The sequence below is a fragment of the Erpetoichthys calabaricus genome, chromosome 1 (genome assembly GCF_900747795.2).
Source record: "Erpetoichthys calabaricus chromosome 1, fErpCal1.3, whole genome shotgun sequence".
Taxonomy (NCBI): Eukaryota; Metazoa; Chordata; class Cladistia; order Polypteriformes; family Polypteridae; genus Erpetoichthys; species Erpetoichthys calabaricus.
In genome coordinates this window covers 338644290-338705237 of record NC_041394.2, presented here as the reverse complement: position 1 = coordinate 338705237, position 60948 = coordinate 338644290, and the positions used below count along the sequence as shown (strand labels likewise).

Here is a 60948-nt window from a genome sequence, read left to right as displayed (position 1 = left end):
CTTTCACAATATATATTTTTATATATATATATATATATATATATATATATATATATATATATATATATATACAGTGGTGTGAAAAACTATTTGCCCCCTTCCTGATTTCTTCTTCTTTTGCATGTTTGTCACACAAAATGTTTTCTGATCATCAAACACATTTAACCATTAGTCAAATATAACACAAGTAAACACAAAATGCAGTTTTTAAATGATGGTGTTTATTATTTAGGGAGAAAAAAAATCCAAACCTACATGGCCCTGTGTGAAAAAGTAATTGCCCCTTGTTAAAAAATAACCTAACTGTGGTGTATCACACCTGAGTTCAATTTCTGTAGCCACCCCCAGGCCTGATTACTGCCACACCTGTTTCAATCAAGAAATCACTTAAATAGGAGCTGCCTGACACAGAGAAGTAGACCAAAAGCACCTCAAAAGCTAGACATCATGCCAAGATCCAAAGAAATTCAGGAACAAATGAGAACAGAAGTAATTGAGATCTATCAGTCTGGTAAAGGTTATAAAGCCATTTCTAAAGCTTTGGGACTCCAGCGAACCACAGTGAGAGCCATTATCCACAAATGGCAAAAACATGGAACAGTGGTGAACCTTCCCAGGAGTGGCCGGCCGACCAAAATTACCCCAAGAGCGCAGAGACGACTCATCCGAGAGGTCACAAAAGACCCCAGGACAACGTCTAAAGAACTGCAGGCCTCACTTGCCTCAATTAAGGTCAGTGTTCACGACTCCACCATAAGAAAGAGACTGGGCAAAAACGGCCTGCATGGCAGATGTCCAAGACGCAAACCACTGTTAAGCAAAAAGAACATTAGGGGCTCGTCTCAATTTTGCTAAGAAACATCTCAATGATTGCCAATACTTTTGGGAAAATACTTGTGGAGCTGATGAGTCAAAAGTTGAACTTTTTGGAAGGCAAATGTCCCGTTACATCTGGCGTAAAAGGAACACAGCATTTCAGAAAAAGAACATCATACCAACAGTAAAATATGGTGGTGGTAGTGTGATGGTCTGGGGTTGTTTTTGCTGCTTCAGGACCTGGAAGGCTTGCTGTGATAGATGGAACCATGAATTCTACTGTCTACCAAAAAATCCTGAAGGAGAATGTCCGGCCATCTGTTCATCAACTCAAGCTGAAGCGATCTTGGGTGCTGCAACAGGACAATGACCCAAAACACACCAGCAAATCCACCTCTGAATGGCTGAAGAAAAACAAAATGAAGACTTTGGAGTGGCCTAGTCAAAGTCCTGACCTGAATCCAATTGAGATGCTATGGCATGACCTTAAAAAGGCAGTTCATGCTAGAAAACCCTCAAATAAAGCTGAATTACAACAATTTTGCAAAGATGAGTGGGCCAAAATTCCTCCAGAGTGCTGTAAAAGACTCATTGCAAGTTATCGCAAACGCTTGATTGCAGTTATTGCTGCTAAGGGTGGCCCAACCAGTTATTAGGTTCAGGGGGCAATTACTTTTCACACAGGGCCATGTAGGTTTGGATTTTTTTTTTCTCCCTAAATAAAAAAACCACCATTTACAAACTGCATTTTGTGTTTACTTGTGTTATATTTGACTAATGGTTAAATGTGTTTGATGATCAGAAACATTTTGTGTGACAAACATGTAAAAGAATAAGAAATCAGGAAGGGGGGCAAATAGTTTTTCACACCACTGTGTATATATATATATATATATATATATATATATATATATATATATATATATATATATATATATATATATATATATATTGTGCAATACAGCCTGGACACAGACAGGCGGACAGCGATGGTTCAACCCATATAATATTTACAATAAAGTGCACACAAACCCCAAAGTCCCCAAAAGTCCAGGCCAAATGCCTCTGTCTCTTCAGGCCAACTCCTTGCCTCCTCCAAGACCTCGTCTCTTGACCTCCTGACTCCAGCCCTTGAATGGAGGGAGGCGGCCCCTTTTATAACCACCCGGCAGGTGCCTTCCGACAATCTTCCACCGGCACTCCCCAGTGTGGTGGAAGTGCAGGCTGCGTACCTTGACGCACTACGGATGTTCCTGGCCTTCTTTCTCCCATCACGTCCAGGTGTGGTGGAAGTACTGAGGGCCAGTGCGCTAAAGGCATCGGGGTGCCCCCTGGCGGAGTCCACAGACCCCTACAGGGATGAGCTTCAAAGCTCTGTACCCATGGTCCCCAAAGCCACCAGGGCGGTCGCCGCCTCATGGTCTGGAGGAGGAGGTGTAAGCCCTCCTTCCGGTCCTCTTGGGCATCCCGGCTGGGTACCACCACCAGCTGCGTGCCACTATATATATATATATATATATATATAAATATATATATATATATATATATATATATATATTGTGAAGGACAGCCGGGTCCCATGCCCGGCAGGGATGCCCCTGCTGCATCTATTCCGGGAGATCCACCATGGGCAGCTCAGTACCTCCCCCGGGACGCTTGGTGGCAGCCTCCCTGGTGGACGATGATTCCCCAACCTGGCGCAAGGCTCCATGGGAGATGGAGTCCTCCACAGCCTGGTTGGGGGCTTGGATGGCCACCAGGGGGAGCTGCATGGACTTTCCAGCCCAGCTGGTTGACTCGTCAGCCCCACCCGGAAGGTCAATTAGGACCAAGTAATCAAGCACCTGGAACGCTTCCGGGTGGGGTATAAAAAAGGCCAACCACCACCACTCGAGAGAGCCAGAGTTGGGAGGAAGGAGGAAGCTTGTGGTGGAGTGGTGGGAGAGAAGAAGTGTGGTTTGTTGTGATATATATTGAAGTGCTTTTGGGACTGTGTTGGGCCTGTGGGACACGGGGGAGGCGTGCCCCACGGCTGAAAAAATAATAAAGAGCGTTTTATTTAAGTACGTGCCTCTGCCTGAGTCTGTGCCGGGTCGGGCGCTATATAGCACCTTTTACAATATATATAAATAATATAATATATATATAGTGAAGCCCAGGGTCTGTACAGCCGCCTTAACCCAAATACAAACAGGCAGGACACCAATTGCCACACAGCACACAGTTTATTTACAAAGTGTCGCCTTCCACAGCACAAAAGACACTGAACACAACACAGTCTCTTTTCCGCCAGTCCTTCCACCTCCACACCTCCTGAGTCTTTGTCCTCTTCCTCCCAACTCTGGTCATTGAGTGGTGATGAGTGGCTCCTTTTATTGTGCACCTGGAAGGAGTCCAGGTGCCAAACAAGTTTTTTCCAACCTCACTTCTGGGTTTGACTGAAGCGCTGCAAATAAGGCCCTGTAAAAATCCATGTGCCCCCTGGCAGTGGCCTTGAGCCCAAGCAGGGTTGAACTTCCACGCTCACAACCCAAGGCCGCAAGCCAAGGGGGCTGCACTATTTCGGCAAGGGGGAGAAATGATCTTGCAAATACGCTCTCCCCTGGTCCTTCCATACTCAGAGCGTCCCAGATGGGTAAAGGCTCCAGCTGTCCACCACATGATATATATATATATATATATATATATATATATATATATATATATATATATATATATATATATATATATATATATAAACTGCTCAAAAAAATTAAAGGAAGACTTTGAAAACACATCAGATCTCAATGGGGAAAAAATCATGCTGGATATCTATACTAATCTGGACTGGGTAATCATTTGATAGAAATGAAAATTATCAACATACAGAGGACTGAATTTTAATTCAAAATAAATAAATGATGCAGCAGGCTGGTCCATTTTGACGATATTTAATTGCAGCAACTCACAATCATACTCAGTAGTTTGTATGGCCCTCACTTTCTTGTATGCATGCCTGACAATGTCTGGATATGCTCCTAATGAGACGACTGATGGTGTCCTGGGGTATGTCCTCCAAGATCTGGACCAGGGCATAACTGAGCTCCTGGACAGTGTGAGGTGCGACCTGGCGGCGCCGGATGGACTGAAACATAACGTCACACTTGGAGGTGTTCTATTGGATTGAAGTCAGGTCAGTGAGCATGGACGCCAGTGAATGGTATCAATTCCTTTATTCTCCAGGAGCTGCCTTCATACTCTTGCCACATGAGGCCGGGCATTGTTGTGCACCAGGAGGAACCCAGGACCCACTGCACCAGTATAGGGACTGACAGTGGGTCCAATGATTTTATCCCGATACCTAATGGCAGTAAAGGTGCCGTTGTCTAGCCTGTAGAGGTCTGTACGTCTCTCCATGGATATGCCTCTCACACCATCACACTGACCCACCATCCAACCAGTCATGCTGAATGATGTTACAGGCAGCATAACATTCTCCACGGCTTTTCCAGACCATTTCATGTCTGTCACATGTGCTCAGAGTGAACCTGCGCTCATCTGTGAAAAGCACAGGGCACCAGTGGTGTTCCTGCCAATTCTGGCATTCTATGGCAAATGGCAATCGAGCTCCATGGTGCCAGGCAGTGAGCATAGAGCCCACTAGAGGACGTCGTGGCCCTCAGGCCACCATCATGAAATCCATTTCTGATTGTTTGGTCAGAGACATTCACACCAGTGGTCAGCTGGAGGTCATTTTGTAGGGCTTTGGCAGTGCTCATTCTGTTCCTCCCTAACCAAAGGAGCACATACCAGTCAGTCCTGCTGATGGGTTAAGGACCTTCTACGAGGGGCCCTGTCCATAGAGCAACTGCCTGTCTCCTGGAATCTCCTCCATGCCCATGAGACGGTGCTGTGAGACACAGCAAACCTTCTGGCAATGGCACGTATTGATGTGACTGCCATCCTGGAAAAGTTGGACTACCTGTGCCAGCTCTTTAGGGTCCAGGTATCCCCCGCCTCATGCTACCAATAGTGACACTGACCGTAGTCAAATGCAAAACGAGTGAAAAAACAGATGATAGGGGAAAAATGTCAGTGGCCTCCACCTTTCAAACCATTCCTGTTTTGGGGGTCATCTTCTTGTTGCCCCTCTAGTGCACCTGTTGTTAATTTCATTAACGCCAAAGCAGCTGAAACTGATGAACAAGCCCCTCTGCTACTTAACTGACCGGATCAATATCAATTGACTTGATGCTATACTCTGATTAAAAACTGTTTTTTTAATATTTTATATATATATATATATATATATATATATATATATATATATATATATATATATATATATATATATATATATATACATACAGTAATCCCTCCTCCATCACGGGGGTTGCGTTCCAGAGCCACCCGCGAAATAAGAAAATCCGCGAAGTAGAAACCACATGTTTATATGGTTATTTTTATATTGTCATGCTTGGGTCACAGATTTGCGCAGAAACACAGGAGGTTGTAGAGAGACAGGAACGTTATTCAAACACTGCAAACAAACATTTGTCTCTTTTTCAAAAGTTTAAACTCTGCTCCATGACAAGACAGAGATGACAGTTCAGTCTCACAATTAAAAGAATGCAAACATATCTTCCTCTTCAAAGGAGCAAACAACTTAATAGGGCTGTTTGGCTTTTAAGTATGCGAAGCACCGCGGCACAAAGCTGTTGAAGGCGGCAGCTCACACCCCCTCCGTCAGGAGCAGAGAGAGAGAGAGAGATAAAAAAATCAATACGTGCCCTTCCTGCTTTTAAGTATGCGAAGCACCATTCAGCATGTTGTTTCAGGAAGCAGCTGCACAAAAGATAGCAACGTGAAGATAATCTTTCAGCATTTTTAGACGAGCGTCCGTATCGTCTAGGTGTGCGAACAGCCCCCCTGCTCACACCCCGCTACGTCAGCGCAAGAGAGAGAGAGAGAAAGTAAGCTGGGTAGCTTCTCAGCCATCTGCCAATAGCGTCCGTCCCTTGTATGAAATCAACTGGGCAAACCAACTGAGGAAGCATGTACCAGAAATTAAAAGACCCATTGTCCGCAGAAACCCGCGAAGCACCGAAAAATCCGCGATATATATTTAAATATGCTTACATATAAAATCCGCGATGGAGTGAAGCCGCAAAAGGCGAAGCGCGATATAGCGAGGGATTACTGTATATATATATATATATATATGTATACTGTATATATATATATATATATATATATATATATATATATATATATATATATATATATATATATAATGAAATGCTCCAATTGCAGCATCATCAACAAGACTTAATTGTATTGTGAATGAAAATGAACACAGAAGTATTTCTGTATAAGCAGGTTAGTAAAATGGGTGGATGAATAACTGCAGTTTATTTTTGTATGATAAAATTTGAGTGAAATTGCCACTATTGTTACTAAAGACGTTTATTATTTGTTCATTTTATGCGCTGAAGTCTAAGGCCAAACGATTGCACGGTTTGTCCAAACTACTGCAAGGTTCGAGTTACCATTCATTAAGGCAATGAAGAATAAACAAAGGGATAAAAGGATAAGATTCGAAAAACAATCCGTGTGAAATGTATGTGGCGCCTTCCAGGATTTTCCGTTGATTTTAGATTCCACGTGATACATTCATTTTTCATGGTGCTCGGAAACTGAAGACGCGATTTCCTAAAACCCCGCGCAGAAATTTCCTGTACTGAGCTCTAACAGGTCGTCTTTCTCTTTGTATTAAGCCACCAAGCTGTCGCTTTTCGTTAGATCACTTTTTAAAAACGAAAAGAAGCAATCATGTCTGGACGTGGCAAAGGAGGCAAGGGGCTCGGTAAAGGAGGTGCAAAACGTCACCGTAAGGTGTTGAGAGATAACATCCAAGGTATTACTAAGCCTGCTATCCGACGTCTGGCTCGTCGAGGTGGTGTAAAGCGTATATCTGGTTTGATATATGAAGAGACTCGGGGTGTGCTCAAGGTTTTCCTAGAGAATGTTATCCGGGACGCCGTCACATACACGGAGCACGCTAAGAGGAAAACCGTGACTGCCATGGACGTGGTGTATGCCTTGAAAAGACAAGGCCGTACACTATATGGCTTCGGTGGTTAAGCTGTCAATGAGATTGTTCATCTAAAAAGGCTCTTTTCAGAGCCATCCACAATTTCTTTTTGGAGAGCTTTCATTTTGTCCATGTATTAGTTCTGGCTTTGTTTTTGCCTTGATTATACAATCGCTAAACAGAGCTGTTTGTTCTTGCACTACGCTTTTCATTAATTTTGTATTTCTGAGGTTGCTATGTTAGACTAGCCAGCTCTCCAAGGTTTACTTTTGCTTCCTGCAATCGACTCATTTATACAAGTTATTTTCCTTTCCAAAATCCGGGCGTCACAAACGGCTTCTCCCCCGATTAAAACTTTGTAATCAATAACCAGGGAGAGCTGAAAACCCCCACCCACCGTGCTTTCTGGTTGTATAGGTTGCTGTATACCGATTGTGAAGTAACGTCCTACTATTTACAAGAATTTTGGGGAAGTTCATAATTAAAGCAAAATTACCAGGTTACATTTACTTTCTGGTTGGCGCAAGTTCCCCATCTCTTCGTGGGAAGTCTAGGCTGCGTTGCGGTCGCAAACTGGGCCTGTTAAAGCCTATTGAGATTACGTACCATATCTCAAAGTCGCACAAAGTCGAAAGATTCTTGCATATGAGCACCTTTCTAGCAGCAGTTAATCAGGGGAGCTTGAAGTTGCCGCGTCGTGCATTCACTGCATGGAGCACGGAGACCCGGTTAGTGGGAATGACATTGGACATCAAAACCCGATACGGTGCTACTAATAAACAAGTCACCTGTAACTCCGCTTTGGAAACCAGAAGAAATGTAACCAATGTAATCTTGTTTCACAAGTCTTGGAGAAAGGTCGGCCAAAAAAAAAGTTTATCGCACCCAGCAACTTGAACAGCCGCAGGCAGATATACATACAATAAAATGACTACAATATCAGGAGTGGAGCGCTTTCATCGATAAAATGAGTGGCTCTGAAAAGAGCCGTTGGTTTCATGCAGGACTTCTGCAGTTTATTTGGAACTGGTGTACTTGGTGACTGCCTTGGTGCCCTCGGACACGGCATGCTTAGCAAGCTCACCTGGCAGCAGCAATCTCACAGCAGTCTGGATCTCTCTTGATGAAATTGTCGAGCGCTTGTTGTAGTGTGCTAAACGAGAAGCCTCACCGGCGATGCGCTCAAAGATGTCATTCACAAATGAGTTCATGATACCCATCGCCTTAGAAGAAATACCAGTATCGGGGTGTACTTGCTTCATCACTTTGTACACGTAGATGGAGTAACTCTCCTTCCTGGACTTTCTGCGTTTCTTCCCACCCTTAGCCTGACTCTTAGAGACAGCCTTTTTCGAGCCCTTTTTGGGCGCAGGGGCAGCTTTCGGCTCAGGCATCGTTGCAGATTTCACAGAGGGAAATCAGAATATCGCAACTGTCTCGGCTTCTCCTTTTTAATAGCCAGTCATGCAAATTAGAAACGCTGCTCGTCGCCACCAACCATAAGCGAGCAGTCGTTTCCCCCCTTTTACACTCGACCGTTGCATTTGAATGGGACAAAACTCGCGCGCACAATTTTGCTTTAGGGTTCTGTTTTCAAAAGGATATTTTAAGTTATTTGTTTCTCTCCTAATAGCTTCCAGTATTGTTATCTGTTTAAATAACAGTGTCCACGCGTGTCAGATACGTGTTATCAATTCCTCAAAGGCAAGGATGGAGGAAAAAGTGGGCAATATTTTAGTAATCCGTATGAGGAAGGGATTGCAGTGATTTATTTTTGTTTAAGAATTTACCCATTCGTGTTCTTTGTAAATGAGACGATAGCTTTCTATGTATTGCTAATTCTACAATGAGTGAGAGATCATGAACATCGTTCTCAGGGGGTTACAAGATAGTATGAAGAATAAAGCCTGTGGTATATATGCCCTTCGTGCTGAAAGAATCGGTCTTTTTGCCCTGTGCAATGCTTTCAACAATATATAATAAATAAAGAGCCAAGACAGCGCAATGCAATCCAAGAAAGAGGCGTGATATTTAAAATATAAATAATATTTGGATGTATATTTCCAGTGTACAGGATAAAAGAAAAACACGTTGTACATTTGTTCGGAGCTTTATTTTTCAATTTGAAGTGTTGCGGAGGCCGAGCCTTGGATTTGCCACCACTTAGTGACGTAATGAAAACATGCAAATCAAGCAGTCGAGTTGATTCCGCACGTCGCGCCCCATGAACGCCTTTATAAAAGCGCAACAGACGCCTCTTACAGCATTCTACAGTACGTAGTTGTAGTGTTATATTGCGATGTCTGGAAGAGGGAAGACCGGTGGTAAGGCTCGTGCTAAAGCTAAAACCCGCTCTTCACGGGCCGGTTTGCAGTTCCCCGTCGGTCGTGTTCACAGGCTTCTGAGGAAAGGCAACTATGCCGAACGTGTGGGCGCTGGTGCACCCGTCTATCTGGCTGCTGTGCTCGAATATCTGACTGCTGAAATTCTTGAGTTGGCAGGTAATGCAGCCCGTGATAACAAGAAAACCAGAATTATTCCTCGTCATCTTCAGTTGGCCGTGCGTAATGACGAGGAGCTCAATAAGTTGTTGGGTGGTGTGACTATCGCTCAGGGTGGCGTGTTGCCCAACATTCAGGCTGTGCTTTTACCCAAGAAGACTGAGAAACCCGTTAAGAGCAAGTAAGCCGCTCGGGCGATTCTCTTCTACGTTCCAACGGCTCTTTTCAGAGCCATCCATCCATTCGTACAAGAGCACTTTTCTATTGAGACGTTTTCTCCTAAACGAGAGCTGCACCTTTACATGGGCTTAATATTCTAATCGTTAGTATGAAGCGTGACTGTTTCAGTTTCCAGCATGCTATTTGGTAACCAGCCTTTTTCTGGGGAAAAAAAATCCGTATGATTTCTTGACTTTTAATTTCGCTTTAGATACACCAGGAGTATGGCAGTAGCCTGGGCTGAAGTAATGCTTGTCAATATGGTGGTTTACTGCGGTCACAATAATTCGTGACTATCTTGATCTTCTCACTTGGATGTAATAAAGATGGGTTCTGCTCATGGGTTGGGGTATAGAAATAAGAGAACAAACTGAAAATTTCTCTGTAATGCTTCACATGTACAGCTTGCTTTATGTGTGGTGCTGTACAAAAGACTGGCGAATTGGCACTCTTCAATGCTTTTTTGGTATTGTGCTTTTAGTGATTTTAAAGGGTTTGTGACATTTTCTTCATTTGTACTGGTTCTGTATGTCCATTAAAGGTTATCATTTTCCATTTTTTTGGGGGTTGCCGGAGTTTTTTTTTTTTTTTTTTATTACCTACGTTTACTTTTTTTCTTTGTACATGACAGTCAAAAAGCAAACAGCACCGCAAAGGCAGAAGAAAATTAATCTGTTGCATACATGTTCACGCTCTGATATTTCATATAAACAGACTGAAAGAATTAAGGACAGGCCAAGAATAATATGTCATTTGGTAATGTTTAATTCATCTTATTTAGTAAGAGTTTTTTTTACTATTGCACGTATTTTTAACTTATCAATGCACAGAAATTACATGGTACAAACACAAAATAACACTAATTGGAAATGTATCTAATCAGGTAAAAAAAACTATGGAATACACTTGAAATTTGATTGGGACTTGTGTTTCACAAATTGACATATTCATATCGTTATATAATCTATACATTTACGAGAAAGTTGAGTGCTAGAGAACACTCCAGATTTTTTTCATAAATACTTCATATGGATGAAACTTAATCATTCGAAGAGGTCTAATACATGTGAAGATAGAGCCGCCTCAGTGGTTGGTAAATGATGATAATCGAATGTACAGTGTGACCACAGAACATTGTGCTGGTCAGGTTGGTTGGACAACTGCTATTAAATGTAGGTTTGGTCAAATAGGAGGTTTTTTCTCCACTTTGAAAAGATGTACAAAAGAAAACTCTCTCTTTTGTGTCTCCTGCAGTGAAGACAGCCACTGGGGGCGAACGGCTGCCTAAAAGTTCAGACAAGCAGTAATGGACACCTTTTGTTGTTTTGCTGAGGCAATGATTTTTCGATCATTTTTCTTCTGTTTAAAAGTTGAAGGGCTAAGTAAAAAGTCCTCTGCTCCCTTCTATCGTGGATTGCAGTCACCCTGGTCATAATCTTTGTTTCTTCAGGCTGCTCTTTGGCAAGCAGATCAGGAGAATGCAAACTGGGCCTTTCCAAGCCTAAATTTCTTGATTGTCTACAAAAACTCCGCCAATGTGATATAGAGGAGTCATATTTCAAGCAATGCAGGTGGACAGCTAATAGATAAATAGACAACAGGTCATTCCACCACCCCATTACACATGAGAATAACAAAAAAGATGGGAAGTCGTGACTTGGCTAAAGAATAAAGAGCAGTCAAAGTGAGGCATCGTAAAAGACTAAAGCTGTAAGTCTGAAGGTCTCCAGTAGCTTTTCTTCACAAAATTCTGCTGAATGAATTGTTGGCTGGAAGTATTACGATTATGTGTAATAGCAAGGATGGGCAGTATTGATCTAAATGGCCATCAGTTTTGCCTTCATTCTCACTTCTTCTACTGCCCCCAAGGCTTAATAGTATGTCCCATAATTGAGCTTTCCTTAAGAATCAGCTCATTGATTCGGTGGGCTTCTCTTGAAGTGATATTACACGGCACAGTGTAGAAAAGTGCAGTAGCGATCACAGAGTTACCTTTTCATCCATCTATCCATTTTTCTATTCCACTTATTCAGAGCAGGATCGCAGGGTAGCTGGAGCTTATTCCAGCTGTCTTCGAGCGCAAGACAAGAACAACACCTGGAAATGGGTGCCAGTCCATTGCAGGACAAAAACATATACTGTATATACACCTGCGACCTAGAGCAAATTAAGGCACGCTACTTCGCCAGACTAAATTCAGGTGTTATTGTGTAATTTAGGAATAGTTATCTGAATAACGGGATGCTAAATTTCATGCAGGGCGTGAACCTCGATCTTTTCATTGTGAGGTAGAAGTGATATCATTGTGCCACCACGCTGCCCATCGCAGAGTTTTATAATATGTACTGTACATGGTGTCACTGCTCACCCGAAAGGTACACAGTCTCCTTGGTTATAGTTCTTCTGTGTAATGAGACCAATCCAGCCTCTCACTAATGTGGAGCCCCAAGTACTCGTAGCAGTGCCCTCTTCTACGCTGTGGTGTGCTGGGGAGGCAGCATTAAGAAGAAGGATGCCTCACGCCTGGAAAAACTGGTGAGGAAGGCAGGCTCTATTGTTGGCATAGAGCTGGACGGTCTGACATCCGTAGCAGAGCAACGGGCACTCAGCAGGCTCCTATCAATTATGGAGAATCCACTACATCCATTAAACAGTGTCATCTCCAGACAGAGGAGCAGTTTCAGCGACAGACTGCTGTCACTGTCCTGCTCCACTGACAGACTGAGAAGATCATTCCTCCCCCAAACTATGCGACTCTTCAATTCCACCAGAGGGGGTAAACGTTGAACATTATTCAAGTTATTGTCTGTTTTTTACCTACATTTTTTATTACTCTTTAATTTAATATTTTTTGCTGCTGGAGTATGTGAATTTCCCCCTGGGATTAATAAAGTATCTATCTATCTATCTATCTATCAGTGCACCCTGAAAAGTGACTGGGGTCGTAGAGGCTCTTTTGTGTCTTGAAAGTCAAAAACAGTTCCTTGGTTTTGCTGATGTTAAGCTCCAAACGGTTTCCCTTACATCAGGACCGATGACACAGCATTATATTTATAATATGAGGTGCATTGGGAGAAGGGAAAAGGACACGTGGCCATTCTTTCTGGTTCTCCAGTGCTGCTTACATCCACGTTAGAGACACAATCCTTGTGTCTCACAAACTCCTGCCTGCCAGACAGAGTGAAAGAATATCTAGGACCAGGAATGCAGATTTAGAGGCAAACATCAAAGTCATACTGTACAAAGACACAGGCAAGATTCCCCACGTGTTCAAATGAAACAAATGTTATTTTCATACGGCTTTCTTTTTCACCCTTTTACTGTACTTCAGAAGAGCAATACAATGCATAGTATCATACGTTATTCAAATGACTATTCCTAAATTACACATAAACACCTGAAACTTTAGTGCACTCCACTGCTACACTGTGTTACTGAGGAGTGGTATACTTCTACACTTCTAGGAGATTAGGTCCAAATTTGGCTCTGAGCATTGACCCCAAATGGGAATGGGATCATTTGCACGATGGAATGCCACTCGACATGTCTCGAGTTCGCAGTACTGATTCCTCCACTTGTATTATTAAAGCAGAATATTTTGTGAAGGCAGTAAGCACACTTGTCAGGTCTCTTAAGACCGAGCAGAGGGCTGGTTGAGTCTACACGGTTCGCACTACTGTAATATGAGCGCGCGAGGGAGCCGCAGCTCCTCATTCAAACCTGCAGAGTTATCGGTTTGAAGTGTGTCTTGTTTGAAATGGCAGAAACCGCTCCAGCTGCTCCGGCTAAGGCGCCGAAGAAGAAGGCGACGAGTTCGAAGCCAAAGAAGGCTGGCCCTAGCGTGTCTGATTTGATCGTGAAGGCTGTATCGGCTTCAAAGGAGCGCCACGGATTGTCTTTAGCCGGCCTCAAGAAGGCTCTTGCTGCTGGTGGCTACGATGTGGAGAAGAACAACGCCCGCGTGAAACTGGCCGTAAAAAGCCTTGTTAGCAAAGGAGCTCTAGTGCAGACCAGAGGTACCGGCGCCTCCGGTTCCTTTAAGATCAATAAGAAGCAGGCAGAGGGAAAGGAGAAAGCAAGTAAGAAAAAGGCGGCCCCGAAGAAGAAGCCAGCTGCCAAGAAGCCTACCGCAGCCGCCAAGAAAGTAAAGAAGCCTGCAGCGAAGAAACCCGCAGCAGCCAAAAAGACGGCAAAGAAGCCCGCTGCAGCCAAGAAAGCCACCAAGAGTCCCAAGAAAGTGAAGCCGGCTGCAAAGCCCAAAAAGGCGACTAAGAGTCCAAAGAAAGCCAAAGCTTCCAAGCCTAAGGTGGCCAAACCCAAGTCTGTAAAGAAGGCGGCGCCGAAAAAGAAGTGAATCGTGTACGTGTCGACATTTGTTCAGAAAAACGGCTCTTTTCAGAGCCCCCATATTTTCGAGAAGGGCAAATCTCTTTTGTGGACGGTAATAAAGGCGCGTGGCCCAGGGCACACGGGCTGCATTCCATGACCTTTCCTAACCCATTTTTTGGGGTAGGGTGTTCGTGGTGCTGTCCCTCACCTTTCTAGTAGGGACTAGGGATGGGCGACACCACTGTTTTTGAAAAAGCATAGGAATGTTTTCAAATGAGTGTTTAAAATGGCTAATATTGATGCTCCAGTCTGTTTAAATTAACTTGATATCACAACATGGTATAAAGAGATCACCATAAAATTACAAAATATTAAAATTACCAGGGCTATGGGAGGGTGCCGGAGCCTATCCCAGCTGTCATATGGTACAAGGCAGGAGCGAGCAAACACACACTATGGCTAAGTTAGCTTTGCCAGTTCATCTAGCCTACGTATATTTGGACTGTGGGAGGAAACTTACACAGCCACAGGGACAACGTGCAAACTCCATGCAGGGAGGATCTGGGTAGCAAAGCACGAACATCCAAATGTAATAAAGATTATTTGTTTGCCTGTTTTACATGTACTAATCTTCACGGATGTACTTAAACTGATCCCCATAGAACACTAACATTTACAAAAAATATTCCCTATTATATTCTGCTCTGTTTTATCAAGGAAGACCCTTGTCAAATTTGTATTTAGAAAAAATAATGCTGACATTTTTACACTTTATCTTGCCTCCGCAGGTGCCAGGCAGGAAAAATCCCTGGACAGGGTGCACGCACGCACCAGGGGCCAATTTAACATCAATGCACGTCTTTGAACCGTGGAAGGAATCAGGAGCACAATACAAAATTAAGCAAAGATTATATTTTATTACTCTACATGCTGTTACTGATGCAATTAAAGTAGTTTTTCTTTCCGAAAAAATATGTGCCTGAGTAAATGTTAATACAAATATTTTGCAAGTTTAGTAGATTTTAAAGTACTTTAAGTGAAAGTTATCATCTTCAAATTAGGCATAGTGTTAAGACTACTTATTATTTATGTTTATTCCTTCGTTTAAATTAGCAGGAAAACCAAAACGGACAGAACCCGTGACAGTAAACTCCCTTCTACATTATCCTGCTAGTGGCAGAGTTACCTAAATAACGTCTTGTGCCTCTTTGAAAACTCTCCCTTATCTGGCACGGAATGCAGCGAAATCGCCGGGCTTCAGATTTGCATCGCCTTGATGTTTTACAAACGTCTTTGTATTGAACGGTTTAAATGGGTTGATTGCTTCGCCACTATAGTGCGGATTCTTCTCTCAAATGTTGCGTCGGGCGGCTGTATTGGTTTTCCATCTGCAAAAAGTAGCAGCATACAACCAAGCTCTCGGTCTGCCACCGGCGTACAGCCTGCGCTTGCGTCACAGCGCGTCTGCTCCTTGCAGTACGTGAGCGCGGAAAGCGTGTTAATGCATTCTACGCCTTTTGCACGAACCTTGCTACCGTGTCTTACAGGAAAAATAGATATTTTTGAATGGCACTCGGTGCCAAATGAGTACAGTTCGAGTATCGATCTTCCCATCGCTAGTAGGGACAACCGCAGCGATTCTCCCTACAGTTTCTTTACACGAACATTTAGTCGGTGTGTACACATTGAGTGACTCATTAAAGCGACAAATGCACACTGGTATGCCTCCGCATATTCTGGCCGCGCATATAAATTTGACATAAAGCAGTTTCTAGCTCGGCCTAACGCAGAGCTAACCTCGAGTACAGGTAGTGGGATTTTACCTCTTACAGGAGAGACTGTTGTGGCTCTGAAAAGAGCCGTTTAAACTTTTTTTTCCCCTCTCTCAACAGTTCTGTGACTTAAGCGCGTTCCCCACGGATACGGCGAGCCAACTGGATATCCTTTGGCATTATAGTCACTCTCTTTGCATGAATAGCGCACAAGTTGGTGTCTTCGAACAAGCCGACCAAGTAAGCCTCACTGGCTTCCTGCAGAGCCATGACAGCGGAGCTCTGGAAACGGAGATCGGTCTTGAAATCCTGAGCGATCTCCCTTACCAGCCTCTGGAAAGGCAACTTGCGGATAAGCAGTTCAGTGGATTTCTGGTAGCGACGAATCTCTCGCAGAGCTACAGTGCCGGGCCTGTAGCGGTGAGGCTTCTTCACCCCACCGGTGGCGGGGGCGCTTTTACGGGCCGCTTTAGTGGCGAGCTGCTTTCGGGGAGCTTTGCCGCCGGTGGATTTGCGAGCGGTTTGCTTCGTTCTTGCCATTTCACTGACTTACAAGAAACTACTGGCTGCGCACAACTAAACAAATGATACAGCAAATACGCGCGAGGCGCCTTATATTGACGTCTTACTCTTTTCTGATTGGGTAAAAGGAAACGGAGACACTGACGATTGTAGCCTCGACTTAGAGGTCGCCTTTCGATTGCTCACCCAAAGTGCTCGGCGCGCAATTTGAAATCTGTCTTTGTTTCAGTACCCTTGCCGTCTAACGCTTACTGCCTCCAACTGTTCACAGAAAGGCAGCGTGTTCAACACCATTTACTCCCCTATATTACGATTTTCTTTTTTTTTCGCTAACTCAAATCAGTATGGGCTCCCAATATTTCCGTATAGATTTTGTTGCGGGTGCAAAACAATCGAAAAGGTTTCTTAAATTGCAAGAGAAGCTGTTTCCCCTTTCCTTCTTTTGCACATGAAAAAGAGTGTTTGACATTATTTCCCCTGTAAATTTCGAGAGCATGAAGAACATATATTTATTATCATAATTTTAACTAGGGCAGCTGGAACTTATTCAAGCAGTCATCAGACTCGGGGCTGGAACAACACCTGGACAGGGCACCTGTCCATCATAAGGCAAACACGCGCACACATTAGGGAACATTTACCATCAACATCACCACTCAACTTAGTTACATATAGCAAATAAGGGATGTATCTGTCACAAGTTCAGGACTTGTAGTGTATAGATAGATAGATACTTTATTAGATACTCTATATGCTATACTGATCTCTCTCCCACTTGGACAAAGGCAGTGGTGCTGTAAGAATTATGTTTCTGGGCTTCTCTAGCACCTTCAACACCATCCAACCTCTGCTCCTTAGGGACAAGCTGAGTAGATTCATACCTGGTGGCATGGATTGTGGACTATCTCAAAGACAGACCTCAGTATGTGCGTCTCAGGGACTGCAGGTGTGAGATTGTGGTCAGCAACACAAGAGCTCCGCAGGGGACTGTACTTTCTCCGGTCCTGTTCAGCCTATATACATCGGACTTCCAATACAACTCAGAGTCCTGCCACATGCAAAAGTTCGCTGATGACACTGCTATCGTGGGCTGCATCAGGAGTGGGCAGGAGGAGGAGTATAGGAACCTAATCAAGAACTTTGTGAAATGGTGCGACTCAAACCACCTACAATGAACACCAGCAAAACCAAGGAGCTGGTGATGAGTTTTAGGAGGCCCAGGCCCCTCATGGACCTATCTATCTATCTATCTATCTATCTATCTATCTATCTATCTATCTATCTATCTATCTATCTATCTATCTATCTATCTATCAGCACCAGTACACTTCTTCTCCACTCCTCAGGCATCCTCTCACTTTCTAAAATTTCATTAAACAATCTGCTTCATAGCTGTCCTTACGTCCTCCTTGCTAATCCGTTGCACTTCCTGATTCACTATCTCCACATCATCCAAAGTTCTCTATTTCTCGTTCTCTTCATTCATCAGCCTCTCAAAGTACTCTTTCCATCTGCTCAACACACTCTCCTCGCTTTTGAGTATGTTTCCATCTTTATCCTTTATCACGAATGTAATGAATTCTGTTTCCTATCAGAGGAGGAGAAAGCCTGGAAGCACATAGTGATACACACACATAGAGCACATAGAAGATCAAATACAAAACAAAACATTTAACGTGCTACTTTAGTTATGATGAGATTGAGAGACTAGAAAATTAAATGATTTTAAGATGAAGTTTATGATGTTCTACTTTAATGACAAAATAAACTATGTGATTAAAATGGAAATTTAGAGATTAAAGTTGACATTTCATGCTTTTTTCCCACTGTGTACCTTTTTTTTCTCTGTACCCTAATAAGCTTTCATATGAGACTCAGATGGTGGGCTACAACTCACCTTTTCACGGTGACTTTGATATGTGACAACTTCTTTTTTATTTCGGCACTGTGCAACTTTGTGAACTTGAGCTTTCGAGTTTCTCCGACACGCTATGTCACTCAATCAACTTCCTTTTGTTGTTTATACCACTGTTTAAACCAACAAAAAGTATGTTTTTCTTTGCCTCCACTTGGTATTCGCTGAAATTCTTCGATTTTCCCTCTTGCTTTTGCCATTGTCTTTTCACAGAAGACTGAGCTTATACTGTATATGCACTGTTATACCAGCAGAAGGTGGAGATATGCTCTAGAGAGGAGAGGAATGAAGGTCAGTAGGAACAAGACAGAATACATTTGTGTAAATGAGAGGGAGGTCAATGGAATGGTGAGGATGCAGGGAGTAGAATTGGTGAAGGTGAAGAAGGTTAAGTTCTTGGGATCAACAGTACAGAGTAATAGGGATTGTGGCAAAGTCACAGAGGCGAGATTGCATTAGTTTGGACATTTGCAGAGGAGAGATGCACTCCCGATTTTTTATTGACCACACACACACACACCTATTCAAATACAGGCATCTTTGAAAATATAAGTCATAATTTCATTCTCAGCTGCTGTGTGGAATTCTCTTCATTATTTACCAGTGTCCTGACCGACACTCCGGAGTGAACACTACAAGTCCTGAACTTGTGACAGATACAACCCTTATTTGCTATATGTAACTAAGTTGAGTGGTGATGTTGATGGTAAATGTTCCCTAATGTGTGCGCGTGTTTGCCTTATGATGGACAGGTGCCCTGTCCAGGTGTTGTTCCAGCCCCGAGTCTGATGACTGCTTGAATAAGTTCCAGCTGCCCTAATTAAAATTATGATAATAAATATATGTTCTTCATGCTCTCGAAATTTACAGGGGAAATAATGTCAAACACTCTTTTTCATGTGCAAAAGAAGGAAAGGGGAAACAGCTTCTCTTGCAATTTAAGAAACCTTTTCGATTGTTTTGCACCCGCAACAAAATCTATACGGAAATATTGGGAGCCCATACTGATTTGAGTTAGCGAAAAAAAAAGAAAATCGTAATATAGGGGAGTAAATGGTGTTGAACACGCTGCCTTTCTGTGAACAGTTGGAGGCAGTAAGCGTTAGACGGCAAGGGTACTGAAACAAAGACAGATTTCAAATTGCGCGCCGAGCACTTTGGGTGAGCAATCGAAAGGCGACCTCTAAGTCGAGGCTACAATCGTCAGTGTCTCCGTTTCCTTTTACCCAATCAGAAAAGAGTAAGACGTCAATATAAGGCGCCTCGCGCGTATTTGCTGTATCATTTGTTTAGTTGTGCGCAGCCAGTAGTTTCTTGTAAGTCAGTGAAATGGCAAGAACGAAGCAAACCGCTCGCAAATCCACCGGCGGCAAAGCTCCCCGAAAGCAGCTCGCCACTAAAGCGGCCCGTAAAAGCGCCCCCGCCACCGGTGGGGTGAAGAAGCCTCACCGCTACAGGCCCGGCACTGTAGCTCTGCGAGAGATTCGTCGCTACCAGAAATCCACTGAACTGCTTATCCGCAAGTTGCCTTTCCAGAGGCTGGTAAGGGAGATCGCTCAGGATTTCAAGACCGATCTCCGTTTCCAGAGCTCCGCTGTCATGGCTCTGCAGGAAGCCAGTGAGGCTTACTTGGTCGGCTTGTTCGAAGACACCAACTTGTGCGCTATTCATGCAAAGAGAGTGACTATAATGCCAAAGGATATCCAGTTGGCTCGCCGTATCCGTGGGGAACGCGCTTAAGTCACAGAACTGTTGAGAGAGGGGAAAAAAAAGTTTAAACGGCTCTTTTCAGAGCCACAACAGTCTCTCCTGTAAGAGGTAAAATCCCACTACCTGTACTCGAGGTTAGCTCTGCGTTAGGCCGAGCTAGAAACTGCTTTATGTCAAATTTATATGCGCGGCCAGAATATGCGGAGGCATACCAGTGTGCATTTGTCGCTTTAATGAGTCACTCAATGTGTACACACCGACTAAATGTTCGTGTAAAGAAACTGTAGGGAGAATCGCTGCGGTTGTCCCTACTAGCGATGGGAAGATCGATACTCGAACTGTACTCATTTGGCACCGAGTGCCATTCAAAAATATCTATTTTTCCTGTAAGACACGGTAGCAAGGTTCGTGCAAAAGGCGTAGAATGCATTAACACGCTTTCCGCGCTCACGTACTGCAAGGAGCAGACGCGCTGTGACGCAAGCGCAGGCTGTACGCCAGTGGCAGACCGAGAGCTTGGTTGTATGCTGCTACTTTTTGCAGATGGAAAACCAATACAGCCGCCCGACGCAACATTTGAGAGAAGAATCCGCACTATAGTGGCGAAGCAATCAACCCATTTAAACCGTTCAATACAAAGACGTTTGTAAAACATCAAGGCGATGCAAATCTGAAGCCCGGCGATTTCGCTGCATTCCGTGCCAGATAAGGGAGAGTTTTCAAAGAGGCACAAGACGTTATTTAGGTAACTCTGCCACTAGCAGGATAATGTAGAAGGGAGTTTACTGTCACGGGTTCTGTCCGTTTTGGTTTTCCTGCTAATTTAAACGAAGGAATAAACATAAATAATAAGTAGTCTTAACACTATGCCTAATTTGAAGATGATAACTTTCACTTAAAGTACTTTAAAATCTACTAAACTTGCAAAATATTTGTATTAACATTTACTCAGGCACATATTTTTTCGGAAAGAAAAACTACTTTAATTGCATCAGTAACAGCATGTAGAGTAATAAAATATAATCTTTGCTTAATTTTGTATTGTGCTCCTGATTCCTTCCACGGTTCAAAGACGTGCATTGATGTTAAATTGGCCCCTGGTGCGTGCGTGCACCCTGTCCAGGGATTTTTCCTGCCTGGCACCTGCGGAGGCAAGATAAAGTGTAAAAATGTCAGCATTATTTTTTCTAAATACAAATTTGACAAGGGTCTTCCTTGATAAAACAGAGCAGAATATAATAGGGAATATTTTTTGTAAATGTTAGTGTTCTATGGGGATCAGTTTAAGTACATCCGTGAAGATTAGTACATGTAAAACAGGCAAACAAATAATCTTTATTACATTTGGATGTTCGTGCTTTGCTACCCAGATCCTCCCTGCATGGAGTTTGCACGTTGTCCCTGTGGCTGTGTAAGTTTCCTCCCACAGTCCAAATATACGTAGGCTAGATGAACTGGCAAAGCTAACTTAGCCATAGTGTGTGTTTGCTCGCTCCTGCCTTGTACCATATGACAGCTGGGATAGGCTCCGGCACCCTCCCATAGCCCTGGTAATTTTAATATTTTGTAATTTTATGGTGATCTCTTTATACCATGTTGTGATATCAAGTTAATTTAAACAGACTGGAGCATCAATATTAGCCATTTTAAACACTCATTTGAAAACATTCCTATGCTTTTTCAAAAACAGTGGTGTCGCCCATCCCTAGTCCCTACTAGAAAGGTGAGGGACAGCACCACGAACACCCTACCCCAAAAAATGGGTTAGGAAAGGTCATGGAATGCAGCCCGTGTGCCCTGGGCCACGCGCCTTTATTACCGTCCACAAAAGAGATTTGCCCTTCTCGAAAATATGGGGGCTCTGAAAAGAGCCGTTTTTCTGAACAAATGTCGACACGTACACGATTCACTTCTTTTTCGGCGCCGCCTTCTTTACAGACTTGGGTTTGGCCACCTTAGGCTTGGAAGCTTTGGCTTTCTTTGGACTCTTAGTCGCCTTTTTGGGCTTTGCAGCCGGCTTCACTTTCTTGGGACTCTTGGTGGCTTTCTTGGCTGCAGCGGGCTTCTTTGCCGTCTTTTTGGCTGCTGCGGGTTTCTTCGCTGCAGGCTTCTTTACTTTCTTGGCGGCTGCGGTAGGCTTCTTGGCAGCTGGCTTCTTCTTCGGGGCCGCCTTTTTCTTACTTGCTTTCTCCTTTCCCTCTGCCTGCTTCTTATTGATCTTAAAGGAACCGGAGGCGCCGGTACCTCTGGTCTGCACTAGAGCTCCTTTGCTAACAAGGCTTTTTACGGCCAGTTTCACGCGGGCGTTGTTCTTCTCCACATCGTAGCCACCAGCAGCAAGAGCCTTCTTGAGGCCGGCTAAAGACAATCCGTGGCGCTCCTTTGAAGCCGATACAGCCTTCACGATCAAATCAGACACGCTAGGGCCAGCCTTCTTTGGCTTCGAACTCGTCGCCTTCTTCTTCGGCGCCTTAGCCGGAGCAGCTGGAGCGGTTTCTGCCATTTCAAACAAGACACACTTCAAACCGATAACTCTGCAGGTTTGAATGAGGAGCTGCGGCTCCCTCGCGCGCTCATATTACAGTAGTGCGAACCGTGTAGACTCAACCAGCCCTCTGCTCGGTCTTAAGAGACCTGACAAGTGTGCTTACTGCCTTCACAAAATATTCTGCTTTAATAATACAAGTGGAGGAATCAGTACTGCGAACTCGAGACATGTCGAGTGGCATTCCATCGTGCAAATGATCCCATTCCCATTTGGGGTCAATGCTCAGAGCCAAATTTGGACCTAATCTCCTAGAAGTGTAGAAGTATACCACTCCTCAGTAACACAGTGTAGCAGTGGAGTGCACTAAAGTTTCAGGTGTTTATGTGTAATTTAGGAATAGTCATTTGAATAACGTATGATACTATGCATTGTATCGCTCTTCTGAAGTACAGTAAAAGGGTGAAAAAGAAAGCCGTATGAAAATAACATTTGTTTCATTTGAACACGTGGGGAATCTTGCCTGTGTCTTTGTACAGTATGACTTTGATGTTTGCCTCTAAATCTGCATTCCTGGTCCTAGATATTCTTTCACTCTGTCTGGCAGGCAGGAGTTTGTGAGACACAAGGATTGTGTCTCTAACGTGGATGTAAGCAGCACTGGAGAACCAGAAAGAATGGCCACGTGTCCTTTTCCCTTCTCCCAATGCACCTCATATTATAAATATAATGCTGTGTCATCGGTCCTGATGTAAGGGAAACCGTTTGGAGCTTAACATCAGCAAAACCAAGGAACTGTTTTTGACTTTCAAGACACAAAAGAGCCTCTACGACCCCAGTCACTTTTCAGGGTGCACTGATAGATAGATAGATAGATAGATACTTTATTAATCCCAGGGGGAAATTCACATACTCCAGCAGCAAAAAATATTAAATTAAAGAGTAATAAAAAATGTAGGTAAAAAACAGACAATAACTTGAATAATGTTCAACGTTTACCCCCTCTGGTGGAATTGAAGAGTCGCATAGTTTGGGGGAGGAATGATCTTCTCAGTCTGTCAGTGGAGCAGGACAGTGACAGCAGTCTGTCGCTGAAACTGCTCCTCTGTCTGGAGATGACACTGTTTAATGGATGTAGTGGATTCTCCATAATTGATAGGAGCCTGCTGAGTGCCCGTTGCTCTGCTACGGATGTCAGACCGTCCAGCTCTATGCCAACAATAGAGCCTGCCTTCCTCACCAGTTTTTCCAGGCGTGAGGCATCCTTCTTCTTAATGCTGCCTCCCCAGCACACCACAGCGTAGAAGAGGGCACTGCTACGAGTACTTGGGGCTCCACATTAGTGAGAGGCTGGATTGGTCTCATTACACAGAAGAACTATAACCAAGGAGACTGTGTACCTTTCGGGTGAGCAGTGACACCATGTACAGTACATATTATAAAACTCTGCGATGGGCAGCGTGGTGGCACAATGATATCACTTCTACCTCACAATGAAAAGATCGAGGTTCACGCCCTGCATGAAATTTAGCATCCCGTTATTCAGATAACTATTCCTAAATTACACAATAACACCTGAATTTAGTCTGGCGAAGTAGCGTGCCTTAATTTGCTCTAGGTCGCAGGTGTATATACAGTATATGTTTTTGTCCTGCAATGGACTGGCACCCATTTCCAGGTGTTGTTCTTGTCTTGCGCTCGAAGACAGCTGGAATAAGCTCCAGCTACCCTGCGATCCTGCTCTGAATAAGTGGAATAGAAAAATGGATAGATGGATGAAAAGGTAACTCTGTGATCGCTACTGCACTTTTCTACACTGTGCCGTGTAATATCACTTCAAGAGAAGCCCACCGAATCAATGAGCTGATTCTTAAGGAAAGCTCAATTATGGGACATACTATTAAGCCTTGGGGGCAGTAGAAGAAGTGAGAATGAAGGCAAAACTGATGGCCATTTAGATCAATACTGCCCATCCTTGCTATTACACATAATCGTAATACTTCCAGCCAACAATTCATTCAGCAGAATTTTGTGAAGAAAAGCTACTGGAGACCTTCAGACTTACAGCTTTAGTCTTTTACGATGCCTCACTTTGACTGCTCTTTATTCTTTAGCCAAGTCACGACTTCCCATCTTTTTTGTTATTCTCATGTGTAATGGGGTGGTGGAATGACCTGTTGTCTATTTATCTATTAGCTGTCCACCTGCATTGCTTGAAATATGACTCCTCTATATCACATTGGCGGAGTTTTTGTAGACAATCAAGAAATTTAGGCTTGGAAAGGCCCAGTTTGCATTCTCCTGATCTGCTTGCCAAAGAGCAGCCTGAAGAAACAAAGATTATGACCAGGGTGACTGCAATCCACGATAGAAGGGAGCAGAGGACTTTTTACTTAGCCCTTCAACTTTTAAACAGAAGAAAAATGATCGAAAAATCATTGCCTCAGCAAAACAACAAAAGGTGTCCATTACTGCTTGTCTGAACTTTTAGGCAGCCGTTCGCCCCCAGTGGCTGTCTTCACTGCAGGAGACACAAAAGAGAGAGTTTTCTTTTGTACATCTTTTCAAAGTGGAGAAAAAACCTCCTATTTGACCAAACCTACATTTAATAGCAGTTGTCCAACCAACCTGACCAGCACAATGTTCTGTGGTCACACTGTACATTCGATTATCATCATTTACCAACCACTGAGGCGGCTCTATCTTCACATGTATTAGACCTCTTCGAATGATTAAGTTTCATCCATATGAAGTATTTATGAAAAAAATCTGGAGTGTTCTCTAGCACTCAACTTTCTCGTAAATGTATAGATTATATAACGATATGAATATGTCAATTTGTGAAACACAAGTCCCAATCAAATTTCAAGTGTATTCCATAGTTTTTTTTACCTGATTAGATACATTTCCAATTAGTGTTATTTTGTGTTTGTACCATGTAATTTCTGTGCATTGATAAGTTAAAAATACGTGCAATAGTAAAAAAAACTCTTACTAAATAAGATGAATTAAACATTACCAAATGACATATTATTCTTGGCCTGTCCTTAATTCTTTCAGTCTGTTTATATGAAATATCAGAGCGTGAACATGTATGCAACAGATTAATTTTCTTCTGCCTTTGCGGTGCTGTTTGCTTTTTGACTGTCATGTACAAAGAAAAAAAGTAAACGTAGGTAATAAAAAAAAAAAAAAAAAAACTCCGGCAACCCCCAAAAAAATGGAAAATGATAACCTTTAATGGACATACAGAACCAGTACAAATGAAGAAAATGTCACAAACCCTTTAAAATCACTAAAAGCACAATACCAAAAAAGCATTGAAGAGTGCCAATTCGCCAGTCTTTTGTACAGCACCACACATAAAGCAAGCTGTACATGTGAAGCATTACAGAGAAATTTTCAGTTTGTTCTCTTATTTCTATACCCCAACCCATGAGCAGAACCCATCTTTATTACATCCAAGTGAGAAGATCAAGATAGTCACGAATTATTGTGACCGCAGTAAACCACCATATTGACAAGCATTACTTCAGCCCAGGCTACTGCCATACTCCTGGTGTATCTAAAGCGAAATTAAAAGTCAAGAAATCATACGGATTTTTTTTCCCCAGAAAAAGGCTGGTTACCAAATAGCATGCTGGAAACTGAAACAGTCACGCTTCATACTAACGATTAGAATATTAAGCCCATGTAAAGGTGCAGCTCTCGTTTAGGAGAAAACGTCTCAATAGAAAAGTGCTCTTGTACGAATGGATGGATGGCTCTGAAAAGAGCCGTTGGAACGTAGAAGAGAATCGCCCGAGCGGCTTACTTGCTCTTAACGGGTTTCTCAGTCTTCTTGGGTAAAAGCACAGCCTGAATGTTGGGCAACACGCCACCCTGAGCGATAGTCACACCACCCAACAACTTATTGAGCTCCTCGTCATTACGCACGGCCAACTGAAGATGACGAGGAATAATTCTGGTTTTCTTGTTATCACGGGCTGCATTACCTGCCAACTCAAGAATTTCAGCAGTCAGATATTCGAGCACAGCAGCCAGATAGACGGGTGCACCAGCGCCCACACGTTCGGCATAGTTGCCTTTTCTCAGAAGCCTGTGAACACGACCGACGGGGAACTGCAAACCGGCCCGTGAAGAGCGGGTTTTAGCTTTAGCACGAGCCTTACCACCGGTCTTCCCTCTTCCAGACATCGCAATATAACACTACAACTACGTACTGTAGAATGCTGTAAGAGGCGTCTGTTGCGCTTTTATAAAGGCGTTCATGGGGCGCGACGTGCGGAATCAACTCGACTGCTTGATTTGCATGTTTTCATTACGTCACTAAGTGGTGGCAAATCCAAGGCTCGGCCTCCGCAACACTTCAAATTGAAAAATAAAGCTCCGAACAAATGTACAACGTGTTTTTCTTTTATCCTGTACACTGGAAATATACATCCAAATATTATTTATATTTTAAATATCACGCCTCTTTCTTGGATTGCATTGCGCTGTCTTGGCTCTTTATTTATTATATATTGTTGAAAGCATTGCACAGGGCAAAAAGACCGATTCTTTCAGCACGAAGGGCATATATACCACAGGCTTTATTCTTCATACTATCTTGTAACCCCCTGAGAACGATGTTCATGATCTCTCACTCATTGTAGAATTAGCAATACATAGAAAGCTATCGTCTCATTTACAAAGAACACGAATGGGTAAATTCTTAAACAAAAATAAATCACTGCAATCCCTTCCTCATACGGATTACTAAAATATTGCCCACTTTTTCCTCCATCCTTGCCTTTGGGGAATTGATAACACGTATCTGACACGCGTGGACACTGTTATTTAAACAGATAACAATACTGGAAGCTATTAGGAGAGAAACAAATAACTTGAAATATCCTTTTGAAAACAGAACCCTAAAGCAAAATTGTGCGCGCGAGTTTTGTCCCATTCAAATGCAACGGTCGAGTGTAAAAGGGGGGAAACGACTGCTCGCTTATGGTTGGTGGCGACGAGCAGCGTTTCTAATTTGCATGACTGGCTATTAAAAAGGAGAAGCCGAGACAGTTGCGACATTCTGATTTCCCTCTGTGAAATCTGCAACGATGCCTGAGCCGAAAGCTGCCCCTGCGCCCAAAAAGGGCTCGAAAAAGGCTGTCTCTAAGAGTCAGGCTAAGGGTGGGAAGAAACGCAGAAAGTCCAGGAAGGAGAGTTACTCCATCTACGTGTACAAAGTGATGAAGCAAGTACACCCCGATACTGGTATTTCTTCTAAGGCGATGGGTATCATGAACTCATTTGTGAATGACATCTTTGAGCGCATCGCCGGTGAGGCTTCTCGTTTAGCGCACTACAACAAGCGCTCGACAATTTCATCAAGAGAGATCCAGACTGCTGTGAGATTGCTGCTGCCAGGTGAGCTTGCTAAGCATGCCGTGTCCGAGGGCACCAAGGCAGTCACCAAGTACACCAGTTCCAAATAAACTGCAGAAGTCCTGCATGAAACCAACGGCTCTTTTCAGAGCCACTCATTTTATCGATGAAAGCGCTCCACTCCTGATATTGTAGCCATTTTATTGTATGTATATCTGCCTGCGGCTGTTCAAGTTGCTGGGTGCGATACTTTTTTTTTTGGCCGACCTTTCTCCAAGACTTGTGAAACAAGATTACATTGGTTACATTTCTTCTGGTTTCCAAAGCGGAGTTACAGGTGACTTAGTAGCACCGTATCGGGTTTTGATGTCCAATGTCATTCCCACTAACCGGGTCCCCGTGCTCCATGCAGTGAATGCACGACGCGGCAACTTCAAGCCCCCCTGATTAACTGCTGCTAGAAAGGTGCTCATATGCAAGAATCTTTCGACTTTACGTACCATATCTCAAAGTCGCACAATCTCAATAGGCTTTAACAGGCCCAGTTTGCGACCGCAACGCAGCCTAGACTTCCCACTAAGAGATGGGGAACTTGCGCCAACCAGAAAGTAAATGTAACCTGGTAATTTTGCTTTAATTATGAACTTCCCCAAAATTCTTGTAAATAGTAGGACGTTACTTCACAATCGGTATACAGCAACCTATACAACCAGAAAGCACGGTGGGTGGGGGTTTTCAGCTCTCCCTGGTTATTGATTACAAAGTTTTAATTGGGGGAGAAGCCGTTTGTGACGCCCGGATTTTGGAAAGGAAAATAACTTGTATAAATGAGTCGATTGCAGGAAGCAAAAGTAAACCTTAGAGAGCTGGCTAGTCTAACATAGCAACCTCAGAAATACAAAATTAATGAAAAGCGTAGTGCAAGAACAAACAGCTCTCTGTTTAGCGATTGTATAAAAACAAAAACAAAGCCAGAACTAATACATGGACAAAATGAAAGCTCTCCAAAAAGAAATTGTGGATGGCTCTGAAAAGAGCCTTTTTAGATGAACAATCTCATTGACAGCTTAACCACCGAAGCCATATAGTGTACGGCCTTGTCTTTTCAAGGCATACACCACGTCCATGGCAGTCACGGTTTTCCTCTTAGCGTGCTCCGTGTATGTGACGGCGTCCCGGATAACATTCTCTAGGAAAACCTTGAGCACACCCCGAGTCTCTTCATATATCAAACCAGATATACGCTTTACACCACCTCGACGAGCCAGACGTCGGATAGCAGGCTTAGTAATACCTTGGATGTTATCTCTCAACACCTTACGGTGACGTTTTGCACCTCCTTTACCGAGCCCCTTGCCTCCTTTGCCACGTCCAGACATGATTGCTTCTTTTCGTTTTTAAAAAGTGATCTAACGAAAAGCGACAGCTTGGTGGCTTAATACAAAGAGAAAGACGACCTGTTAGAGCTCAGTACAGGAAATTTCTGCGCGGGGTTTTAGGAAATCGCGTCTTCAGTTTCCGAGCACCATGAAAAATGAATGTATCACGTGGAATCTAAAATCAACGGAAAATCCTGGAAGGCGCCACATACATTTCACACGGATTGTTTTTCGAATCTTATCCTTTTATCCCTTTGTTTATTCTTCATTGCCTTAATGAATGGTAACTCGAACCTTGCAGTAGTTTGGACAAACCGTGCAATCGTTTGGCCTTAGACTTCAGCGCATAAAATGAACAAATAATAAACGTCTTTAGTAACAATAGTGGCAATTTCACTCAAATTTTATCATACAAAAATAAACTGCAGTTATTCATCCACCCATTTTACTAACCTGCTTATACAGAAATACTTCTGTGTTCATTTTCATTCACAATACAATTAAATCTTGTTGATGATGCTGAAATTGGAGCATTTCATTATATATATAATATTAAAAAACAGTTTTTTAATCAGAGTATAGCATCAAGTCAATTGATATTGATCTGGTCAGTTAAGTAGCAGAGGGGCTTGTTCATCAGTTTCAGCTGCTTTGGCGTTAATGAAATTAACAACAGGTGCACTAGAGGGGCAACAAGAAGATGACCCCCAAAACAGGAATGGTTTGAAAGGTGGAGGCCACTGACATTTTTCCCCTATCATCTGTTTTTTCACTCGTTTTGCATTTGACTACGGTCAGTGTCACTATTGGTAGCATGAGGCGGGGGATACCTGGACACTAAAGAGCTGGCACAGGCAGTCCAACTTTTCCAGGATGGCAGGCACATCAATACGTGCCTTTGCCAGAAGGTTTGCTGTGTCTCACAGCACCGTCTCATGGGCATGGAGGAGATTCCAGTTACTCTATGGACAGGGCCCCTCGTAGAAGGTCCTTAACCCATCAGCAGGACTGACTGGTATGTGCTCCTTTGGTTAAGGAGGAACAGAATGAGCACTGCCAAAGCCCTACAAAATGACCTCCAGCAGGCCACTGGTGTGAATGTCTCTGACCAAACAATCAGAAATGGATTTCATGATGGTGGCCTGAGGGCCACGACGTCCTCTAGTGGGCTCTATGCTCACTGCCTGGCACCATGGAGCTCGATTGCCATTTGCCATAGAATGCCAGAATTGGCAGGAACACCACTGGTGCCCTGTGCTTTTCACAGATGAGCGCAGGTTCACTCTGAGCACATGTGACAGACATGAAATGGTCTGGAAAAGCCGTGGAGAATGTTATGCTGCCTGTAACATCATTCAGCATGACTGGTTTGGTGGTGGGTCAGTGTGATGGTCTGAGAGGCATATCCATGGAGAGACGTACAGACCTCTACTGGCTAGACAACGGCACCTTGACTGCCATTAGGTATTGGGATAAAATCATTGGACCCACTGTCAGTCCCTATACTGGTGCAGTGGGTCCTGGGTTCCTCCTGGTGCACAACAATGCCTGGCCTCATGTGGCAAGAGTATGAAGGCAGCTCCTGGAGAATGAAGGAATTGATACCATTCACTGGCGTCCATGCTCACTCGCCTGACTTCAATCCAATAGAACACCTCTGGGTGTGACATTATGTTTCAGTCCATCCGGCGCTGTCAGGTCGCAACTCACACTGTCCAGGAGCTCAGTGATGCCCTGGTCCAGATCTTGGAGGACATACCCCAGAGGTACTCAACTTGAGGTAGTAACTCACCTCCCATTTCAGTTCAAATGCTGGCAGTCTGCCGATCAGTGACACACTTCAATGTCCACAACACTGCTTGCAGTCATCATGTCACTTACTGAGACCCTGGTCTGTCTGACCATCTGTGTATTTACAGACACAGTTAGCATATCATGGGTCTCATTGCAGAATGACATGGGGTGGGGGGGTGGGGGTTAAACAGACAGACATCATGGACATTTCAATGGCAAACTGGTGGAATTTACCTGAGACAGAGGTAACAAGGGACTGAATGCTAAATTTGACGTGAGGGAGAGAATGATCACAATGCTCATAGCTTAAAGTGACAATTTCAGTGTGTGACTTTGACTGTCCTGACTTCACTAAATGTTCCTTTCTGGTCAGTCGTTGTCCTTACACAGGTGGAAGTCACTCCACTTGTTGTTCTTTTGACAGTCCAGTCAAATTCCTTCTGATATGTCTGACCAACAATCAACATGTAGACATGATAAAGAGGAATGGATTAAAATAGAAAAGTGCATTTATGGAGTAGAAAACACAAATCTGCTAAGCTGAGCATGAGTGACTCATGTGTCTTGTCTTTACAACCCATTATATCTTCTTCAAATGCATCTCACTATGTAGGAATCTTTGGATGCTTCAATCTGTTTTTTTTTCCTGCTATTGTTGTTTTACTTTGATTTTTATTTTATTCACATGTTTTTTATGTTGTGGTCAATGCTTAACTATGGATGGATGTCACAGTCAGCACAGTCAATGAGGACTCAGCCACTTGGTCAAAACCAGCATAAAATTTGTTTGGCTTGCTCTGTGGTATCTCCTTCTATCAGTCTGTCCCTTCTCATTTCCTCACTTGTTTCTCTTTATCTCTACAACCCATTTAATTGTAGTCTCGCCTCCACATGTTTCTCAGCTCTCTCCTTGGTACTCTCTTCTGAACACTCAAGGCTGACTTTGTATTTCTGGACAACAATAAGATGGGAGATTCAGGAGTGGCTCATCTGTGTGAGGGATTAAGGAGTCCAAATTGTAAATTAGAGACATTATGGTGAATAAACATGGTGAGGGTGTGTGAGGTCATGAATTTACATATAATGTCTTAATGGATGGACTGTCCGCACGATACCACGGGACCTGAATGAAGAAGGACAGGCAGTAGTTGGAAAAGGACAAAGTATTTGACAAATGGAGCTGGATAGAGGTGACGCAATGAGAGGACAACTAAAATACTAAGAGATGACATGAGGTGAGGGAGAAGAGAAAAGAGGAGATGTGTGAGGACAGAGAGAAAACAAAAGGAGAAAAGGAGGACATTAGCTGTAGAGATGACAATCCAGCCATATAAAAAGGCATGCAGTATGGAGAGGAGGAGAAAATGGAATGACCAGTGAGAGGTCTAGAGTAATTTCCAGCAAACAATAAAGAGAAAAGCAGATATCAATTAACAGGGAGGTAAGATAACAGAAAGAAATAAGATGTACAGTGAAGAGATTAAAGTGGGAATGAAACATTCAATTTTTTTCTCCCAATTATGCAAAAACACTTAAACTGATTTCTTCAAATTTTGCATGTACTGTACATTGTTTTTCATCCAACTTAAATATAAGCAATATGGCATATCTGACCGAAGTATTGTGAGCATTCAAAAACTAGTGCCAACATGGGGACTACAATTCTTATGAGACAGCAAGAATGTGCTGAGGATGATATGAGGGCATTGTTAGCAGAGCTCAAAACGTTTTGTAGTGGCCAAAGCATGACCTTATCTAAGACCGCAGGTGAGGCATTTTCTTCTGAAATGACAATTTCAATGTCTTGTTAATTTACAGCTTTTTGTCAAAGAACAGCAGTGGACCTACATTTTTTGGGCCATGAAGCTTGAACTGTTATGGGGGCCCATTCGCAGACAGCAATGAGTTCTTGGTAACCACCACTATCTTCTTAATGGGGTTGTTACACGACAAATCACCACAAATGTTTTGAAAAATGTAACCACTACATCTCAGATTTTGACCTATACTGTAGGTAATATTGTTATTATTTATTGAGATCATATTATATGTCTACCATATTTTAAGGTTTTATAATTAATAATTAATTCATACATAACAGTTTCTTACATTCAGAACAGCACGGGACATCTGAAAAACAGAGAATTTTCATTGTATTGTACTGAACATTTTTGTAGTTGAATTAAGATTATTTTCCACCTTGGGAATTAGAATTTTATGTGAATTAATGTTTATTTTAATCCATTTATGCATTATCTCTTTTAATTGCCAGTAGCTTTGTATTATTATTATGCGCACTATTTATAAGCAATCACAGATCTGTATGCTGAAAAGGTATCACATCTGTACGTTTCTTAAAAAAAAACAAAAACATATTTGATATTTATTTATTGTGGCTCCAACCATCATTGCTTCTTGCAGCTATTAATACTACACAAGTAAATTAGGAATAGGGTATACATATGCTGACATGTCTAACAATTGTAACAAATCAAATGTTAAGAAAACCGTTACAACTGATTTTAACATCAAAAGATAGAGGATCAGTTTCAGTCTGCTGTCAGCTCAGGATGATCCCGTCTGGCTTTGTCTGTATTTATGTTAACAAGACTAACAATCTCATTTACCACTGTGTCAGATTGCTTCGGAGCTGCAGACTAAGACAAAGGCTAAATGTTACAGGGTGCTTGTTGGATTAGAAAAGGAGAACAAAGTTGAGTTCTGACTTCAACCACCTCATAAGCAGGTTTGACGGACTTAGCATGGTAGGTAATGTTATAAAATGTATTCCACACAGATCAGGCAGACTGTCACAGACATGAAAAAGTACCTATAGTGCCATTGAAAAAATGTGGAAACAATATTGTTAAAAAGTATGTGCATCAAATCGGTATGTTTGTGGTACCAAATGCTAATCCTCAATCAGGCAGATGAAACAGACCAGAGTATCAGCAAAATGGCTTAACTGCTGAACATATTCAAAGATGGATTTTTTCGAATGGCCTTATAAAGCTGAATATTTATTTATTTGCATGTGTTTTGTTTCTGAAACACAACAAATACAATAAATAACTGTCAAAAAAGGAAATACCTACAGAATACTACATAAAGGAAATACCCAAAAAGGTCAGTAGATGGCGGAAAAAATGACAGTACGCTATGGCCGGCCGTCCTTGGCAAAGACTGAATAAAAAACAATTACTAAATGCGTTAAAACTATACAGACAGAGTGTACAAAGTCACTACTTAAACAGCAATTACCATGTCTGTTTTCCATATACATGAAAAAAGAAACAACATTTCTTAAAGTACTTTACATAGTTTTAAACATTAAACTAAGCACACTTTGACATAAAGGATTGTCTGAAACATGTTGATAATCATTACACTTTATAGTATCAGGTCAGGTCAGGTCAGGTTGGGGAGCATGCACTGGTATAGCATGTTGTGGTATCCACCTCATGACAAAACAGCTTGGGATCCTGGTTGGAAACCCTCCAAGCAGACACACTGTCCAGTCCCACTCTGTCTGACACAGCCAGGTGTTACGTGGGCATCACCTGGGCCTAGTCCACCCACTTGGATCCTTAATATTGAGGATCCTGTGAGCCAGATCACCCTCGGGGAATCACGTCACATGGCCATATTACCGTAACTAACAATCCCTCACAATGTAGGTAATGTGCCACATTTAGGACTCTGTGAGTAACCGTGCATTCAACACAAAGTCAAACCAGCGGTATCTAAGGATTCTCCAAAAAGACACAGTACCGAAGGAGTTCAGTCTTTGTCTGAGGTCACTGAATAGCATCCATGTCTTACAACCATATATCAATTGAGGAAGCAGACACTTGGACCTTTGTCCTTTTGCATAGATATTGGGAGTGCCCCACACCCCTTTCGGGCGACCTCATGACCCTCCATGCTCTCCCAATTCCTCTACTGACTTCATAGGAAGAATCACCAGAAACATTAATGTCATTGCTGAGTAAGCAAGCAAGCCTCTTGACAAGGTTGACACTCTCTCCGCATACACACATACTGTTGAAGGCTGTGCCTAAGAGGTCATTAAAGGCCTGGATCTTGGCTTTTATCCAAGACACTCACAAGCCCAGACACTCAGACTTCTTGCTCAGTCTCACAAGAGCCCAGATCAGAGCCTCCATTGACACCGTGAAGATCATAGCATCATCAGCAAAGTCAAGATCAGTAAATCTTTCTTCACCAACAGATACCACACAGTGGCTGGACCCGACAACCTTGCCCAACACCCAGTCCGTGCAAGCATTGAACAGAGTAGGAACAAGATCACACCCCTGACAAACCCCAGAATCAAGTGGGAAAAATGCAGAGGTTCTGCTTTCACTCTGAACAGCACTCACAGTACCACTGTATAGGCTGGCCATGATATCCAGCAACCTTGAGGGGATCCGGTGAAATCTCATAGTGTCCCACAGGGCCACTAAGTTGAATGCTTTACAAAAATCGACAAAGGCTGCAAAGAAACTCTCCCTATATTTGAGTTAGCGTTCCATGAGAACCCTCAGTGCCAGAATGTGGTCGATGGTAGACATTTTAGGCATAAAAACAGACTGCTCCGGTCGCTGGTAGGTGAGCAAGTGACCACGGATCATATAGAGGAGGCCCTTACACGGCACCAAGAGCAGTGTTATTCCCCTGTAGTTGATGCAATCTAGGCGATCACCCTTCCTGTTCCAGATAGAGACAAGAAATTCTGTTTTCCAGTCAGCTGAGATGACAGCAGTCTCCCAAATGGAAGCAAAGATTGCTTGCAATACCAGGAGGAGAGCCTTACCACCAACCTGGAGAAGTTCACCTCAGATACCACAGCTCTCTGCAGCCTTCCCTACCTTGATCTGGTTCAACACCTGTGCAATCTCAGTGAGATTGGGTGGTTCACAGCTATTTGGAGGATCAGCCTCAAGAACCGTGGTCCCAGAGATATCCAACATCCTAGCCAGAGGGTCAGCTTTAAACAGCTACTCAAATTAGCCAGCCCAGTGGCTCACAACTGCAGTGACATCCGTAAGGACCATTCCATCAGCCAACCTGACTGTGACTATATGCTTAATGCTTTGATACCTCTGTAACCAGATTGTGGATCACTAGACCATAGGTGGTGTGTCACTTGGTCACAGATTCCTCTAACAAACGCCTCCTTATCTGCCCTCAGAGCCCTCGCAGCCATCCTTCTTAGTTCCCAGTGCAGACCAGAGTTGCCATCAAGCCATGTGGTGTGACTCCTATTAATGATATTCAGAGTGCCCTGAGGAAAGAAACACCTCCCTCTGGGAACACCAGCAACAACAACACAACCTTCAGCAGCTTTCAGAGTCTTGTCATGGAAGGTTTCCCACATCACATTAGGATTGTCAGTCACACTCAAGTCCATAAATTCCTTATACAAACTTCATGCAAACTCATCAGAAACAGCCTGATCTTGGAGTCTGGCAAGGTCCAGTCTCATTTTTCTAGTAGGCAGTAGCCTACTGGACATAAACTGGATTTTCAAAGTAGTAAGAAGTCTGTGGTTAGAATTCATGAACTGGGCACTTCTGTAGACCATGCAGTTTTGTAAGAGCCTCCAGCATCTGCTCGCAAGGATGTGATTGATCTCCTTCACCACACCACCAGTATTGGAGTACCAAGTCCAACAATACGGCTCAGGGTACTAGAAACAGGATCCAGTGATCCGCAGCCTCCTGACCTTTTGCAAATCCAGCATAGAGCATCTTTCACCATGTTCATCAGACCCATGGGGACCGAGACAATTCTATTAGCCAGCCCTGTTAGTGTCAGTGGTTGCATTGAAGTCACCCATGACCAGAGAAGTGTCACCTCGTGGGCTGCCATAAACCTCAGAGACAAGTTGCAAATAAAATTTCTCCTTCACTGAAACATCACTCACCATGATCTGAGCATAAACTGAGACAATAGACAACGCACACAGAGAGTGCCTTATTCTGTGTCTTGTAATATACTTGTTGAAAGTAGTGATATATGGACACTATTGGAAGGAGCTGATCTGCTACAGCAACAGCTACTCCCTGAGTATGACAGCCATTAGAGCAACCAGACCAATAAAAGGTGTACCCAACTACAGAGATCTGGTCAGTCCCAGGTCTGCACACCTCAGAGTGTATTGCCACTGAAATGCGGAGTTTACACAGCTCCTCCGACAGCAGAGGAAGATGATCATCATGCCAGAGAGACAAGACATTACACCCACCTACCTGGATGGGGTGTCTCAAATTGGGATCTGAGTGCTGCTGTGAAGCAGGCAACGTCTCAGCACCACACCAGCTCTGATCCCTGACAGGCCTGACCCCATTGACTCTCCTCTAATGGTCTTGAATCTTCTGTGGATGGGGCTCCTGAAGGCTTTCCCCATCCCCTTCATAATGCAAGCGCAGCAAAGCTACTCCTGTGGAGAGCAGAAATTAATCCTATCTGTCATATCAGAGCTGCATGAAGTTTTTTTACAGTGGCTGGAGTGCCAATCCCACCACCAACCCCCATGATTTCCTTACAATTTGGAGGACCTCTTGCAAGGCCAGAAGCAGTTTAATGTCTTAACTAGAACACAAAAAGTTGTGTTTTACATATATTTATATACTAGCAAAATACCCGTGCTTTGCAGCGGCGAAGTACTGCTTTAAAATTTTAAATAATAAACTGAGGGAAAATGTACCAATAATTATTTGTTAAGGATCTCTTTGTATACCATGTTGTCAGTTCGCTCCTCCGGTTGTAATATGACCAAGCTGTGTGCTGAGCTTACTCTTGAGCATGCAACGTATAGTTGGCCATGTGAAAAGCAATCTTGCCTCAAATCAATGCAAACCTTTTGTAGGGTCTGTACCTGAGACTTATTCATTGTCATTGTGAAGCAGAGCCTTACTGGAAATTGGAGGAGTTTGAATTGAAATCGGAGATCAGAGGGTATAATGGGGATGCGAGGAATACAAACTCTCTCCCCTGAGCCACCGCCAGTAAAAATAGTTGCCTCAATTAGGTTCTTTTGCAGGTATGTGACCTGAAGTCTCGTGCCATTACAGAGTTTCGATGGCTGTAAGTTTCTCAGTAACATTATTGGTATATATATATATATATATATATATATATATATATATATATATATATTTATATATATATATATATATATATATATATATATATATATATATATATATATATATATATATATATATATATATATATATATAAAATATAGCTGTACCCGGCCATGCTTTGCTGTAGCTCAGTCTGGTTAAATGGAAAAGAAAGAAAAGAGAAAGCGCACGTTTCTAATATGTTTAATTTCACAATGCTTGTGGGTATACAATATTTTTTGTTGTTCCATTGTCTGTGCAGAATGTTAGACTGAATAATATTGTTAAGTTCGTAGACGTCTTTGTTTTTGGCCGCAAGAATAGTTCGTTCACTCAGCCAATCGTGATTCTTATAATTGGTTTGAATATTGGGAAATACTTTTTCAACCAATTCTTCTTTTGATGTCACTAAATTACAGAAGTTATGAGGCAATGAAATTCGTCCTGAGGTCGGATCAACCGGCACCTTTCCGTTCCCAATTTCCAGATTTCTCCAACCTCGTTATTGACAGTTTGCATTATTTGATCGTAAATGCCTTTTTGCTGAAGCGTTAGCTTAGGAATATTTGATTGCACATACGACGAAAGATCACCCGTGTTGTAATTTTGTTCACGACACAATTCTACATCGAACGAAGCAGCAGCAGATCAATTCAGTGATGGCATTCCCAATTGATTGAGAACTTTGTTCACGATTTCTAAGCACAAATCTTCAATCATTATCAACGCTTATTTGTAGATTTCTGCTGTGAAATCCATGTTTATATTTGAATTTTACTTGCATATTCGACGGAAAATATCTTCAGCCATGTGCGATTTATATTTCTCCCATAACTGTGTTGGAGATGAAGAAGAGCAGGCAGTCAATATGATTGCAAACAATGCACGAATTTGATTTGGATGTGACCTGTTGCACGCGTCATTAATGTATACATCCCAGTGTCGGTCGTTCTCCAATAAATTCACAGCTTGACCTGTACTTCGGAAAGTGGCATGTGTGACGCCGTTGACAATTCTCAATTGCTGGAAAGACGTTGGACCGGGCACATTTACCAACAGCATGTGAACAAAGAAGCATTCATCTTGATTGGGATACACGGTGTACGGTCTGTCTATCGTAGTTTCTTTGAATATGCCAGGTTGTCCGTTGACTCGCTCTCCTCGTTTGCGTTGTTCAAATGATTGTCTACTCGCATTCCATGTGTAATAAGTAGGCACTTCCGAATACAGCAGTGTTTTCGCAAACACGTCATTTTGACATAACGTAATGAAAGCAGTTAACGTTGTAGCCGGTGGATTCAGGGCTATTTGTTGCACATTTGCAGCTGTGAAATAAACGCGTTGTCCATTTTCTAGATGTACTGCTAAGTGAACAACATCTGGACTTCGTTCATGTATGGGAAATGAAAGACTTCGCCATACAGTTTCATTGCTGCTTATGTATCTTCCAGCCTAATACTGTGCGATTTCATCGATATGTATAACCGTATTCCTATCACTTCTTTCTGGTTGCACGCCAAAAACTGCCATGTTGCTGCCTTTATTCACGTACTTACAAATGTATTTGATCAAAACATTGAAACAGAATCGTAAAATATTTAGTATAGCGTGTGTTGCTTTTACGTCCAACAGATGGCGCTGTGTTTTCAAAAAAAGCATGTTTTTACCTGTCACAGGTGTGATATCTATATAATATGTATATAAAAACACGCGCGTATTCGAATGCAACGTTGTGTCAAAATTTCAAAGCAATCGGTGAAGAACTTTCGGAAATTTAAGGTTTTGAACAAACGAACATTTACATTTTTTATATATATCACTTGGGTCAATACCTAAAGAAATACACACAGCAAATGCAATTGAGAATACACCAGAATCTGTATGATTTAATTGTTGGTGTGCGTCTTCATAAACTATGGGAGGTTTGTAAGGAAACAAAGCATGAAGGAAACGAAGCTGCTCTTCGGTGAGGTTGAATTTTTTATCAGCGTTTAAACTGTCATAGACATGAATTACAGCACCATCATAATAGGTACACACCCAGTGAGTCACTCGTTCAGTAGCTGCAGAAGGTAATATTTGAATATGTTTTGCATTTTGTGGAATGGGCAATATGTCAGGAGTCCACATTAGCAAAACCTTTTGAGGTTGGAAATTGTATGCGCAGCTAAAATTTCTTTGAATTTGCTCATGTGATCTGTTGATAATTAATCATTATTTACCAACTCATTCATTGCAAAATCTGACTGTGGTAAGATCACTCCTTCCATAACACTAAACACAAACACTAAGTAGACACTAACACTAAAAAACGGCAACACCGCCGAGAAGAACACTAAATAAGATAAAGTAAAAGTCTACTAAACTTCTTTATTATAACTGCTTTATTGTAGCAGGTGAGGGGACGCTGGCGCATGCTTGTTGTCGCTGCTCCTCCCTGTTAACAACATGTTTTGCAAAATTCGCCTTAATTCTGCACTTTCTTATGCTTGTTTTATTTCGTTTATTGTATATATAGTTCGTGGATACAGCTGACTCGAATTGCTTGGATTTGGCTTAATATTTACAGATTTTATGGACTCCACTTTACTGGGTACAGCTGAGTCTGTGGATTACGGGACGAGACCTATGAACATTTCTTTGTACCTGGCGATCTAGCACCTCGGGATGATCTGTCTCCGTGATTATATTCGCTATGCTGATCTGCTCCCGTTTCATCTTACAGTACTCTACGACCTGGAACTGATCTGATGTTCATACTAACCTGGCTTATGGCTTCGGGGCGATCACGCCTGAAATTACCAAGCGTTACTGTTTATGGCTGTTTATTGGAACATCCAAATCCTGCTTTCTCCTCCTGCTGTGCTTTCTGCTGCTTGCTATCTCCGCTCACCTACGCTACCACACCCGCCTGTCCTACTGGCTGCGTTGTGCTGTGCTGCTTCTACACTGCTATCAGCTAAGTATCACTCACTATTTTAGCACTTTGAGTACTGAGAAAAGCGCTATATAAATGAAATGAATTATTATTATTTATTATTAAACACTAAAGTACAAAAACGAAATAGAAAGTAACACTAAACCGCAACACCACCTGGGAACACCGGCACACCGCGTCTACTAAACACTAAGAAACACTAAAGGAACAAATACTAATCAGTAAGTACCGCGTCTACTAAACAGTAAATCAGTAAAGGAGAAAGGACGGCAAGACGGCGTCAACTGCGGAGCTCAGCTCGGAGCGAAATGAAGTGAATGAAATGAGGTGAATGGGAGGGGAGATGATCACGTGACTCCAACACCCACCTTAACTCTCCGTCCCTCCACAAACACACAAACACAACCACACGGATCCCAACTCTCCTTTATATGTATAGATACAGTATATATTCTATGCATCCACATTATGGTCTGAACAAACACCAGAATGACAAAAAAGTAAGAATATTTCTGAAAGACAGATCTTTATTTGTACTCAGGAAGATATTTGGCTTTTAACAGAAGCTCTTCAAATAGAAGAAAGCATTTAATGATTAACTTCCATTTTGTATCAGCTATTGGTAGTTTCAACTATTGGCAGAGAAAAAAAAATACTTTTGGCAGTGATAAGGAACCAATCATTATTTGTATCCGTCATGTACATTATTCTATGTAACCCTTTAAGTTGCAAGTACATGAAAACACTTCTCTGAATTAGCCTAATGCATTTCTTTTACATTTTCTGGAATGGATGCAATTAATTGCTATAGGTTTAAAATATCCTGTTAACTGTGTTTTATGCCTCGCGCTGTAACAAAGTATGCTTAAGTCTCTCATAATGATTGCAATATCTACACAATCCTGAATGATGCTTCCCAATCTGAAATGAACAAATAATTTAACACAGTATGTTCCATAAGACACATCAATATAATGCTTTCCCTTTTTATTATTTCTTCCCAAGTATTTAACAGATTCTATAAAGATGCTTGCCCTTATTCCTAGCATTTTCCACAAATCAAAAAAAAAATCATATCAACAAACTCTTAATAATTGATACACAATACATGTAAATCTACATTAGTATGTTTAATAGCTTTTTTTTTAGCCAATCAACTTTCTCATTCCTGTTTGTTGAAAAGGCAATATATTATTTATGGGTTGTTTCACTTTAATTAGTTGTTGTTCACCTTGAATTATTAGTTATTGTGATTGGCCTGTGCTGAGTTGGAACTTGGCCATTCATGGGTAGTGACAGCGTCTTAACAGTAGAGTTGGAGCTTCATTTGTAAATGTGAAAGTTTGCATAATTATATATAAAGTAAGTGGAATTTAATTGTTTGCCCTTAAAGTATATTGTTTATGTGTTTAAATTTGTAATTTGGATATACAGTATTGTGGTAAGCTGCCCGGACACAGACAGACGGACACCATATTAAAGTCCACCACACATTTATTATTCATAATAAGTCCAGTAAAGTGCACAAACCCAGTGCCGAAGCACCAATCACCCCTTCAAGTCCTGGCCACAACACTATGCCTTTCTCAGTCTCTTGGCCCGCCTCCACTCCTCTCCAACATGCTTCGTCTTCTTCCTCCCGACTCTCGCTCCTGACTGGAGGGAGGCGGCCCCTTTTATGTGCCCTGGATGGGCTCCAGGTGTATCCTCAGGGCCTCCATAGCCACACCCCTGTGTGGTGGAAGCTCCCAAGGTGAAGCCGGAAGTCCACTGGGTGCCATCAAGTCTCTTCCCCCCAGTACTTCCCGGTGTGGCGGAAGTACTGAGGGCCAACACTCCCAAGGCATCGGGGCACCCCCTGGCGGTGACCACGGGCCCCTACAGGGTTGAGCTTCCAAGCTCTGTACCCGTGGTCTCCAAAGCCACCAGGGAGGACACCCCTCGTGTCCTGGAGGAGGCACAAGCCCTCCTCCACTCCTCCTGGGCGTCCCGGCCGGGCACCACAGTATATAATATTTTAGTACAGTTTCTAAAGTATAGACGTTTTGAGGAAGTTAAAGCATAATGGATCAGATGCAATTTGTAGTTTTACACATATTGTTTGTTATAGAATTACAGTACAGTAATCCCTTCGCTACTTCGCGGTTCACTTTTCGCGGATTCACGACTTCGCGGATTTTATATGTAAGCATATCTAAATATATAATGCAGATTTTTCGCTGCTTCGCGGGTTTCTGCGGACAATGGGTCTTTTTACTTCTGGTACATGCTTCATCAGTTGGTTTGCCCAGTTGATTTCATACAAGAGATGCTATTGGCAGATGGCTGAGAAGCTACCCAATCAGAGCACGCAGTTAAGTTCCTGTGTGCTGCTGATTGGCTCAGCGACAGAGCGCTGCATTAACCAGAAAGTCTCATCTCACTCATTCAGCATTAACGTGCTCCTGCTTCAGGGGTCGTGTCCAAGCGCCAACAGAAGATGCAAATGATTGCAGAAAAGGTAAAAGTTTTGGATATGTTGAAGGAAGGGAACGGCTACACCGCTGCAGGACACATTACAGCATCAATGAGTCCACGATTCTTTTTATTTAAAAAGGAGGAAAAGCATATAAGATCTACGGCCGCAGTGTCCTTTAACCAGGGCGCAAAACGAGTTGCAAGTGGACGTGATAAGACAGTAGTCTGGATGGAATCTGCTTTAGGAATCTTTGCAACAAGGTCGACGACGTCATGACCGCCTACAAGCTGCTACGTGTACCTCGCTATACAGTAAGTGTAAACTTATCTACCGATTTCATATTGCTTAGCAGTTGTCCCTGTTATTAATAGAGTAAAGGGTGGGTTGTAAAAAATACAGGGAGGGTTTAAAAACGTCCAAATACACGTTAAATAATTAAATAAATATGGTGTCCCTACTTTGCGGAAATTCAGTTATCGCGGTCGGCCTTGGAACCTATCTCCCGTGATAAGTGAGGGATTACTGTATTACAATTTCCTTATGTATAATGTATATATGTTAAGAATGATTTACTTATTTAAGTTGAGTAAATACTTTATTGTGTAACGTTCTAGCAATTTCCTGATTTTGATGTTATCATGAGTCTGGTACACCATCTAGTGGATAAATAAAGTACCTGTTAATAACTAATGCTAACATTGAAGAATTTAATAGAAAGAAACGATGACAGCTAATTTATGTTTATTATTTAATTTACACCATACCTTCACATTTGTATAACTTTGGAAGAAAATAATAAATAGAAAATGCCGGTCCCAAGCCCGGATAAAGGAGGAGAGTTGGGCGCCGGGCTAGCAACTCGGCTCCGTAAAAATAAAAGCTATTGCTCTGGAAACAACAAGCAGAAACCAATTTTCAGATGCTTGTTGCCTGATGTGCGGAAATGCATGGGAGGAACTAAGTCTAAGTAAGTCATTTTCATCCATCTCTGACCGGATGTGTGTACTGGTTGTAATTTAATCCTCAACCAGCTTAATGCTTCACTACACTGTTAGCTCATTTTTGTGAACTCACCCATAAAAAACACATAGGCCTTTACATTGCAAACACAATACTTGTTTCACGTCAATCAGTAAATTATGTCTAGATAATGAATGACATGCTTTGATACTGTGTCTTTCTTGTATAGTCCTTCTGTGTGACCAGTCCAACTTGTCATTGCTGTAGACCCCCACTATCCACTCCCTGAAGAATGGCTGGACCAGCATACAAAGTAAAGGGATAAGAAGACCGGATTGTGTGATGGTGTGGGTCAGCTCCTTGCTCCCATTTCTGCTTTGGGAGCCTTTTGTACTTGACACTGACTGTAGTCATGACTGGGATTAGCCGAACAAATCAGGACAAACACACACAAAGCAAGGGGATGGTGAAAATAGTGCTCTAGTGCTTTTATTCAAAACAATCAAAAGAAGCAAGTGTTCAAAACTGCATTGCTCCTTATAATAATAATACCATGGTAATAGTAGTAATTAGAAAACATTATTGTACTAACAGTGTCATATCTGGTGTAAATATATATACATAGTGAAATAAATAGCCTCAACACACAGAAGAAGGTTTGGGTCAGCCACCTGTGTACTTGAGTCCTGGCTGCAAAAAGCAAAATGAGTTGCAAAGTTGGGCACGGTATTGAGTCCACCATTGACTGACTGAAAACAAGAAGTGGTCTTGGTTTTAAGGTAACTGACAGGAAATGATGTCTTCATAGCTGGAACCAGAAGTGTTGTCATCATGGCTGGAACCAGAAGTGACATGGCCAGAATCAAGCAGAATTTGCCATGTTTGATCTGCATGGATAACAGAGAAAGGATTCTTGTATCCCGCTACACCCTGACCTGGTGTGGAAATACCTTCATTTGGTGCTTTAAGCTGCCTCCCAAGCACAAGAGTGTGACTATATATATATATCTATATATATATATATATATATATATATATATATATATATATATATATATACAGTAATCCCTCCTCCATCGCGGGGGTTGCGTTCCAGAGCCACCCGCGAAATAGGAAAATCCGCGAAGTAGAAACCATATGTTTATATGTTTATTTTTATATTGTCATGCTTGGGTCACAGATTTGCGCAGAAACACAGGAGGTTGTAGAGAGACAGGAACGTTATTCAAACACTGCAAACAAACATTTGTCTCTTTTTCAAAAGTTTAAACTGTGCTCCATGACAAGACAGAGATGACAGTTCTGTCTCACAATTAAAAGAATGCAAACATATCTTCCTTTTCAAAGGAGTGCAAAGCAAGCAGTCAAAAAAAAAATCAATACGGCTTTTTGGCTTTTAAGTATGCGAAGCACCGCCGGTACAAAGCTGTTGAAGGCGGCAGCTCACACCCCCTCTGTCAGGAGCAGGAAGACAGAGAGAGAGAGATAGAGAGAGATAGCGAGAGACAGATAAAAAAAATCAATACGTGCCCTTTGAGCTTTTAAGTATGCGAAGCTCCGTGCAGCATGTCCTTCAGGAAGCAGCTGCACACAGCCCCCCTGCTCACACACCCCTACGTCAGCGCAAGAGAGAGAGAGAGAGAAAGTAAGCTGGATAGCTTCTCAGCCATCTGCCAATAGCGTCCCTTGTAATTAATCAACTGGGCAAACCAACTGAGGAAGCATGTACCAGAAATTAAAAGACCCATTGTCCGCAGAAACCCGCGAAGCAGCGAAAAATCCGCGATATATATTTAAATATGCTTACATATAAAATCCGCGATGGAGTGAAGCCGCGAAAGGCGAAGCGCGATATAGCGAGGGATCACTGTATATATATATATATATATATATATATATATATATATATATATATATATATATATATATATATATATATATATATATATATATAGTAAGAATAGACGCTGTATAGCACCTGACCCGACACAAATTGGACATGGGGGGCATGTGTAAAATAAACTGTTTATTTATTTCAGCTGGAGGGCACGTCTTCCCCATAATCCCTTCAGCCCCAACACAGTCCCAAATAAAACACAGTACAGCAAGCACTCTCTTTCCTCTCTTCCACCATCACTCCTCCTCAACAAGCTTCGTCCTCCTCCTCCCGACTCAGGCCGCTGAGTGGTGGTTGCTGGCCCCCTTTTATCAGGCACCTGGAAGTGCTCCAGGTGGTTGATTGCTGACATCCACCTCCAGTTCTGGGTAAGGCGAAACCAGTGCCCAAAAGGGGCCAGCCGCTCCTGTTGCAGCACCCTCTGGCGGTGCCTGCGGAACCCCACAGAGCTGCACAGAACTCCAACCCCCATAAACCCTTGGGGAGTCTGAGGCCCCGCTGCAACCCAGGGATGCTGCCATCTAGCGTCTAGGGGGAGATACTGGGCTTCCCACCCTTGTCCTCCTGGCAGATGTGGTGAAGGGGCGTCCTGGCCAGGCATGGACCCTGGCCATCAGTCACAATATATATCAGTATTATCAAGAGAAGAAGGCAATATTTAATTTTCGGAACAATAAATGAACTTTTTTTTAATGAAAATAAGGATATTTGGATGAAATTGTTGAATAAGCCAAATAAAGACATAATATTTCTCATTCGGGTGGTACAGTGGTAGTGCTGCTGCCTCACAGTAAGGAGACCCAGGTTCACTTCCCAGGTTCTCCTTGCATGGAGTTTGTATGTTCTCCCCATGTCTGTGTGGGTTTTCCTCCGGGTGCTCCAGATTTCTCACACAGTCCAAAGACATGCAGGTCTAAGAAACAGAAGGCAACAACTTTGATGCCAGCAGTGTGTGGTATAGCAGGTCTGTGGCTTCAAAAAAAAAGGGCCAATTTTAAATCCATAGAGCCGTGTCGCTCTCCGCGGGTGCAATTGCATGACCCCGGGGAGTTAATGAGGTAGTTGGAGCGAGTTGCACCTGCAAGTGCGGGTGTGATCATTCTCAATTGCTTCATTGGCTTCCTGCGGCGTGTGATTAAGGCACTGCGCCCACGGAGACGTGAGGGTATAAATACAGGTCGGCACAAGGAAAAAGGAGAGAGATCAAAGACGAGAGGGAAAAGAATCGAAAGTGAAGGAGGTTAAAGGACAGGAAAGTCAGGCTTGGGAATGACGATCTGGCCACCAGGAAGGAAGAAACAGCACGAGTTGGGCCCCCGTTAAGGAGTGTTAGCTGTGGCGCTCTAGGGGCTAGTTTGCCCCACTGAACATTTCGGTGGAGTGTGGCAAGCAAGGTAGGTGCCCTCCCTAGTCTTCTGAGGTGAGAACACGTGAGTGCAAAGGAAGAAGGGATGAGAGCCGACCTCGGACGGTCAGGCCGTGATGCCTGGAGGCAGCCAAGACGGAGGAGCTCGTGGCTGTTGAGTCTCCGCCGGTTATGTGAGCAATGGGGAGAAAGAGAAGGAGGTGGGATGAGATCAGGAGGAGTCGACTACATTTTAACCTTGGATTTTTAAAGGATTTATTTATTGATTATTTTAATGCCCACTTTTTACTGATTTTTTAATGGATTTATATATGTACTGTTTTGAACGCTGCACAATTGACACTTTTGTTGGTTTTACTTTTTTTTAATGGTTTTTAAAAGCACTTGAGCACATTTTCCACCATCCTCTGGCATCATCAGTAAATTGTCCTCATATGTAAGCTCATCTCGGTCATAACTATTGATGGTGTTGGTTCAGCAGACTCTCATGTGGAAAGATGGGAGTCTGTAGGGGACCAGCACCATCACACAGTGCACAGACATTACCCTCAAATGTTGGCAAAAATGGTGCAAAACAGCACCAGCAGGTATCAATGAACAGGAGATGGTGCAGAAAAACATTACCTATGGCAAAATCTGTGTAAACGGTGTGTGATAAATTATTGTACTGTGCAAAATATATCCCTAACATCCATCCATCCATTTTCCAACCCGCTGAATCCGAACACAGGGTCACGGGGGTCTGCTGGAGCCAATCCCAGCCAACACAGGGCACAAGGCAGGAACCAATCCTGGGCAGGGTGCCAACCCACCGCAGGACACACACAAACACACCCCACACACCAAGCACACACTAGGGTCAATTTAGAATCGCCAATCCACCTAACCTGCATGTCTTTGGACTGTGGGAGGAAACCGGAGCACCCGGAGGAAACCCACGCAGACACGGGGAGAACATGCAAACTCCACGCAGGGAGGACCCGGGAAGCGAACCCAGGTCCCCAGATCTCTCAACTGCGAGGCAGCAGTGCTACCCACTACGCCACCGTGCCGCCCCATATCCCTAACAACTTTTAGAAATATTGTGTGCACTTAAATAAGCAGTGTATTACATTGTTATAATAATTAATGAAATCAAAAAAGTTTAAGACCCAAAACATCAACTGTGAAATGTAGTGTTACTTTGCCTGTATTGAACCTTGCATTTTCCCTGTGATTGTGTGCCAAAAGAGACCAAAGATTAATTACTGCCGTATACAAATCTCCAACAGTAGGCTTGGAGCAGCACTAACTCGTTGTATAATCATGTACCCATTCAAACTCTTCAGTGATGTACAACCCCTGGAAATTTAGCCTCAGAATTTTTGTATTTTGTGTGTTACATATTTTAAAATCAGAATCAAATACATTAATCTTTCCAAGTATTTGACATACACACGTGGGTGTCTGTATGTATCCGCATCTTGGTGCAGTGAAAAGATGTACTATTTACATTGTTGCAATGATGTCTGATTATGGGCTGCATCAGGAGTGGGCAGGAGGAGGAGTATAGGGACCTAATCAATGACCTTGTTAAATGGTGCGACTCAAACCACCTACACCTGAACACCAGCAAAACCAAGGAGCTGGTGGTGGATTTTCGGAGACTCAGGCCCCTCCTGGACCCCGTGATCATCAGAGGTGACCGTGTGCAGAGGGTGCAGACCTATAAATACCTGGGAGTGCAGCTGGATGATAAATTGGACTGGACTGCCAATACTGATGCTCTGTGTAAGAAAGGACAGTCGGCTATACTTCCTTAGAAGACTGGCATCCTTCAACATCTGCAATAAGATGCTGCAGATGTTCTATCGGACAGTTGTGGGGAGTGCCCTCTTCTACGCAGTGGTGTGCTGGGGAGGCAGCATAAAGAAGAAGGATGCCTCATGGCTGGACAAACTGGTGAGGAAGGCAGGCTCTATTGTAGGCATGGAGCTGGACAGTTTGACATCAGAGGAGCAGCTTCAGCGACAGACTGCTGTCAATGTCCTGCTCCACTGACAAACTGAGGAGATCGTTCCTCCCCCACACTATGTGACTTTTCAATTTCACCCCATAGGTAAACGTTAACATTGTGCAAAGTTGTTGTCTGTTTTACCTGCATTTTTTATTACTCTTTAACTTAATATTGTTTCTTTATGAGTATGCTGCTGCTGGAGTATGTGACTTTCCCCTTGGGATTAATAAAGTATCTATCTATCTATCTATCTATCTATCTATCTATCTATCTATCTATCTATCTATCTATCTATCTATCTATCTATCTATCTATCTATCTATCTATCTATCTATCTATCTACAGTATATATATATATATGTATATAGTAAAGGTCAGCCCTGACACAGACAGATGTAGGACACGGGTTCAAAGCACACAGGTCTTTTATTTTCTTTTTCCTCCTTGTGGAAACGTCTTCCTCTTTCCCACATGCACAACAACACAGTCCCTAACACAGCACAAACAATATCCTATCCTATCCTATCCTATCCTATCCTATCCTATCCTATCCTATCCTATCCTATCCTATCCTATCCTATCCTATCCTCTCCTCTCCTCTCCTCTCCTCTCCTCTCCTCTCCTCTCCTCTCCTCTCCTCCAAGTTCTGGCTCTTGGATTAACAACTGCTGCCTCCTTTTATAACATTGCCGGAAGTGCTCCAGGTGCTCGTTGACCTACTTCCCGCAGCACTTCTGGATGTGGCAGAAAACCCGCCCAAGAGGCATCAACAACTGTTGCAGCACCCCCTAATCCCAACAAAGCTGTAACTAACTCCAACTCCCATGAAGCCCTGTGGGAGTCCGAGGCACCACTACAACCCAGGGGGGCTGCCATCCAGCGGTCCGGGGAAGGTAACCCTCTGAATATGATGGCTCCCCCGGTCCTTTCAGTGTGGAGGTGTCCTGGCCGGGCAAGGGTCCCGACCGTCTGCCACAATATATATATGTACACAGTATATACAGTATACTGACCTACCCACCTAAATAAAAGGATAAATGTATGTGTCAGTCCTGTTGTTTTGCCTCATTCAATAGATCATGCTTTAGACTCGACTGCTTTTTTGAAATCCATAACTGTCGTGTAAGAGAGGCATATGCATTGCATGGTGCACTGCAAATGTTAATGTTGAGGTCTATGTTGGTTACTTGGATTTCAACCCACTTTAGACACATAGCACAGCTTGTATATGTGTGTGTGTATGTATTATTCATAGAGCTCCAAATACCGGACACAACAAGGCTATACATGGTCCCAGGTTCAAATGAGCTTTTTATTCTTTATTTTCATTCTCCTCACTAGGCTTCTTTACCACAGAATAACAAGATGTAATTCACTACTTTTTGTTCTCTGCACCTCCACTCAAGGGGAGCTTCATCTCTTTCTGCCCATGAGTCTGACTACTCTTGCCAAGGAAGATAGGCTTCTTTTAAAATAGACCCAGAAGTATTTCCAATACATCTCTTGCATACATTGTAAACACTTCTTGTTCATGCAGAAGAGGGCAGGAAAGCTGCCTCCCAATAGATCCTTCCAGTAGCCCCAGAGGTTTCTTACAGGACTGAAATGAAGGGATTGTGTTAAAAATGCTTTAGTTGCCTCACATTTTTATGCAATCGTTTTGTTCACCCCACTGAATTAAAGCTGAAAGTCTGCACTTCAACTGCATCTGAGTTGTTTCATTTAAAATTCATTGTGGTAATGTACAGAACCAAAATTAGAAAAAAGTCGTCTCTGTCCAAATATTTATGGACCTAACTGTAAGTGTGTAAACCTCTGTGCTTTGGAAGCTCCAGGTTTACACCAATGCCAAATTAATTACAAAGGTGGCAGACATTTGACAGTCATAACTAAACATAATGAGGTGCTACTTTCTCTCTGGATATAAAAGCCCCCTTCGTAGGGGCCGTAGTCTTTGGTGGACAGTCACTGAAAAAATGAAGAGAGAGGAGCATTCTGCTGATGTGAGAAACAAAGTTATTGAAATGCACAAGGTTGCAGGAAATAACTATAAAAATATCAAGAGTTTGAATGTCCCATTGCGCACTGCTGGACTGATCATCAGAAAGTGGAAGGTTCATCACAGCACCCTGATTCTTACTAGAACAGGCCGTCCCTCAAAACTGAACATCAGAGTTAGACATCAACTGGAGAGAGAGGAAGCTAGAAATCCCACCGTCACTCTCAGATGTTTACAATGCTTTTTGGCTGAAACTGGAGTGAAGGAGCAGGGGTCCACAATTTCAAGAGCTCTCCATTAAGCAGGCCTCTACAGGAGAGTGGAAAGAAAGAAGCCATTCCTTAAGATGGTCCACATAAAAGCACATATGGCGTTTTTCCAGTTAAATGTGGGGAGAAGGTTTTATGGTCAAATGAAATCAAAATAGAACTTTTCTCAGACTTCAAACAGGTACAGAATCTGTGGTGTAAAACAAACACTGCCAATGCCACAAGAAACACCAGATCTAAAGTGGAATATGGTAGTGGCAGCATCTTGCTATGGGGATGTTTTTCATATACTGGGACTGAGAATCTAGTCAAAGTTGAAGGGACAATAGATGGGCACAAATACCACACAATATTGCAGGAGAACTCGTTCCAGTCTGCTATGAATTTAAAGCTCAGGAGAAGATTCATCTTTCAAGATGACAATGACCCTAAGCATTAGACCAAAGTGACACTGGGATGGCTCAAAAACAGGCAGGTGAATGTTTCGGAATGGCCAAGTCAAAGCCTTGATCTTAACCCTGTTGAGAATCTGGGGCACTGTTTGAAAACCGCTGTTCAGAGATGCCATTTCACCAACATAGAGGGTACCTAGAAATAATGCCAAGAAGAATAGGGAAGAATCATGACTGAGCAATGTGCAGAACTGGGGCATATTTACATACCCCAAAAAAATGAAGGCTGTTACTACAGCAAAAAGGTTCTTGACAAAGTATGAATGTGTTTGGCTTGAATACTTAGGCAAACAATCACTTTGGAGTTTTTCTGTAGTTATTATTTAGTTATTTAGTTATTTGGAGTTTGATAACGTTTTGTTACAACACAAGAGTTCACATTAAAAATACCAAATGGATAAATATGTGGACAAATCTTTTGTCATGCAGAAAATTAGGATGACTTTTAAAAGGATTGAATACTTTTGCACATCACTATATGTTTGTGAAAGGGCTTGGTGGTAATTATTTTTACCAGTATTTTCACTTAATTCTGAAATGATCACAGGGCTGAAGTTAGGTACGCATTCGGCTGGCATTTTATTCACTCCTAGCTACTCCCAGTATAAGCTTGCAGTCAGCTACTTATTCACAAAGCTTTTGTAAACCAGCTTCTTATTCTATTATAACAGCAAGGCAAAATATTCTACAGTGTGTACATTAATCGGCATCATTACAGACTGATCCATTATTTGAAAAAATAAATATTCCACATTTTGGTCCTGCACGGGTCAAAATTGTTAAACTCTAATTTAACAAATGAATCTGTCCTGGACAAGTTTATATATGTCAGTGTCACAAAACTATGAAAATTAAGGTGGCCCAACGTCATTTAACACTTTACAGTGCCCATTAAATATCACAGTAAATCCCATTTATCTGATATTGAAGTGGGAATACTTTGTCAGTTTCACCCCGGTACTCACACTGGGCATAACAAAACTCCGCTGCATCTTAAAAAAACACATCTGCCTTTTCACAAAACTGTGAAAGGTAAGGTGGCCCAATATGATGTAACTGACCCATGCAGGCCCTAAATGTTAAATGTTTAGCTTTTCAAAGAATTGACACGTTTAGTCAATTAATATACATGTTATAGATGTGCAAGCATTGCGGTTAGGACTTTGCACTTTCAACCCTTTGTTCGTGGGTTCAAGTCCTGAGACTGACACTGTGTGACCCTGAGCAAGTCACTTCACCTGTCTGTGCGGCGCGGTGCGGGGTCGTCTGGCATAATAAATCTAACTAGTAGTAACTAAATGTTATGTTGCATAAAGACGTCAATCGTAAATGTTGAATATTTTGTAGAATAAGTAACAGTTTTGCAAATACTGTGTGAACAAGTACAGCTGCGGGTTGCAAGCAAGAATGTAGATGGGACCGAATAAGAAGTCAGCCAAAATACATACCTAACTTCAGCCTTGTGTTCATTACAGACTCAAGGGTAGACTCTATTAAATAGTAATAATTACCACCAAGTCCTTTCGCAAACGTATGGTGCAGAAAAAAATTATACAGTAATCCCTTGCTACTTCGCGGTTCACTTTTCGCGGATTCACGACTTTGTGGATTTTATATGTAAGCATATCTAAATATATAACGCGGATTTTTCGCTGCTTCGCGGGTTTCTGCGGACAATGGGTCTTTTTACTTCTGGTACATGCTTCCTCAGTTGGTCTGCCCAGTTGATTTCATACAAGAGATGCTATTGGCGGATGGCTGAGAAGCTACCCAATCAGAGCACGCAGTTAAGTTCCTGTGTGCTGCTGATTGGCTCAGCAACAGAGTGGTGCATTAACCAGGAAGTCTCATCTCACTCATTCAGCATTAACGTGCTACTGCTGCAGGGGCCGTGTCCAAGCACCAACAGAAGATGCAAATGATTGCAGAAAAGGTAAAAGTTTTGGATATGTTGAAGGAAGGGAATAGCTACACCGCTCCAGGACACCATTACAACATCAATGAGTCCACGATTCTTTTTATTTAAAAAGGAGGAAAAGCATATAAGATCTACGGCCGCAGTGTCCTTTAACCAGGGCGCAAAACGAGTTGCAAGTGGACGTGATAAGACAGTAGTCTGGATGGAATCTGCTTTAGGAATCTTTGCAACAAGGTCGACGACGTCATGACCGCCTACAAGCTGCTACGTGTACCTCGCTATACAGTAAGTGTAAACTTATCTACCGATTTCATATTGCTTAGCAGTTGTCCCTGTTATTAATAGAGTAAAGGGTGGGTTATAAACAATACAGGGAGGGTTTAAAAACGTCCAAGTACACATTAAATAATTAAATAAATATGGTGTCTATCTCCCGCGATAAGTGAGGGATTACTGTAGTGCCATTTAAACGCAGATGCGTTTCCTAGCCACATCTCTTTACACTTCATGACTCTACCAGCCCTTTAGTTCCTGTTTCTTGCCCCGCCCATTTCCACTGAAGATCACGTGAACAACCAATATAGTTCACACGCAGAACTGATATAGTTCATACACAGAGTTGCGATATGGTGCGTATGCATAACCAATATGTTTCATACGCGAAACCAACATAGTGCACACATACAACCGATAGGGTTCGAGCGCAAAATCGACAGGTTACCCACATGAAACCAGTATAAGACGTGCATGAAACTAATACAGTGCATACGGAAATCCATTGTTAGACTGACACAGAACGCAAGCCAATATAGTTCATATGCAAACCGATAACATACAACCGAAAACCAATGCAGTTCACTCACAAACCAATAACAAATGTACTGGAACCAGTGATATACTCACGCAAATCAATATAGTTCATGTGCAAACCAGTGGTATGCACGTAAAAACGGATATAGTTCACGCACAAACCGATAATATACGGACACGAACCAATATAGTTCATATGAATGAAACCAGTATTGTACGCACGCAAACCAATTAAGTATGCAAGCAAACCGATAGTAAATATTTATAAACCAATAGTATTCACACGTAAACCAATAGATTACACACAGAAATATATGATTTATGGCCTGTTTGGCCCCTCATAAATGATTGTATATGAAGCGAGTGGAGCTCTTTCACAGATAAGATGGGTGGCTCTGAAAAGAGCCGTTGGTTTCAGGCAAGACCTCTAACGTTTATTTGGAGCTGGTGTACTTGGTGACTGCCTTGGTGTCCTTGGACACGGCATGCTTAGCAAGCTCACTCGGCAACAGCAGTCTCACAGCGGTCCGGATCTCCCTTGAAGAGATAGTTGAGCGCTTGTTGTAGTGAGCTAAACGAGAAGCCTCACCGGTGATGCGCTCAAAAATATCGTTAACAAACAAGTTCACGATGCCCATCGGCTTAGAATAAATACCAGTATCAGGGTGTACTTGTACCAATTAGATATGACCTAAACCAGTTAAGAGCAGCTCCATTAAGCCCAACAAGATGTTCAAGCCGCAACAGCAATATCTCATGGTCAATAGTATCAAGTAGTGGACAGGTCAAGGAGGACAAGGACTGCAGCGACACCTGAGTCAGTAATAATAGAGATGTCATTAAATACTTTCAGATAGATAGATAGATAGATAGATAGATAGATAGATAGATAGATAGATAGATAGATAGATAGATTCACAAAAAACGGAGCTGCTGAAAAGGCTGCCATCTCAACACCATGATAACACCTAAAGCCAGATTGGTAGATCGCAAATAAATTATTGGAGTTAAGGTGATCAACCAATTGATTATAAATAATTCTTTCTAATATTTTAGCCAGAAATGGCAATTGGGAAATCGGGCGAAAATTGGCTAAAATTCCAGGATCTAATTCTGCCTTTTTTAGACAGGGCAGCACCACAGCATGTTTAGAAAATGACGGCACAACCCCATCACTAATAGAACCATTGATAATGGCTAGTAAAGGTGGACCAAAAACATCAAAGGCTTCAACTAAGAGGCATGGTGGTACAATATCAAGAGGACTGAGAGTTGGTTTAAGGGTGTCAGTAGTACTTTTTAACTGTGAAAGTGAGACAAAATCAAAAGATTCCAAGACAATGCTATGATTAACAGTAGGAAGCCAGTTGGAACAAAACCACAGCAGATTGTATCAGTTTTACTGACAAAGAATGAAAGAAACCGCTCACATGAAAGAACAGTGCTATTTAATCCCATCACAGAATGAGGGTGAATGGCCACATTAATTGAATTAAATAAAATCCTAGAATTCTTAGAATGATGGGATACTAAATCAGCGAAGAAATCATGTATTGCTTTCTTAACTGCAACCTGGAAGTTGAATAGAGAAGTCCTAAAAATCTGTTTAGAAACAATCAGTCCATCTTTTTTCCAATGCCGTTCCGCAGTTTGACAGGGGTGGTGTAGTGGTTGCGTAGTTTCATTTAGCCAGGGAACAGGTCTTTCCTTATTACAGCATATCTTGAGCGGAGCAATTGATTCTAAAACCGTTTTACAAGAAGAATTAAATTCTAAAACAGAATCATTGATACCATTATATTGGACATGCACATCAAGACTAGAGAATATGGTTTTAAAATTGGATATAACAGAAGAATTTAGAAAGCGAGAACAGTGTGGAGAACAACTAGTAGTAGGAACATCAACAGTAATATTCAAATCCATCATTATAGAAAAGTGATCAGTAAAAGAAACATCACATAAATCATTATTATTAACTGAAATATCACATGTATGAACAAGATCAAGGGTGTGACCGAGGGAGTGAGTTGGCGTATTAATATGCTGGATAAAATCAAATAAGTCCAATAGTGATGAAAAGTCATTAACCAAAGGTTTCGATTGACAACAAACGTGAATGTTAAAATCACCAACAATAAATACTGTCATGGGAGAGGGTAGTATCAGCCAGCAGATCAGAGAATTCAGAAATGAAGATATCATTATTTACAGGAGGTCTATAAACCACAGTAAACAACAAAGAAGGGGAGCTGCACACTTCAAAAAGTTGCAGTTCGAAATCAATCACAGCCACAAGATGGCGCATGCATACACTTTTAAAAATTTTTCGCCACTTGCATGCACTTCAGTTCTCACTACAAAAGATGTGTGTGTGTGTGTGTGTGTGTATGGAGCAGACAGCTCTGTTAACGCTCAACCACAGTCAGGGGAGTTGGTGTGAATTCTATGAAATGTGTAGAAACTTATACAAGTGTGACTTGCACTTGGTGACATGGCACAGGCATGAACTATTATTTTTTTCCACTCTTGCATGCACCTCATTTCTCATTCAACCCAAGCAGACAAATTCAAGTTTGTGGTACATGCACATTGTATTTTCACTGAACAAGCTACCATACGTTTGCCTGAGCCAGGTTCCAGGTTGTCCCGCTCAATTTGTGCCACAGCTGCACTTGAATACACATCCATCTTGGACAACATATAGCATGTCCCAGCCCGCTTAGCTGATGCTTTTGCAAGTTCACCAATAAAGTAAAACTGCTAGAGTCTTCGGGTTTTTTTTCTTTGTCCCAACGACCACACACTGCTAGTTGAAAATAATGCAGTTTCTTCTTTTTGCTTCAATAGCACAGAGGGACTGAAGTGATGCAGTGATGTCCTCAAACAAATGTTAATGATGGGGCTTTACCAAAAGCACAGTTCTGATCACGCTCTTATCCAGGGCTTTGCAAAGTGCTTAAAGGGGGACCACCAGATGAAAAACTGCAAGCAAGAAGTAAGTGCAGTGGCACATTCTAAACCTTGCTGATTGTATACATCTAGTTCATTAAAAATTATAACATTTTTTCCCTCCGCTTTCAGTGCGACAACATCTTCCAGTTCCTCTTTTAAATTGAGCAGAAGGAGCCTAACATTGGTTTCATTCACAACAGAGAAAAGGGTGTACTTTCTTAGAGTTCATGAAGCTGGACTCACTTTCCAGACTGTTATGAATTATATGAAAAGTGTTAAAAGATTTATAACCTTCCTCCCCTGCCAGACCAGTTTTATAATGTGGGACCCGATGAGGCACAACCGAATACAGATGTATATGGGTTACTTAATCCATATGCAGAAAACATTTTCAAAGCGTCTTTCTAAGGAGATTGCAGTGAAGCGGTATTCCATTTCTTAATCCATCACAAATCCTCACTTTTCCCTCATGAAGTGATATCATGTTGTGGTCTTCTGAAATACAAATATAATAGTGTATGTGTTTTACTTCCACCCATGTAGGTACTGGCAGATTAACGCTAATCTCCAAACACCCAGCGAATGTAATCTCATTTTTCAAATGGCAAAAAAGACTTAATTTCCATTATTGAAAACCTCATGTGTGATGAACCAAATCACTAGAAGAGTACTTGCTTGTTTTGTATTACAGTAGAACCTCTAGTCACGAATGTTTCTGGACACGTACAAATCGGGTTATGCTCAAACAGTTTGCCAAAATTTTACATCTGTTCATGACCACACACTCTGGTGGAGAACAAAAACACTGGCGACCTGTTTCCCTACGCATGTTCGTACATGCCAATGATTTCCCATTTTCTTTTGTTTGCATATACAGGGTCTAACAAAGCAGTTGATGTTGCAAAAGGAGTTACAATGTTAACCAAGCAGAGGCCTCAAGTGCTGGAAGAGGTGGAAAAACTCTTGCTAGTGTGGTTGAACGAGAAGCAACTTGCAGGGGATAGCGTAAGCGAGGCGATCATATGCGAGAAAGCCAGGATTCATGGTGATTTGCTGAAAAAAAATCCTTCTTCGAGTGGCGAAGGTGAGGAATTTAAAGCCAGTAGAGGATGGTTTGAAAAGTTTTGCAAGAGAAATGGCATTTCGTTTTTTTTTCCCTGTGCTTAAAACTCATTAAAAAAGTGTTTACAGCGAGCGGTTCGTAAGTGTCTAGCGCGAACTGTTACAATGTTAGTTTTCTCTGTTGTTCAAGGTTTTCTCAGTGTTATTCAATGTTTTTACATTTAGTTTACTATTACACTGTGCATTCTATGGTATAATTAACTATTTTTGTGCTTAAAAAAATATATATTTACATATAGCTCGTACAGTCTGGAACGGATTAATTGTATTTACATACAATCTTATGGGGAAATCACGTTCGGGTCGCGACCAAATCGGGTCGCGTCCATAGTTTTGGAATCGAATTATTGTTGTGACTAGAGGTACCACTGTACTTCGAAGCAGTTAATCCTAGGCCACCTTCACAGACTGGGGTGGTGAAGAACATGACTAAGAGTTCCTCTGTATTTCATGTATTCCCTTTCTGATATTTTATAGTTGCATATTGTTGGAGTATAGCAGTCATGTGAATCATTCCAGGTTGCAGAATGGGTGAATTGTAAAGAGGAGCTTGTAAAAGTAGGGCATGAAGAAAGGAGATTTTCTTTCGTTAGGGTAAAGGAACACAGAAGTGCCACTCAACAGTTAGCCACTCTGGCACTAACTTAACATGAGGAGTAGGTATGTATACTAAGTGTGCTCAAATGTGTACCCCAATGTGCTGTCACAAACAGACAGTGTGCACAGCAGGGAACCATCTCAGCCTGTCTACCAGAGATCATTGATTAAATGCCTGACGGTACAACTTGCTCATTGTGACTTTTTTTTTGTCTTTGTAGTAGATTGACACATATTTTGAAAATGTTCACCCCCACTATTAAAGGAACAGTACCTCCTGGCTGTGGATGGTCCTTCTTATGAGAGATTCTTTTTGTCAACATCTGGAAATCTCATCTGTAACTCCACGAATAATGTCAGCCAGTTTCACAGCAAGTAAGTCCTCAACAAGCCACCTTCTGTTTAACCAAATACACCAGATATTTGTTAAAATTAAAATACAGAAATATGCTTTTAACTATCTGGTTACAGATGCAGGATCAAGGAGATGACTGCTGGTATGGCCAGGAGAGTACTGGAAATAGCAGCCATGAGAACATGCAATGATGTAGACAAGAGCACCATGGCCGACAACCTGGCACATAGCAATGCCATGGCGGAGAAACACTACCATTTTGCCTGGCTGGACACCATCACCAGGGCAAAAGTCATCATTCAGAACTTGATGAGTGAAAGTAGCTCAGAGTAAGTGAACTGATAATTGTCCTTCATTTAAAACATATGGCCATACAATACAATGAGTTCCTGTTGATTTTGTGTCTTAATTTGAATCTTTGTTTTTCTTTATAGATCTTCATTCAAGCAAAAAATGTGCTGCTGCTGCTTAGTTTAATCTAATCTCTTGATTGGATTTTCAAATGCCTGCTGCTCATCAATCCATTCAAGAGATTACTGGTGACATTGGCTGGGGATGCTCATTGGGATACAAGACGGAACATGCTACGACAGATGGAGAGCTGAGCAAGAAGGCCTTCACTGCCAATACTTCCTGTGTTCTACTGTTCCTGTCCTTAACAAATTGGACCATTCGTGATGGCCACCATCTTACGAATTGTGTGAGTTAAAGTAACATTTTTCTCTCCTGTTTGCAGCATCTTTCTGCAGACAACTGCCCATCCTTCACCAAATGGAGAAAAGGATAGTGTGGCAAGGGTGGGCTTACTAACATCCCTTCTGCTTTTAAGATTGTTGAG

The 60948-nt window shown here is 42.3% G+C and overlaps 10 protein-coding genes across 10 annotated transcripts; 5 read left to right on the top strand and 5 right to left on the bottom strand.

Moving 5' to 3' along the window:
- Positions 1 to 6601: 6601 nt before the first annotated feature.
- On the top strand, positions 6602 to 6972 carry LOC114668058 (histone H4). Its single transcript, XM_028823677.2, has one exon. It carries the CDS (start codon positions 6628 to 6630, stop codon positions 6937 to 6939), a length of 312 nt encoding a protein of 103 aa, XP_028679510.1. The 5' UTR covers positions 6602 to 6627; the 3' UTR covers positions 6940 to 6972.
- An 888-nt stretch (positions 6973 to 7860) lies between these two features.
- LOC114668018 (histone H2B 5-like) lies at positions 7861 to 8295 on the bottom strand. Its single transcript, XM_028823604.2, has one exon. It carries the CDS (start codon positions 8281 to 8283, stop codon positions 7906 to 7908), a length of 378 nt encoding a protein of 125 aa, XP_028679437.2. The 5' UTR covers positions 8284 to 8295; the 3' UTR covers positions 7861 to 7905.
- An 856-nt stretch (positions 8296 to 9151) lies between these two features.
- LOC114667957 (histone H2A-like) lies at positions 9152 to 9625 on the top strand. Its single transcript, XM_028823510.2, has one exon. The coding sequence runs from the start codon at positions 9189 to 9191 to the stop codon at positions 9573 to 9575; it is 387 nt and encodes a 128-aa protein (XP_028679343.1). The 5' UTR covers positions 9152 to 9188; the 3' UTR covers positions 9576 to 9625.
- A 3686-nt stretch (positions 9626 to 13311) lies between these two features.
- On the top strand, positions 13312 to 14014 carry LOC114667841 (histone H1-like). The gene has a single exon (XM_028823347.2). The coding sequence runs from the start codon at positions 13367 to 13369 to the stop codon at positions 13961 to 13963; it is 597 nt and encodes a 198-aa protein (XP_028679180.1). The 5' UTR covers positions 13312 to 13366; the 3' UTR covers positions 13964 to 14014.
- Positions 14015 to 15805: 1791 nt separating this feature from the next.
- Positions 15806 to 16313, bottom strand: LOC114667919 (histone H3). The gene has a single exon (XM_028823444.2). It carries the CDS (start codon positions 16248 to 16250, stop codon positions 15840 to 15842), a length of 411 nt encoding a protein of 136 aa, XP_028679277.1. The 5' UTR covers positions 16251 to 16313; the 3' UTR covers positions 15806 to 15839.
- Positions 16314 to 19422: 3109 nt separating this feature from the next.
- Positions 19423 to 19921, top strand: LOC114667611 (histone H3). Its single transcript, XM_028823016.2, has one exon. It carries the CDS (start codon positions 19477 to 19479, stop codon positions 19885 to 19887), a length of 411 nt encoding a protein of 136 aa, XP_028678849.2. The 5' UTR covers positions 19423 to 19476; the 3' UTR covers positions 19888 to 19921.
- A 1791-nt stretch (positions 19922 to 21712) lies between these two features.
- Positions 21713 to 22416, bottom strand: LOC114667885 (histone H1-like). The gene has a single exon (XM_028823401.2). The coding sequence runs from the start codon at positions 22358 to 22360 to the stop codon at positions 21764 to 21766; it is 597 nt and encodes a 198-aa protein (XP_028679234.2). The 5' UTR covers positions 22361 to 22416; the 3' UTR covers positions 21713 to 21763.
- A 3686-nt stretch (positions 22417 to 26102) lies between these two features.
- On the bottom strand, positions 26103 to 26582 carry LOC114667962 (histone H2A-like). The gene has a single exon (XM_028823520.2). It carries the CDS (start codon positions 26537 to 26539, stop codon positions 26153 to 26155), a length of 387 nt encoding a protein of 128 aa, XP_028679353.1. The 5' UTR covers positions 26540 to 26582; the 3' UTR covers positions 26103 to 26152.
- An 826-nt stretch (positions 26583 to 27408) lies between these two features.
- LOC114668025 (histone H2B 5-like) lies at positions 27409 to 27867 on the top strand. Its single transcript, XM_028823614.2, has one exon. It carries the CDS (start codon positions 27445 to 27447, stop codon positions 27820 to 27822), a length of 378 nt encoding a protein of 125 aa, XP_028679447.2. The 5' UTR covers positions 27409 to 27444; the 3' UTR covers positions 27823 to 27867.
- An 882-nt stretch (positions 27868 to 28749) lies between these two features.
- Positions 28750 to 29117, bottom strand: LOC114668073 (histone H4). The gene has a single exon (XM_028823697.2). It carries the CDS (start codon positions 29089 to 29091, stop codon positions 28780 to 28782), a length of 312 nt encoding a protein of 103 aa, XP_028679530.1. The 5' UTR covers positions 29092 to 29117; the 3' UTR covers positions 28750 to 28779.
- Between the last annotated feature and the right edge of the window lie 31831 nt (positions 29118 to 60948).

Excerpts from the sequence above, each read along its gene's own strand:
- LOC114668073 (XM_028823697.2), bottom strand. The coding sequence starts at position 29,091 with ATGTCTGGACGTGGCAAAGGAGGCAAGGGGCTCGGTAAAGGAGGTGCA.
- LOC114668058 (XM_028823677.2), top strand. The coding sequence starts at position 6,628 with ATGTCTGGACGTGGCAAAGGAGGCAAGGGGCTCGGTAAAGGAGGTGCA.
- LOC114668025 (XM_028823614.2), top strand. The coding sequence starts at position 27,445 with ATGCCTGAGCCGAAAGCTGCCCCTGCGCCCAAAAAGGGCTCGAAAAAG.
- LOC114667962 (XM_028823520.2), bottom strand. The coding sequence starts at position 26,539 with ATGTCTGGAAGAGGGAAGACCGGTGGTAAGGCTCGTGCTAAAGCTAAA.
- LOC114667885 (XM_028823401.2), bottom strand. The coding sequence starts at position 22,360 with ATGGCAGAAACCGCTCCAGCTGCTCCGGCTAAGGCGCCGAAGAAGAAG.
- LOC114667957 (XM_028823510.2), top strand. The coding sequence starts at position 9,189 with ATGTCTGGAAGAGGGAAGACCGGTGGTAAGGCTCGTGCTAAAGCTAAA.
- LOC114667919 (XM_028823444.2), bottom strand. The coding sequence starts at position 16,250 with ATGGCAAGAACGAAGCAAACCGCTCGCAAATCCACCGGCGGCAAAGCT.
- LOC114667611 (XM_028823016.2), top strand. The coding sequence starts at position 19,477 with ATGGCAAGAACGAAGCAAACCGCTCGCAAATCCACCGGCGGCAAAGCT.
- LOC114667841 (XM_028823347.2), top strand. The coding sequence starts at position 13,367 with ATGGCAGAAACCGCTCCAGCTGCTCCGGCTAAGGCGCCGAAGAAGAAG.
- LOC114668018 (XM_028823604.2), bottom strand. The coding sequence starts at position 8,283 with ATGCCTGAGCCGAAAGCTGCCCCTGCGCCCAAAAAGGGCTCGAAAAAG.